This window comes from Myotis yumanensis, unplaced genomic scaffold (assembly GCF_028538775.1).
Source record: "Myotis yumanensis isolate MYYU_CA2020_CCGP unplaced genomic scaffold, mMyoYum1.0.hap1 SCAF_3, whole genome shotgun sequence".
NCBI lineage: Eukaryota > Metazoa > Chordata > Mammalia > Chiroptera > Vespertilionidae > Myotis > Myotis yumanensis.
This window is the reverse complement of record NW_027223754.1, coordinates 85,176,314-85,248,402: the sequence shown is the minus strand read 5'-3', so window position 1 is coordinate 85,248,402 and position 72,089 is coordinate 85,176,314. Positions and strand designations below refer to the sequence as shown.

Below are 72,089 nucleotides of genomic sequence, written 5' to 3'. Positions count from 1 at the left end.
GGTAGACCCAAAAGTTGGGTGGGGCAGGGTCTCAAGGAATCACCAAGGTGTGTGAACAGTGTTGTCCAGATATGAAGCATTCAGATTTGTACCCGCCTGCACCTGTTAGCTGGGTAGAAGGAGGGCTCAAGAAAGGAGCAATGACTATAAGCACTTCTGTCCCCAGAGTGAGCTGCCCTGATCCCTGCCCCTCTAGCCCTCACCTTAAAGCCAGAGAATCCATTTCCTCCCAGTATCTCTGGTGCTTTTTGAGTTGCTGCCCCAGTGCTGGAGCTATGAGCGAGTGAATCTTTGAGCAAGTGAATCTTTAAGCAAAATTACAATTAGTTATAATTTTGATGTGATTGTGGGAGGAGGTGAGCACAGTATTTTCCTACTTTACCATCTTGACTGGATTTATCTTGATGGATTTATCTTAATCACTTCATCAAGGGACCTGTTTAGTTTGCTTCTCATAGGGCAACCACAAATCTCCAAGGAAACAGAGTGACAGGAAATAATGACTTAAAAGAAATGGATACCAATAACTAGAGATGATCTATAAAGTCATGGATCATAGAATTGTAGAACACTGAAAGATATTATTTAATTCAACCTTTCACTTCATTGAGGAATGGGCTCAGATAACTTTAATGACATGTCCAAAGCTACACAGCTAGTTAGCAGCAGGACAGTGATTAGAATATGAACCTTCATGTTATCGTACACCTTCCACCATGTCACATGGAATGCTGCCCATTAAGAACATCAAACATATAATAAATCCAGAAGGATAAGGTTAAACAATGAGGAATTGTGAAAGGTAATATTTAGGCCTATCTATAGAGAGAGGTTATATAAGTACACACAGTCCTATGAATAAAATGCATGAGGCCTCTGTTCTCCCCACCTCAGCCTGCTGGAGTGTCATTGGTTGATTCTGAATGACTCAGGGACAGCTGCCCAGTGTTGGGACACAGGGGAGGAACACTTAATCCCCACTAAGAAGGGGGTGCAGTGTGTAGGGCCAGTACTACCACCACCCCAGGAAGGTTTTCAGTGTCATAGCCTCTTCCTTCACATGTTTGTAAAGAAAGAAGAATTAATCAGAGGACCAAGGAGAGAGAGAGAGATGTTGAGGAAAAGTAGGAGAGGGAGTGTTGACGTGTCGCCCTGAGGGCTTGGCTCAAATGTAAATGTTCAGAACAGTATGAAGACTCTTTAAATAGAGCTCTCATAGGTGAATGCAGTGACAGAGAAAAGCCACCATGTGCTCCAGGGAACTAAGTAAATAAGCACAGACGTCAAATGTTCATAGCCGGATGGAGGCTGGGCTGGACCTGGAGCGCAGCAGAAAGTACAAGAACATCTTTAGTTTTAATTGCCAAGTCCTGTTCTCTTAGGTGGCACCTGTGGAGTTGCTCCCATTTCAGGAAATATTTTCTGCTAAGGGACTTTTTAGAGGAAAATATGAAAATCCAGCCTCAGCTCTGAACCAATCTAGCATCTGAGCTGCAATCAGAGCCTATGAATAGCTTAAGCTTTCTTAGGGAGTGCTTCTGACATGCAATGAATTTGCTTAGGATTATGTGTTTTATACATTTTCCTTGAAAGTGGAAACCCAATGATTATCATTAATAATTGAAGTATTACTGCCATGAAAACCAACTCACGACCCTTGGCAAAAAGCCACACAGACGGGCACTTTCCCCAACTTCGTTGTGTTCTTTTATTCACGTATAACACAATGGGCAGAAAGCAGGAGCAGAAACCACAAGCAAAGGCCATGTTTGGCTTTGATTAGACATTAAACCTCAGACAGTCATTAAAATTTCTTGAACTCTGTGGCTTCAGTCCAGGTTGGAAAGCAGGTCAAGCAAGTAAAGCTAAGAGTAGAGTGTGTAATCTTCGGTTCTCAGTGCTCTTTGAAGATTGTTTCAGGGTTAATGTTTGACTTTGGGTCTCAACTATTTTATTCCTTGGTTTCCTCACATACACACAAAATATAATTCATCTTGCAATGAAAGAAGATCACGCTTTTTCATTAATGTGAATCTGGGCATACCTTGGAGATATTGCAGGTTTAGTAGTAGTTCCAGACCACTGAAATAAAGTGGGTATTACAATAAAGAGAGCCGTAATCTCTTTGCTGGCGGAGGGTCTTGCCTTCAGTTTGTAAAAAATGAAACATCTGTGAAGCTCAATAAAGCGAAGTGTAAAAAAATGAGAAGTGCCTGTGGTATAACTCTTTTCTTTGGAGGGTAAAACAAAATGGTGAAGAGTTCAGGCTTTAGAGCAGCGTGGTCTGATAGAGGTATAATGTGAGCCACAAGTGGGGGCCACACATAGAATGTTAAGTTTTCTACTAGCCACATTAAAAAATGCAAAAACAGGTCAAACTAATTTTAATAAAATTTTATCCAGAGTATCTAAAATATTATTTCAACATGTAGTCAATATTTTAACAACTATTGGGATATTTTACATTCTTTTCTTTATATTAGGTCATTAAAATATAGTATGTATTTTTACACTTACCACACATCTCAATTCAAACTAGCCATATTTCAAGTGCTCAGTAACCATAAGTGTACTGGGCAGGGTAAGTCCAGAGTCAAAATGAATTGATTTAGAAGCTGCCTGATCTTGAGCAAGTTACTATAGTATCCTATGCCTCAGTCTCCACATTTGTAAAATAATAATAATAATAATAATAATACCTATCTTATTAGGGTTGTCATGAAGATGACATGTGTCAATATATTTAAAGTCTTCAGTGCATTGCCTGGTGTATAGTTTCTCAAGCCATGTCAACTATCACTAGTTTTGGCAAAAGTACACAGGGTGAAAGTGTTAATATTTCTCCAAAATGTAGTGCTTCCAAACCAAGAAAATTGAGTTGAATTTAGAGCTTAGATTTTTTTGAGGGGTAGCAGTGGAGAAAAGGCAACCATTTATTTGCCCAAACCAGAAAACATACTCAAAATACTTCTTTCTTGGATTTCATCAAACCAGTAATTTTTAAATGTAATATGGCCTTTCTCCTATAGTTGAAAGAAGAGTTCAACTAGCTCAGGCTTTAGAGCAGTGTGGTTTCAATAGTTTCTCCACTTTGTCAGTAATATTTAAGGCAGCTGAATAGTTTCGTGTGATTACACTGTTTGAAAAGTGCATTTAGATTTTGAGGGGCAGAATTTAGATTTTGAAACTTTTAAAATAATAAAACATTCAGTGCTTTTTATTTTCTAAAGTGGTTTTGCCCTCGGGTTACAGCCACATCTTGGGTGACTTTTGCATTGTCCCTGTTGCTCCAGATGTACACCAAAGGAGTCAAGCATTTGCTTTGTGGCCGCAGGGACCAATTTGTTATATGATTTTTTTTCTTAATCTCTTCTGTGAATGAGCTAAAAGAAGGGTAAAATTTGATTGGGCTCCTCTTTTTTCAAGTTTTCAGGGCTGATTCTCATTCTAGTGCCCTGGTGCACAGATTCATACACATTGAAAGGAAATTAATTAGAAGGTGGCCAGCGGGGCAGGACTGGGCAAGATGGGCCAGACACACCCTGGAGCCAACCTCCTAGGGTCCCTCCCTGGCTGGCCACATCTGGGGAAGTGCTGTAGCTCAAAGGGCATATGAGGAGTGAGTGGGGTCCCTCTGGCAGGTGGAGTCCCTTAGCCTGGCCTGCAGGGATTGGGCTAAAATCAACTCTCTGACATCCCCCGAGGGGACCCGGATTGTGAAAGGGTGGTTCTCAGTCGACGCACCCTGGAATTGGGCTCCTTCTCTCTGGTTCCAGGGTGCATCACCTGAGAACTGTCGCTGGCAAGTCACCACAGCTTGGCAACTCCTGCATTGAGAATCTGCCCCCTGGTTGTCAGTGCATATCATACCTACTGGCCAGTCAGCCGGTCACTTAGCCTTTTATATATATAGATGGCAAAGACCCAGAAGTATTAATGCCACTTGCTGAATGGTATTAAGAAGACCCACAGGGTGTCAATAAATGGGCATTTGGGGTCCATTTTCCCCTCATCCTTTTTCTTAGTGGCAGCACCGAATATCTTCGTGACACTTGCATCTTTTGAAGGAGGTTTGAGGGATTTGGAGTTGATCAAGGAGAAAGATATGACCATGACAAGCAGTAACACACAACTAGCTTTACTGGGCCATGCTTGCACAAGGTTGCAGGAGAAGGGAAGTCACTCACATGAGACCATCCAGATGCTCTAGGAAGCCAACATCCAGAGGGGAGGAAGGTAAGGGGACTCCTGGGAGAAAGGGGGATTAGAGCAGGGCTCAGCACTGTGGCTTAGGACTCTCTGGGTCACAGAGCTGTGAAGGGCAGTGGTAGCTTGAGGTTTTGTAACTATAAGGCTATAGCTTATCAATGGTCAACAGTTGCTAGGTGAGGTTTCGAGGGGTACACAAAATAGATAGGCTCTAAATGGCTGAAAATCTGCTTCTTTGGCTATTTTTTAAAATTACTAGATGTTGAGAGGAAACCAAGATGGAGGCATAGGTAAACGCCTGAAATTGCTGCCTCGCACAACCACTTTAAAACTACAACTAAAAGACAAAACGGACATCATCCAGAACCACAGGAAGGCTGGCTGAGTGGAAATTCTACAACTAGAAGGAAAGAGAAAAGCACATTGAGACTGGGAGGAGGTGAGGTGTGGAAGTAAAGTGCAGAGGTATGAAGGCGCACGCAGAAAGGGCTGGCAACTGAGGACGCGGTTGTCATTTTCAATTGGGAGGGAGACACAAGCTCCTGAATGCTCTGAACTCCAGTTCCAGGTGAGTGTCTGGGGACCCAGACTCACACAGGGAAAAACTGGACTGTCTGGCATCGGGCAGAACTCAAGGGCGGCTTTCTCTCAGAGGTGCTTGCAGTGATTACTGCCAGACACTGAGACCTGGGGCCTCTTAGGGCAGGGCTGAGGATCAGCCATAGCTGTTTGCTCCACCCTGTTGATTCCCTGAGACCCTGCCCCACCCAAGCTGTACGCAGAGGCTTTTGCCTATGAATGGCCTGGCCCTTTATAATCTAAAATTACCTAACAAACTGCAGCTGGGTCAGAGAGACCCAGAACATCCAAAAGAAGGCCCAAGGCCCCACAGCAGCTTGCATTGCTTCACAGCTGGGCCTCATCTGGGCACCTCCAAACCCCAAACAAAGAAGAGGAATCTGCAGATCTCTCCATAGCTCCTGCTGGGTAGCCTCAGGCAAAGGCTAAATTAGCACCTCCTTGGAGACCCAAGAGCCAGTGTACCCAGTGGTCAGAGTGGGACCATCCAGATTACAACTCCTCAGATCCATAAGGGACACACTCAGGGGGGAGACTCAGAGAGCACCAAAGCCTCACTGAAGCAAGTCTTGCCCCATAAGGGTGTTCTCCCACCATAGACACAGCTGATTCTCACAGCCAATTGGCCTGGAGGTCAATTCCTCCCAGTGATACCAACAACAATCAAAGCTTAACTACAACAAGACTGTGCACACAGCCCACAAAGGGGTGCACCAAGAGTGTCCACCTCAGGTAATTGGGGAGGCTGAGCCACTGGGCCCTATAGGACACCTAGCACACAAAGCCACTCTACCAACACAGGGAAGCATAAAAAATGCGGAGACAAAGAAACAGGTCACAAATGACAGAAATGGAGGAAAGCAAACTACTGGATATAGAGTTCAAAACCATGCTTATAAGTTTTTTCAAGAATTTTCTAGAAACCGCTGATAAATTTAGTGAGATCCTCGATAAATCTAGTGAGACCTTTGAGGATATGAAAAAACAACAACTAGAAATTAAGCATACACTGGCTGAAATAAAGAATATTATACAGAGATCCAACAGTAGACTGGAGGATCCCAAGAATCAAGTCAAAGATTTGAAATATGAAGAAGCAAAAAACACTCAACTAGAAAAGCAAAATGAAAAAAGTATCCAAAAAGATGAAGATAGTGTATGGAGCCTCTGGGACAACTTCAAGTGTACCAACATCCGAATTATGGGGGTGCCAGAAGAAGAGAGAGAGCAAGATATTGAAAACCTATTTGAAGAAATAATGACAGAAAACTTCCCCTACCTGGTGAAAGAAATAGACTTACAAGTCCAGGAAGCGCAGAGAACCCCAAACAAAAGGAATCCAAAGAGGACCACACCAAGACACATCATAATTAAAATGCCAAGAGCAAAAGACAAAGAGAGAATCTTAAAAGTAGCAAGAGAAAAACAGTTACTTACCTACAAGGGAGTACCCATAAGATTGTCAGCTGATTTCTCAACAGAAACTATGCAGGCCAGAAGGGAGTGTCAAGAAATATTCAAAGTGATGAATAGCAAGCACCGACAACCCAGATTACTTTACCCAGTATTGCTATCATTCAGAATTGAAGGTCAGATAAAGAGCTTCACAGATAAGAAAAAGCTAAAGGATTTCACCACCAAACCAGTATTATATGAAATGCTGAAAGGTATCCTTTAAGAAGAGGAAGAAGAAGAAAAAGGTAAAGATAAAATTTATGAACAACAACTACATATCTATCAACAAGTGAATCTAAAAATCAAGTGAATAAAAAATCTGACTAACAGAATAATCTGGTGAATATAATAGAATCAGGGGCATAGAAAGGGAGTGGACTGACAATTCTCGGGGGGAGGGGGAGGGGTGTGGGGGATGCGGGAAGAGACTGGACAAAAATCGTACACCTATGGATGAGGACAGTGTGTGGGGGGTAAGGGCAGAGGGTGGGAGGGGAACCAGGTGGAGGGGAGCTATGGGGGAAAAAAAGAGGAAGAACCATAATAACCTAAACAATAAAGATTTAATTAAAAAAATAAAATTACTAGATGTTTAAAATTTGAGTTTGGTGCCAGTGGGCTTTTGAGCAAATGAAAATATAAACCACCTATGCCCTGGCCAGTGTGGCTCAGTTGGTTGGGTGTCATTCCATGCACTGAAAGTTGTGGGTTTTATTCCCAGTCAGGGCACATGCCTAGGCTGTAGGCTTGATTCTCAGTAGGGGTTGTGCAGGAGGTAGCCAAACGATGTTGAGCTCTCACATCAATGTTTCTCTCTCCCTCTCCCTTCCTTTCTCTCTAAAAATCATTAGTTAAAGCAAACAAACAAACAAAAAAATAAGCCACCTAGAGACCGATACACAGAAGCCATCTTTGACCCATTATATAGGGACTTTTCATTCTATGAGTGAAGAACGTGGCCTGGGGCAAAGAGCACAGGAGAAAGCCTGGGTTCTGGGTGCTGCGTGGCACTCTCTCTAGCTGCACCTTGGGTGGTCACTCAATCTGTGAGGCCTCATTGTCCTCTCCATAACATGAGGGTGGGACAGAAGACCTCTACGTTTCCGGCTCTAAATATTTATCAACCTCAGATTCTCTAAACATCCTCATAATGATGGACAGGCTATGCTTTATTATTTGCATGTGTTGGACGAAGAACCTGGAGCACAGAGTGGATAAGTGCTGAGCTATATATCACAGCTCGCCCAGTTCCTGGCAGAGAAGTGGATTAGAATAGATATTTTTTGATGTCTAGCTCCTAGGTCTTTTTATTATCCCGATGGCAAATAAAGGGAAATCTTTACAAAATGTTGTTCTGGAGATGAAATTAAAGGTCTACCACTGCATGTAGCTGTAGCCCAAGCAAGAGATAATCCAGATGGAAGATTTATAGGAATGCCATGATATGATCATTTTATTTTCTTTACATGTTTTCATTTATAGAAATGTAAAGTCAAAGAGCTACAGCATCACTTCATCTGCTTTCTATAAAGCTGTGTAGTGGCTGAGAAGACCCCACGGCTGGCGACGTGTCCAGGTGCCAGGATTTCGTCTGTACCCAGGGGGCCCGGTCTTATCCTCCTGCATTGATTTCTCAAGGGTCTCTCTGAGCTGTCACTTCTAACAAAGATCTTTTCTGCCGTGGTGATTACTATGAAGATTCGTTACTATTTTTAATATAGCATATCAACTGCATATCTGAATCAATCTTGGAGGCTGTACTTGAGAAATACACTCTCTTTCACGCACCATTATTGGAACTCTGTACAGAGTTTGACTTCCTGTTAGAGTCACCAGCTAGGGAAACCTTTCCTTCTGAAAGGAGGGAGGTTTACCTAAAAATAAGTTAGTTATAAAATCTTTATCCTAAAACTTGTCCAAATTGTAAAAAATTCACTTGGGAGTTTCGGTGAATTCCTTGGCCCTGAAAGCTTCTATATTTGACTGTCCTGGAACACTCTGTTCTCCGACTGCTAAGCCATGTCCATTTGCTTCTGGCTCCAGCCTTTCAGAGGACTTTGTAGCCCTGCTTCCCAGGCTGAGTTTAATTGGAGAGTTAATTATCTACGTAAGAACATGTAAGCCAAGTTGAGTTTGGGGGTGAGGCCTGCAATCTCTGTTCCACCTCAATAGACAAGACACTTTGTGAATCTTTGTTGGTTATATTTTTACATAAGCAGATGTTCCATATAGCAGAGGAAAGAATCCTGGGAGAGGAGCCTGTAACTAGATCGTGTTTAGCTAAGATGAGGACAAAAGCTCCTTTATCTCTTTGCAATAACTTAGCCTAGGAAGACCCGAGTCCTGAGCTGTGAGGTCCTCATTTCAGTTTCAAGTAGGCATTTGAGCTAAACAGGAAGGAATGAGGGTTCATTTGCTTGGCCTCAGCCTTCAGTCATGATTTCTGATTAGCATGTGCTTCTCAGATGGAATTCATAAGCACCTTGAATAATCTATCCTTCCAGAAATTCTTTAGTTAGGTATTTTCAAAAGTTTTTTTCTTTTAAATTCACTTTACCCAGGCTACCAGACAGCCTTCACTAGTTTATGGTTTCCATGGCAACCAGCTGAAGGACCCATTCAAGTCTATCAACAATAACTTTAATGAAAGTGATGTAACATCACTTAAAATAGCTTCCCTATTAGATTCCCCATGCCTCTGAAACTGCCTCTGAAAGAACATTTTTCTGCACATCACAAATGGGGGACATATTTCCCTGTCCCCCAGATTCATACATCTCAGTGAATTATCGTTTCACTACACTGTAGGTACTGACCTTGGCCTCCTCCTCAAGAAAGTGGGGTAGGATTGGTTTAAGAATGAATTGGTGGTGTGAAGGTGCTTGGAATGTTGTAAAGTGGCACATGGCATAGGGTATACAAATGCCGGCTGAGACCAGGCAGGTAGTGTGAATGAGAACATGCGACCAGGGGTAAGACAAGGAACAGTAACGTCACAATGAAAAAATGAGAACTGACACTAGGAGACACTATCCAGCGTGTGGACTATGCAAATGGGGGACCCAGACCCATATGAAGGCAGTAGCTGCTACCTAATTTTAGCCAGTTGTTGCTTTTTGGGAATATGGGGCCTGAGTTACCAATTCTTCTTATTTCATTTTTAAAGAAGAACCAGAAACCCAGATCTTAAAAAAATGTTTAAATTCAGGCAATGAATTCATATTAAACACACACAAGCATGGGTACACACACACTGAGCAGAATAAATGCATATCTGTTGTCTGGATGAAACCTGGATGAGGCCATTGGCTCTAGTCCTTTGCTATAAGACATTTTTAGTACCTGTAGACATAGGCAAGTCTACAATGAACTAGGTATTGACCTCTATTTTTAAAAAATCTTATCACAGAAAGCAGATTACACTCAGATTTGCAGATAAGTTGTTAGAAACTTACTAAGAACCACTGGAGAATGCCAAGAGGTGGAATGTACAAGGAGGTGATGTTGGCTGAATGCTGGGAGAAATTTACTGAGAATCAGAGGTGCTGGAAATAGGATAGAGGGGAGGAGATATACGAACAATGGGATACATGAACCTTGATAAAATCCTAGATTGGGGGGGGGGGGAGAGAAAAACAAGGAAAAGTATTTTTAGGGCAATTGCAGAATTTTAAATAGAGGCTATTAGATAATTTGATTAATAATTTCTTAGATGTGTGTGGTAATAGTGCTGGGTTATATAGACATTTTAATTTTTAGGAGACACATACTGAGGTATTTAGGATGAAGTGTCAGGGTCCACATGACTTAGTCTCAGTAATTTAGCAAAAAAAGAGTGTGTGAATGTATGTTAAGAAAGAGAGAAAAGCCAAATTTAGCTAATCAAGGTGAAGAGTACTTGACAAGTGGCTAATCGAGGTGAAGAGTACTCATTGTACTCTATTTTCAAATGTTCTGTAGTTCTGATTTTTTTTTTAAGTAAGGAAAAAATAAGATAGGCTTTCAGATGAGGTAAGTTGTGAGCTTCCTGCTATGGGAATCATTCAAGTTGACTCATTCAAATAGCTTCTATTTAGAATGTTGATGCAATGGCTGGCTACTGGACCTTGGTAATTACTTTCAAGTGTTTCAAGTGCAAGGATCTGCTAAGGGCAGGACCCAAAGATACAAATCTAGGATGCTTTCAATGTTCAATTCCTCAGCCATCCATTTTTGTCTCTTTCCTTCAATGAGATCATTTATATAAGCCAACTATCAGGGTTTTGGACTCATGATAGGCATACATCGATTGTTACTTTTCTTTTCATTTTTTAAAAACCTACCTACGGTCAAACTTTGGAACAAGTATTGCATCTCAAAGTATCAACACTTCATCAGCAAACAAACAAACAAACAAACAAACATACCAGGAGCATCCGCTGGGCACTGCACAGGCGCCCTAAGCTGCGAGGCCCAGGGCCCAGGGCTGAGAGCAGGCAGGCAGGCAGCGGGGAGCAGCGGGGTGACAGGGGGCACTGTGAGTGGTCTCCCCGTAGCCCTGGTGTGTGCTGGGCTGCAGTAAACCCAGGAGCGCTGCTGCGCCAGCAGAATGGGTGCCCGGCTTGCTCCCCTTGGAATCCCTGCCCAACCACCAAACCTCCTCCTTGGCTTGACCCTGTCTGTCAGGGCCTCACAGCACTCAGAGCAGAATCCCAAAGTGTGAACCTGGTGGGCAAGAAACTCCTGACAGTTTCAGAAGTTTTGCTCTCTGGGTTCCGTCCTCAGCCTAACTCTCCCCTGACAGAGGCTGTCTCCTTAGTCGCATGAAACACATGGGGGTGGGGTGAGGTGGAAGCAGCTCTCAGCTTCTGCAGGACACCCCTGGACTCTGCCTGTGGCCTTTTAGGGACCCTCATGGAGGTGCCCCTTGGCAGCCAGTATCCTCTGGCCCTTGTAGGTGCAAACAAGGCCCTCTTGTTTTGTGGCTGGTTTGGGGCTAAGCATGCACTGCCTGCCTGCTGGCCTGGGAGCCTGTGTGTGCACTGTGAGCCTTTTCAGAGCCTGGGCCCCAGCACTGCAGGCCGCCCAGATCAGGTTTTCACTGAAGAAGAGCCAAAAGCGGGAGTGGAGAAAGTGGAAAACAACTGTGGTCTCCCTGATGTTTCTCCCTGGGTCTTCCCTGAAGGAAGAGGCCGGTTCAGTGCTCCAGGCCCACCCAGAAACTTCCCAGCCTTAGTGATGGCATGTGAGCACCTAGATCAAACCTCACCTGAAGCTGTCCTGTTATGTGAGTCCATATTTGTTGTGATAATGAAGATAATGATAAAGACATTATGTAGCCCTTACCACTGGCCAGACCCTTATTCCAACCATGTGCATATATTAACCCATTTAAATCTTCCAACAACTCTCATTATTCTCATGGTGCAGATATGACACTGGAAGCATGAAAATGCAAAACAGTCTACCTCAGGCCACACAGCTGTGGTGGGCAGCCAGGATGCCTGGACCTCTCATCCTGTGTGAGAGCCACCTCCTGCTTCTGTCATTTACACCCAAAGAAGCCCTGACTGATTCCAGAAGCTGCACAACAGGAGAGAGGAAATTCGAGTCATTATTCCTTGCTGAGAACCTTTAGTGGCTCCCCAAGGCCCTGCACCGTGCAGCCCCTGCTGTCATCTCCCACCTCACACCCCACTGCTGCCCCATGTCACTCTGCTCCAGCCCCACGGGTCTCCTTTCCATTTCTCCAACTGGCCAAACTTATTCCTGCCTTTGCCCCTGCTGTTCCCTCTGCAAAAATTCCCTTCTTTTACTCCTCATGGCTAACCTCGTCCTGTCCTTCAGCACCCTCCTCCCGACTCTAGTACAGGCCAGTAGTGAAGAATTCATGCCCGAGAGGTTCAAATCCAGTTCCATCATATTTTGGGGTTATGAACTTATGCCATTACCTTGATCCCTTCATGACTCAGTTTCCTCATCTGTAAAATGGGGTAATAGTAGTACCTGCCTCACAGGTTTGGGTGAGTAATAAAGGAAGTTATTATGTGTAAAGTGATTAAAAAGTGCTGGAAGGCCCTAGCTGGTTTGGCTCAGTGGATAGAGAGTCGGCCTGTGGATTGAAGGGTCCTGCGTTTGATTCCAGTCAAGGGCACATGCCTGGGTTGTGGGCTCAATCCCCAGTATGGGGAGTGCAGGAGGCAGCTGATCAATGAGTCTTTCTCATCATTGATGTTTCTATCTCTCCCTCTCCCTTCCTCTCTGAAATCAATAAAAATATCTTTAAAAAAAAGTGCTGGACATTTAGTCACCCAGGCAGAAAATCATCCTTATTTTTCCGTGACCACTGGAGATTTTATTTGTGTTTATTAAAACAGTGAAACATTGCAAACCATGTGATGCAATATTTTTCACTGGCAAGTGTAAATAGTTCATACATGGACTATATTGCTGAATTTAAAAAATACCTTTAAAGTGGAAACTTATTTTTCAATTTAATTTATCTTATTTTTCAGCCTAGTGAGCTATAATTGACAAATAAAATTGTAAGATATTTTAAAAAAATACTAAAAATACATTTTAGAGTGGGTGAAATATTTTCAATTCCTATCCAATTAAAAGCTATCTAGGTGAGTTTTCCTATTTAAGCTCAGGAAATAATTTCATACTTACACTTGAAGAAATAACTTGAGGTTCTCATTTTAGGGCTACCCTTGCCCTTAGCTCCTGCTTAAGAAAAAAGAAAAAAAATATATCCTGCTTTTTAAGTTTCAGAACAATGGGAGAGCACACAAAGGGACACAGAACAAAAGTAAATACTTCTTATAGACACTTGGGCATCTTCGAGAAGTTACAGCTACGACCTAGCATTCATTCCAGGTGTGGACCTTCACCCAGCTTTCTCTGGTAGGCCCCTCAGGACACCTGGCCCCTTCGTCGGCAGCAGTAACCCCAGCACTCTGTGAGCTCACTCTCATGCAGAGTGTCTGCTGTCCCCACTGGCCATCTCCAAATGGGCACATATTAGGGTCAGTTGTTGTAACCTTATTGTACTTGACCTTCTGAAAATTTTCCCGGGACCCTGGAGCACTATTCCCAATGTATCTGCCTGTGTCCATTTTGTCCTGTTTTCACAGCCTCAGAAACTGTTTTCTCCAGGTGAGCTTTACTGAGTGCACCTCTGGGGACGTGGCTCTGCTCTCCAGGGGTACCCTCACAAGTCCTGCCTTAGAGCCAGGCCTGCTGGACATGTCTAAGGGGCTGGCTGAGAGACCAAATGGAGGCTGCCTACCGCATGTCTAATGTGTAAGCGTTATAAAGCAAGCTTATGAATTGTTAAGTAAACTATGTCCTGTCCTCCTGCCTTGACAAATATCTCCTCTCAATGCTGTTCCCACAAAGACCACTAGGAACACCTGAAGTGGAACAAAAGTTGGGTGGATTAACTCATTGCAATAGTGGAGAGGCCACACCCCATGGGGACTCGAGGGACATCTCAATCAGAGGGTGTTTGAAAGGACAGGTTAGAGGATTCAGGCTTATGACGGGTGATTCTGGAGATGATTCAAGAAGAAATGACTTTGCTTAGGATTAAATGGGTGCTTTCAGGAAGCGGGGGGTAGTCTTATCTTGAACTAGGGCTAACACTGTGATTGGTAAAGAAGTAGTTAGTAGTCACTGGTATTAGCCAGGACAGGAGCACATGGCTCATCCTGGTGATGTGGTAACATTCTGGTTTTGGTCTGTGCTCAGATATGAAAATGGAGAGGTCTTGTTTGCTCTTGCGCCATCACAGTCATAAATGGCCTTATCTGCTGCTGGTGTTTTGTGAGATTGTTTATGCTCAATTGGAGAACATTATGGATGGACCACCTGTGGGTGCCCAACAAGCTTCCTGTGACACCAAACCTGGTGGGTGGTGATCCCTTCACAGTGACACGGAGGGCCAGGTTTGAATCTGGAAGCGCTGGAACCCTTAGGGTTCTGTGCCAGAGGTGGCCGTGGGGCGGAGCCATCTCCACTCCTTCCACTCCAGGCTCCTTCCTACCCCAGGACCTGTCTCGCGCTGGGAGAGACTGACTCCTAAGTAGTATGAACATCCTGTCCCATATTTCCAGGCTGACGTGTGTGGCTCTAGAAGTCTGCACACTGGCAGTGGGGTGCACCTTCAGGAGGGTGAACTCAGGGGAGAGGCCCCCACAGGCCTGGGAAGCAGGCTCAGGGCTATTTGGGCAGAATTCCAAGGTCCTGGGTACTTGGAACCTAATTTAATAGTTGGTTCCAGGTGGGCTCATTCCTTTGGTCCTGCAGACTTCTCACCTCATGGGGAAGGGCATGACCAGCGGGTCGGAGAGGGTCCTCCTAAGGCGCAGGGCCCAGGAGCCCTCTTGCCCGGGTCTAAGAGGGTCTGCCTCTAATTGACTCCACGCCTTGGTCCATTCATTATACTAACTCCCTCACCCAGCAGGACTTCCACGCCCCGTCTCTTCTCACTTGCCCAGTTCTGTTTCACTTATGCTGTGGTATTGATAGTCACTCAGCACACACAGAGAAGTAAACTCAAATTGAGGGGAAATGTGAAAACTGTTCAATGTTCAATGCTATTTGTATTCCTTCTGGCTGTGGGAGAAGATCAAAGAAAGGCAGGAGGTGGGCGGGAGGGGCCAGAGCACAGGGTCTGGGGCGGGGGGGGGGGGGGGGGGGGGGCTCGGGGGGCGGAGGGGGGGGCATGGCAGGGTGAGGCTTTGGCATTTATATGGAGTAAGATGGGAAAGAAAACTTCCACTTCCACAAAAATCCCTCTGGCTGCTGTGTTGAGAAGGCTGTGGGAGAGTAAAGGCAAGGTTGGCCAGCTGGAACTCTAAAATAATCATTCAGGTGAGAGGAGGGTGGTGGCAGTGGGGTGGTGAGAAGTGGTTGGATCCTGGATACATTTTGGAAATAGAGCTGACGTGATTTGCTGATAGGTGGGATGTAAGGAGTGAGCTAGAGAAGAGTCAGGGATGACAGCTGAATGTATGGCTGGAGGAGCTGGAAGCTGGAGTTGCCATTCACTGAGTGTGGAAGCCCATGGAGTAATGGCTTTGAGGGTGACCAGGAGATAGGTTTGGACAGGTTACACTGGGGTGATCTATCAGACATCCAAGTGGAGATGTCAAATCAGATCTACGGTTTGACGTTCAGAGGAGAAAACTGCACTGAAGAAAAATTTGGGAATCTATTTTTCCATCATTGCTTTCTAGAATGTTTATAAAATTAAATGAGGGACCTCAGGTAAAAAAAAAAAAAGTCTCAGAAAAATCTTTCATAGCTTCTGTTAATTGCCAAAAATCCCATTGCTGTTTAGAATCTAAAAGGGGTGGTTTAGTGAAAGAAAAAAAGCTTTTGACATCAGACAGCCCTGTTGGAATCTTGCTCTACTATACAATGGCTGGGTGACCTTGAGCAAATTACTCAGCTTCTCTGAACCTCTCCTTTAGAAAAATGGTGAGTAGGCTGTGAGGTTAAAACCTAGTAATGGATAAGCAGTGCCCTTGTACAGAATTGGGAAATGCTGAAGGATGTTCGCTCCTTTCCCCCTAATAGAGGCTGTTTAAATGGTATTTGCAGCGAAGTGGCTCCTCAGCAATGAGGTTATCCCCGGGATGGGGAAATGCGCGCTGGCGAGGGGAGGGAGCGCGAGGGAAGCGTGGAGGCCAGAGAATGTCTCCCACTTCACACACTCTTCACAGTGCAGTGCTAGGCTTCACCACAGATGTGTTAAGTTGAATTCTTTCCCATTTCGTGTAACTTGGCTGTTTAAATCTGGAAACTGCTTTTGGCATTTAAATATTTAAAATTATGTGTTTTCTGGGGAAATCCCAAAAGCATTAAGCGTTTTGCCTACATTGACGAGTCCTGAATATTGATGAGCGTCTTTCTTCAGAAACAGCGGTACTGCCGAGCCCAGCCAGCTTTGTTAAAGGTTATAGTCAGGACCCTGGAACCAGAATATTCCATTTCAACTTAATAAGGAGCTCTCTCTACCAGCCACCAGCAAAATCTATGTTAATGTAAAAACACTGATTTTTTTAAAAACATAGGCTTAAATTTTTGCAGTCAGGAGTCTTTTTCTACCTGGCTCTATTCCTGACTAAGGGGTCCATAGTCAAAGCAGGTGGAGAGAGGATGGGGCCCACTCACCCCAACCCCCAGAGGAGCTCTCTCAGTGATGGCATCCCTCTCTTGGAAAAGCCACATGTGCACTGTCACTCTGCCTTGGACTTTCTCCAGATGTAGGGACACCTGCACTCCAGACCTGGAAGCGCCTCCCTCCCATCTGACCGCTCTGAATGGGTTCTCCCCGCAGGGAACTCTGACTCAGTTTCAAACATCCTGTGCCAGACAAGGCACCAGCCCCCGAGTGCCCCACTGAAGGACTGGTGACAATGGATCTTCTCCTCCCAAAGGCTTCTTGCTTGGCTCTGTGCTTAGAGCTCTGTCAGTGGGAGGATTTTCAGCTGAGGAGTGTCATCTGACTTCAGTTTTTACAGGATCATGTATTGGGAATAGACTGCGGGGAGCTCAGGCAGAAGCAGAGCGACCCAGGGAAGATTTTTGCAACAATCTGAGCTAGAGATGATAATGGCTCCAAGTCGGATAGTAGGGATAGGAGTGGCGAGGTGGGGGTTGGGGGGTTGGGGTGGTGGTGCTTGGGAGTGATCAGATTTGGATATATTTTAGGAAAGAAGAAAGAATTTGTTGATGGATTAGATATAGGGTTTGAGAGGAAAAATGTGAGACTTGTGAGAGCGAGGTGTGGGTTGAACAACCGGCCCCGGAGTGGCTGGTATTGGAGACCGAGAAGGCAGTGCAGTTTGGCCAGGAGGGAGGGCGTAGTTCAGGTTTGGATCTGACCTTTGCAATGTCTGTTAGGCACATACGTGAAGACATCCAGTGAGCAGATAAATCTGAACGCGGATGAAGTTCAGGGGAGAAATGTCTGGGCTGGGGGTGTAAATTTAGGACTCAGCAGCACTTGTATATATTTAAATCTACTAGACTGACTGAGCTCGCCAAGGGAGTGAGAGCTGGCTGAGAAGAAGACAAAGGGTAGCTCTGGGTACTCCAACATTGGGAGGTCGGGAAAGATGAAGGAACCAGAAGAGGAGGCTCACATAGAGCAGCCAGTGAGCTCCAGGGAAACTGGGGAGCAGGAAGGCCCAGAAGCCAAGAGAAAAAGTGTTTCCAAGCGGAGGGAAGGCTCAGCTGTGTCACAGGCACAGGGAAGAGCAGGTCCGAGTGCCAAACACTGGACTGGCAATGTGAGGTCACTGGTGACAAGATCGTTTTAGTGACAGGTGGGGGTAAATGTCTATAATGTGGGTCTATGAGGGTGTGAGGGGAGTGGGATTAGGGTGGAGAATACAGACATAAGGACCGTAATGATGTAAGGACAGAAATGGATGATCCCTGTATAGGAAATGGAGATGGGAGGGTTCTTAAGAGAGAGGAGGTAACTGTTGAATGCTGATGGGAATGACCCACTACAGGGAGGAACTGACAGTGCGGAGAGGGAGGATGGCTGGAGCCGGGTGTAGGTGGGAAGGGCATTACGGTGGTCTGACTGTGTCCCTCCCTCCACCCCCATTCATATGTTGAAATGTGATGGTGTTAGGAAGAGGGTCTTTGGGGAGGTGCTTAGGTCATGAGGGTGGAGCCCTCATGAAGGGGATTAGTGCTCTTTTCAAAGAGACTCCACAGAGCTTTCTGGCCCTTTTCACCTTATGAGGATACAATGAGAAGCTGGCAGCTCAGTGAGGGCTTTCACCAGGATCCAACCATGCTGCACCCTGATCTCAGACATCCAGCCTGCAGAACTGTGAGCAATGCATGCCTGCTGTTCACCAGCCACCCGTCGATGGCATTTGGTTTGAGCAGGACAACCCTTAGACAGGAGCAGGACAGTCCCTTTGCAATAACAGGAGAGGTGGGTGTGGAGGGGAGATCAGGGGGTGCTCCTTGGAAGGCTTCCGGTTTCTCAGTGAAACAGGCAGGGTATGAGGTGGGAGGGAGGACAGGAGAGTGTGGGAGGGGAGCCGGGTCATGCTGAGGCCCCTGGAACATTGTGTCATCCCAGTGTGTGCTTTTCACCAGCCTTGGTCAGCGCCTGGTTGCAGGTTGCAGGTAGGTAGAAAGGTGGGTTTCTCCATGGGAGACTTGCCAAGTGAGATGGACTAGTGAAGAGAGAAGAAGGGTGGTTTACAGGGTATGTGAGGGGGTGGTCACAGTGGATTTTAATGATTGGCCATGGGGTTGAATAAAGGTAAGGAGGGATAAGAGGACGTGGGAGACAATGACAAAGTGGTGAGATGAATGGATTTTAAACTTAAATGTAGATGCTAAAATACAGCAGCATTCTTCTGTTTGTTCTGGGCACTTAGGGCAATTGGCATAGTTGAAGAAGTATGGACTTTGTTCGGAGCCACACAGATATGGGTTAAGTTTTCCAGCTCCATAGCTTAAGAGGAGCTTAACTAAATCTCATTTTTTCACCTGTAAAACAAGGCCCTTTTTCTTCCCTTGCAGGATTATGGGAGGTGTCATGTAGAAGATGCACTGGGAGGGCTACAGTGGGCAGCACTTTCCCTGGGGAGCCTCATATCCTCTGGGGGGCTGGATGACCCCCACTCCTCCCAAAATAGGCTCTCATGCCCTCACTAAACAGCAGTGAAAATATTTAAATGATTATTTAAATCATTTAATATGTTCAATGATTATTCACACAAATAACTATTCATTATTAATTGGTTATTGAAATCACACCAGAAAAGAGTGATTGATGAGAAGCTAGTTTTAAAAAATAAAAACAAGTATAAGGAGAAGGAAAAGATAAAAGAAAGAGAACAGTTCTGAAAAATAGATCAAGAGGATGAGAGTTAATGAAGAGGAGAAGGGGAGAGGTGTTGAGAAATCAGATGTGACTTTGCACAACGAGCACCTGTAGGGTCCTCCTGCCTTTCATTTCCATGACTCAGCTTCCCTTCCCTTTTACCTTTGGGGCCTCCCTCCATTTAGTTTGAATGGATAAGAGGCAGGAACTAGGCAACAGGGCTGTTCATCAGGTGGTGGACTTCATTCCAATGTCCAAGGTGATGGATTTAACCTCAAGATAAGGTCTTTCTTAAATAAAAAGGAAAGAAATGCTCGCAGGGCAGGGAGCTGTTTGCTCTGGAGGCATTTGTGGGTTGAGTATTATTGGGAGCAGGTGGAGATTAGAGTAGCACCTGGAAGCTCCCCATCTGTAGTGGAGAGATGTAGATGGCCTGGTCAGGGTGCAGAGGGCTGCGCTGGGGAGCAGTCATGGGGCACTAATTGCTTGTCATCTGCTGTATTTGGGGGTGTTAGTCTGGTTCTGCCATTCTGTTCCTTCTTATTTCTTTCCCCTTTATAGTCTTCGGGGCCCGGGCAGAGTATCCTTCCTAACGCACGGCCTGCCTGGAAAGTGCCGGAGAGTAAATCTTCATGGAAGATGAAGCCCATGGAGGCATTTGGTAGGAATGCTGGTGATCCTACCAGGGAGGAAAGGTAGCAGTGTTATGAGCAGCAGGAAGATTTGCACATGTCCATCCTCAACCCCCCTCAATCCACTTCTCTCAAGTTTCCCCTTCACCTCCTCCCACCCCGCTGGAATTGCTGTTCCTGCCTCTAGCACAGGACAGGACTCAGTGTCCTTGCCTTACACCCCGCTCCCTGCCCCTGCAGGGACTGCTCTGGATTTAACTCTAAGTCTCTGGAACTTAGCACAGTGCCTGTCACTTGGGTCAAGCCAGGTTCAGATTTGTCTCGAGACTGGAGGGCTCTTTCAGTCTGCACCAGGTTCATGAAATGTCTCCACTTACTGACCTTTTAGGTCAGCAGAGTTTCAGGGCCGCTCTGTATGAAGACAACCAGAATGTTTGACATTGACCAGGGCTAATGTAACAGCATGAACTTATATGCCTGGGGCCCTGGTACATTCCTTCGTCTCGGCCCAGAGGTCACCTACAGGTTTGGTGGGCAATTTTCATACAGTCCTGAGACGGGTGCCCTCTAAAATGGCTCCTCAGGCATTCACACCGAGCGTTGGCCTCTCCCCTTGAGTGTGGGATGGACTTGGCAACGTGTTTCTAATTCCTAGAATCCAACAAACTCGAGGATGCCACTTTTGAGATTAGGTCAAAGGCAGTGACTGCTGTCATTCTGGCCCTCTCTGTGCTCTTTGAGGAAAGACTGCTGCCATGTTGTGGGCAACTGAGGGAGGCTGTGGACCCACAGCCAGCAGGGAACTGGGGCCCTCAGCCTTCAGCCTGAGAGGAACCAGGTCCTGCCAACAGCCACCTGAGCGAGCCTTGGAACCGAAGCCCCCAAGCCGACCTTGATGTGCTGCGGCCCAGCTGAAGCCTTGATGGCATCTCATGAGAGACCCTGGCAGCATCCCCCAGCTAAGCTGCCCCCGGACTCCCAGCTCACAGAAACTGAGGTATAACAAATATGTGTTATTTTAAGCCACTAAGTTTGGGAAAATGTATTATTGGCCATTAAGTGGCCGCCCAGAAGTGCCCTGGAGTTCATGTCCCCAGGAGATGTCAACCAAGGAGGTATGGGAGTCAGTAGATAGATGGTCCAGCTCCCTAATCCTCGGTGCACAATTCTAAGGTGTGTTCTACGCATTCTCAGAGGACCCAGGGGAACTCAGCCACAGGTGTCTACAGAGGTAACCCGTTCATGAAAGCACCTTTTGCTGGCTTTCTTCCCTTCCCTGTCTCATCTCCTCTACTGCTCCTGCAATCACTACCCAAACAATCTACTAGCGTCCAAGTCATTTTTCAGAGCAGCAGTAGGAAGGAACAGGGCCTGGGACCCGAGCGCCGAGGTGAACGCCACAGGAGAAAGGCAGTGTTTCGTTCTCAAAAATATTTAGTATCAGGATGGAATCCTCTCTGAAATCCTGTTTGTGAAATCATCACAGAATCTTCCCTGCCACCCAGAATTTAGCTGTCTAAATTCCTGCTGGTTTTGGTTTTCATTTTTCAATATTTGTTTCTTGAATGTAAATAAACAGTCCCTGGCTGGAGCGGTGGAAGCCTTCGCACAAATGAAGGCATTCTCCCCAGGAGCCAGCTCAGACGGACAGACGGGGGAGGCCCAGGGCTTGCCTCCCACCTGGCCTTCCCCGCTGTGCTCCTTAAGAGATGCTTTGCGTTACCTCGGAAAGCAGCCCGCACAAATAAAGCCACCCAAGACAAATAAACTCTGACCCTTCTTGGTCTACTACTCAAGGCATGCGGCCTCAGGAGAAGAAAGAGTCCTCACAGGCAGGGAGGTCTCCTGGATGCATCTGGTAACCGGCTTCTGAGAGAGACGTGGGGGAGGGAGAGGGGAGAATGTATAAGCAAGAGCGAAGTCACACACAGTCTTTTACAACCTGATCTCAGAAGTGACAGCCCATCACTTTTGTCATATTCTGTCCATTAGAAGTGAGTCACTAGGTCCAGCCAACACACTCCAGGGGTGAGGATCACACGGGGGCATGACTGCCAAGAGCCTTTTTGTTGTTAATCCTCACCTGAGGATATTTTTGAAGAGGAGGAGAAGGAGAAGGAGAAAGAGAAAGAGAAGATGATGATGATGAAGAAGAAGAAGAAGAAGAAGAAGAAGAAGAAGAAGAAGAAAAAGAAGAAGAAAGGTATAGAGAGATAGAGAGAGAAACATCAATATGAAAAAGACACATCGATTGGTTGCCTCCCACACACGCTCTGGCCAGGGCGGGGATGGAACCTGTAACCCGGGTATGGGCCCTTCACCAGGAATCAAACCTGTGAGCCTTTGGTGTGCAGGCTGATGCTCTAATCGCCCAGCAACACTGGCCAGGGCAGCAGGAGCCATTTTAAGAGGAGGTTACCCTAGTGCTGCACGTGTGACATACACTCTGCAGACCTTGCAGCCAGCGTGGAGTAAAACAGACACACTTGCCTGCAGGGACTTGCATCACTGTGTGTCTGGGAGCTGGTGGGTAGCCTACATTTTCAGAGCATTTACATTGGATCAAAAGAGTATTTCTGGTCTGTGGGGCCTGGAAACTATATCTAGGAACATGGAGCCTCTATAATCTATTCTTTTGGTCCCTTTTATCTTAAAGGTACTGTGGCTGCTGTGACAAATTACCACTAGCCTCGTGCCTTGAGGCCAGAAGTTCCAATGGACTAAAGTCAAGTTATTGGCAAGGCTGGCTCCTTCCCGAAGCCCTAAAGGAGAATCTGTTTTCTTGCCTTTTGCAGCTTCTAGAGCAGGGGTCCTCAAACTACGGCCCGCGGGCCACATGCAAATACAAATATTGTATTTGTTCCCGTTTTGTTTTTTTACTTCAAAATAAGATATGTGCAGTGTGCATAGGAATTTGTTCATAGTTTTTTTTTAAACTATAGTCCGGCCCTCCAACGGTCTGAGGGTCAGTGAACTGGCCCCCTGTTTAAAAAGTTTGAGGACCCCTGTTCTAGAGGCTGCCTGAACTTGTCGGCCTGCGGCCCCTTCCTCTGTCCTCAAAGTGCATGAACCCACCTCTGCTCTGTTATCAGATTGCTTCCCTCCTGGCTCTGTTTCCTCTTTCGTCCCTCTTATCAGGACCCTGTGATTATTGGGCCCACCTGGGTAAGCTCCCCATCTCAAGGTCCTCAGTGTAATCACATCTGCCAACTCCCTTGGCCACGTCAAGTAACATCCTCAGGTTCCGAGGATCAGGCCTTAGGTACATTTGGGGATCATTCTTCAGGATATCACACTTGCTATAACTGAAATAGCCAATAAGCAGGTCTTATCGTCACCCTCCAATGCTGTGATCGCTACATTCTCCTTCGAAAACACCAGGTGTGGCCCCTCATTGCTTATTGAACACAGCCCAACCCCATAACCCAGCTGTGTCATTACTTGCTCGATTGCTCCCCGATCCATTCCTGCCCTTCCCCTGCAAACTGTGTTTCCAAGGCTCCTCTCCTTTGTCAACTGGCTCCTGGCTGGGTTTGGCCAGCGCACTGATGAGAGACTGGAGGGCAGGAGGAAGCGGGCAGGGTTCCTCCTCTGGCCCAGCTCAGGCAGTCTCTCTCCATGACTGTGCCCGCCCTGTGGTCTGGCTCTCACCAGACAGACCCCCTCTACATGCATCCAGTTCTTCCTGGGTGACCTCTCCTGGGCATCAAGCACCCTTGAGGGCAGCCCCCGGTTCTCAGGCTCCTGCCCACTGGGTGGTAGCAGCTTCTTGGTTCTAATTCCAAGAGGGCGTCACCATCCTCTAGTTACCTTTATACTAGTTACTAAATCCCAACACCTTTGTAACTAACTCCTCTTATTACATTCTTTCTATTGGTACCAGCATAGTGCTCTAGCTTCTTATTGAACCCTGACTGATACCCTGGTTTGCAGATTGCCCCAAACTATTCAGCCAACTTTACCTCCCAGATTCATTTATTAAAACCAAACCACATGTTTTTTCTTCAAATATACTTTCCTGTTTTGGGAAGTGTATACTCAAGTCATTCCTTCTGTATGGGATGCCTCTCCCCCACTCTTGGCTCTGCTTATCAAAATATTTTGGGTACTTTGAGGATCATTTCAAATTTCCCTCTTTCCACTTGCCCCTGGTTACCAGGCCTGGAGTAATTTCCTCTCCTGCTGTGGTGCTGTAGCAATGAACTGTCACAATGCATGCAATGCTTGGTCACATGACTGACCTGCATTGAAGACATCTGTTTAGATCACAAGCCCCAACAATTTTAGAGTCTGCACAGTGTACTCCGTAGGTACCCATCAGATGTGTTATTTCATCAAATGGATGTTGGAATTCTAATCATGGCATAACTCTTACTCCAAATCTCTGTTAGATCCAAGGTGATCAGTTTTCATTGTACTCTTACTAGCTACTTTTACTCAAGGCTAGAAAAAGACATATGCTTTAAAATTACAAAACGTCTCTCCATTCCCTCATTCTAGTTAATGTAAATGATTTGAGTCTCAATTTCCCATTCAAAAAATTAATATCTTTCTCTCAGGAGCACATAGGTTAAAGAGCACAATGAAAATGTAAGCTACTTCTGTTATCACAAGTGAAGAGGTTGGCATAGAGATAGGCTGTTTCTCCTTGTCCTTCACTGGTTAATCCCACCAATCTGCAGCCCAACAGCATCGTGTGCCCATGACCTTGTGCAATGAACCGCAAAGATGACCAAGCAGACAGGTCCTCACCGATTTTTCCATTCTGTGAGTGGGTGAAATGGCTCTTCAAGGCAAAGAAACCTGAGCCTGTCACAGACGTAAGACAGTTGGATTGACCCGTCTACCTAAACCAGACCAGGACAGTGCCGACAGGAACATAATGACTCAGGTGGGTATCCTTACCTGTCAAGTGTCCAGGAGCAGGTCAAGTACCCTGACAAAGCGTGGGGTCCATTCTTCTCTTCATGCGTGGCTGCCTGGGCACGATTCCAGGCACCCTCAGTGACGACGACTCAGCACATTCATGAAGAACTAGGCTCAGGCCTATGCCCTCGCTCCCCTGCTAGCACCATTGGCCAGTGTTCTTCGCCATTCCCGAAGGTGTGGTCAGTGCTGTCAGCGCCTCACAGCAGGGCTATCAAGTGTCGGGGCTTCAGGGGGATGTTTGAAAATCTGTGGTGTTGTTCCTAGTAGTCTTATTCAAACAAAAGGCAGCGACTGCATCCTGGAAAAAAGGGCAGCCTCTGTAAACATGCTCCTACTACCTTCTTCAAGACCAGGGTTTTCTGAAAGGGTGGCCCCAAACCTACCCTCCTGAGACACATCACACCCCAAGAAGCAGAGCCTTTGCATTGCTAGGTAGGTCTTCCTCCTGACATTCTTGCTTGCAGACCTGCTTGCTTTTTTTTAAATTAAATTTTATTGGGGTGACATTAGTCATCATGAACATATAGGTTTCATGTGTGGATCACTAATTTACAAAATCTGTACATAGGGCCATATGCCCACCACCCAAAGTCAAATCTTCTCCTGTCATCTCATATTTGGACCCTTTTCTCCCCCCACCCCCCTGCCCCCTGACAACCACCACACAGCTGTTTGTGTTCATAAGTTTCAGTTTTTTATTCCACATATGAGTGAAATTGTATAGTTCTTAGCTTTTTCTGTCTGATATTTCACTTCACATAATGTTCTCAAGGTCCATCCATGTTGTTGTAAATGACGCTATTTCATCCTTTCTTATGGCCGTGTAGTACTCCATTGTGTATATGTACCACGTCTTCTTTATCCAGTCCTCTATCGCAGGGCACTTTGGCTTTTTGAGGAGCAACTATTCCAAGTCAGGAATTTGTCTTTACAGTTGCAAGCAGTCATCTGGGGGCGGGATGTGGAGTGGGAAGAGGATGGTGAGTGATTGCAAACGTACTTGACTTACCCCTTTACATGGTGGCAATGTGGCCATTTCCTGTTATATATTCATGTGGCCACAGGATGGCAATGTTTAGGAATGTTAGTGTTATTTCCTGGTGGCTGTTTATTATTAATTATTATTATTATTTTAAGTATATTTTTATTGATTTCAGAGAGGGAGAGAGAGATAGAAACATCAATGATGAGAAAGAGTCATTGATTGGCTGCCTCCTGCATGCCCCACACTGGGGATTGAGCCTGCAACCTGGGCATGTGCCCTGACCAGGAATCGAACTGTTACCTCCTGGTTCATAGGTAGATGCTTAGCCACTGAGTCATGCCAGCTGGGCCTGGTGGCTATTTAGATCCCCAGTTGGACCCAAGTGAGGCACACAACTGACAGGTGATATGTGCAAAACCAAGAGCTTTTAAATCAGAAGCAAGAGAAAAAAGGAAATGGCATTTATTGCAAGGTTTTTTAAAAAAATCCAAATAAAATATTATGAGTTGTATGCGGAAGTGTACTTATGTAAAAATGAAATATGGCTGAATCTGTCACGAAGTTGCAGTACAATGGGTACCCATTTCATCTGTGATGATGTGTTTCATGATGAATTCTGACCATCTCCCACCACTGGGAAGCATTTCCACATCCTTGTTCACACAACTAGTTTAGAACTCCGTGTGTAATATATTCAGGTCTGAATCAGTAGGTTTCCCACTAGATTGGAAGTCTCAGGAGGGCAGGAGCCATGTTTTCTTTATATTTCCTCAGCCCTGAGGATGAAATGTAAGCAACCTGGGCTCATTGAATGTCAAATAAATGACTCATTTGCTCAAATAGTATCAGTGTTTAAGAACAAACATTCCTATAGGTCAAGTTATCAGAGATTGAGCCCAAAAGTAGAGATTTGGCCTGAATTTTGAAGAAAATAAAAGGAAAGGGGGCCAGGCAAGGAGTGGTACATACAGCCTTCTCCCCACTTATCCCACCCAACCCTGAACATGAGGAAGAGGACATTTGGGGTCTGAGGAGAAGCAGAAGCAAAGATGCACGTGGAAATGTGAAAAATGTATGCATTCAGGGCTGGTTGCAATGTGGAAAGAGAAACAAGGGATTATGGTAAGTATAACTGGAAAAGTAGATCATAGTATTGAATTTTTGGATTAAAAAAAATGATGCTAAGGAACCTTTTTACTTGGTGATTGCCCAAATTTGGGGTTTGGGGGAGTAAAGCAGTTGTCTGCTTGAATAGCTCAGGAGGCTATAGGAGAGGAATAAGAAAAGATGCTGCCAAGCTCTGGAGGCAGCAATAGGCATCTGACCTGCTCTGGCTGCAGGAAGGACCCAGGTGGTGGCCCTGGGTGATGGCCCCAGGTGATGCTCTAGGTGGTCGCCCCAGGTGGTGACCTCAGGTGGTAGCCCTGGGTGGTAGATCCCACTCAGTGACCTCGGGTGGCTGTCCCTTCTTCTTTGTCCCTGTGGCTCAAACAGAGGCTGCTTTCAACTCCACCACCACTCCCTCCCATCATGGCCTCTAGGGGCCCAGAGGAGACTGTATAGTTTTGTGACTTCAGAAGTAGAAGGCAGAGGAATAGGAGCTCTCCTACCAGCAGGAGCTGGCTAGATCACAGAGGGTCCTGGTGAGGCTGCTGCTGTGTCTGGATGAACCCAGAAGCCATCCAGGCCCCTGGGAAAGGTGCTGGGCCAGACTTTCACACACAAATTCAACAAATGCTTTTACTTTGTTTGCAGCAGAGCCATCCCTTAGTGTAGTGCAAGTGCAGCAAATTTGTGTAACTTTTTTCTTCCCCATATCTGGGAAGTTTTCTGTCATTATTTCTTCAAATAGATTTTCTAATCCTTGCTGCTCTTCTTTTCCTTCTTGCAGCCCTATTATGCGTATGTTACTTCGTTTCATGTTGTCCCGAAGCTCCCTTAGGCTCTCCTCCTGTTTTTTAATTTTTTTCTCCAGTTGCTGTTCAGATTGAGCTTGTTTCTCTGCCTTATCTTCTAACTCACTAATTCGGTCTTCTGCTTCTTCTAGTCTGCTGTTGAAACTTTCCATGGTGTTTTTGATTGTAGCTATATCACTTTTCATTTCTTCCTGATTCTTGCATAGGTTGTTGATTTTCTCATCCATCCGGTGAATGAATTGTACAACCATTATTCTGAATTCTTTTTCTGTCATGTTGCATGCTTCAACTTCATTAATTTCCTTTCTTGGTGATTCCTCATTGTCTTTCCTCTGGGTGTTGTGTCGTCTCTTCATTCTGATTATCTCCTGATGGTTCAAAGGTCGAGTTGCGTGGGCCTGGGCCGTGTGCAGTGGGAGGCTCCCACCACCCTAGTGTCACTGAAGAGCTCTGACACTAAGATGTGTGGTTGTTGTTGGTTGGTGGGAACCAGGCTCGCTCTGTGTCAGTGTTGCCAACACTCAATGTGGCCTCGCACGTGCCCTTAGAATTAGGGACCCTGCCTGCACTGTGCTGAAATAGAGGCCCCCCTGGAGCGTGTTGAAAACCAGAGCAGAGCCCCCTAGCTTGCGCCAGGAGTCAGAGTTCCCCAAGAGTTCAGTATCAGAGCCTCTGTTGCTTCGCGCAACCTCACCTTGAGAATCAGGGTCCCTGTGTGCCCTTGCACCAGGAATTGGATTCACTGGCTCTTAGTATGAATGCACAGGAAATCAGGATCTCAGGCGCAGGTGATAAGAAACACAGTCAAGTCACTGGTGCTTGGTGCTGCCTCCTGCCCTGAGAAACAGGGTCCCTGGGCCTGTGCTAGGAGGACAAACTCCCGTTCGCGCGATTGCTCCCAGCCCAGGGCTCCGATGCCAGCAGTGCGCGCAGGATTAGTTCCTGGTGGTGTGCGCGCTTATGCCCCCAGCCCAGGGCTCCAAAGCCCACAGTGCGCGCAGGATTAGTTCCTGGTGCTGTGCGCGTTTTTGCTCCCAGCCCAGGGCTCTGATGCCAGCAGTGCGCGCAGGATTAGTTTCTGGTGCTGTGCGCGTTTTTGCTCCCAGCCCAGGCTCCGAAGCCCACAGTGCGCATAGGATCAGTTCCTGGTGGTGCGCGCACTTATGCTCCCAGCCCAGGGCTCCGAAGCCCGCAGTGTGCGTAGGGTCAGTTCCAAGGTGCTCGCGCACTTTCAGGCCAAAGTTTCTGCAGCGCTGAGGCCCCGGCAAGGGGTAGGTCTATCAGTTAGTTACTCTGGCGCTGCCCGCGATCCTGGGGGGAGGGGGGATGGGCTCTGTTACTCACGGATCTGCAGCAGGGATTTCTGAACTTTCCGTGTCTGCAGGTCTGTAGCTGTGGTCACAGGTCTCTGTCCCCAGTGGTTGCAGGGTCCTGGTATGCGTCTGAGATCAGACTGGGTGGTGCTGAGGCCAGGATCCTAGTCTCAAGCAGCTCTGTTTCCCAAGATGGCGTGGTCGCTGTGCCTTTGCTGGCCGCCCAGGAGTGTCTGCGCCAGGAGCGGGACTCCGCCGCCTAAGACTGCCGGGTTTAGCAGCCCCTTAGAAGACTTGCAGAGTCTAACTGTCCCTAGCTCATACACACTCACCACACACGTCCACACACTCCTCTATCACTTCCTTGCACTCTCACACTCTCTCCCTCCCTAGCTTCCTTCTGGTCGCCATTTTTTTTTCTCAAGTGCAGCAAATTACTGGGGATCTAGATGCCTCTTTTATGCCAGTTAATCAGAGTATGTTGACTGCTTAAACAGGATTTGTTAATAACATTCACTTACGAGCAGTAGAGAACTTTATTAATAAGTCATTATGCTACGGACTTTAAATACCTGGCGTTCAAAAGCAAGTCCAAATGCTCTTATATTGCAAACTTCTGTACTCTCTAAGAAAATAGCTTATAACTGGTGTGTTGCATTCCTGCAGTACTCAAAGTCATCATTGGAGAAAACCAGGGACATGTCCCAAGCCTTTACAAAGTAAGGTATTGCTTTGCTCTGAAATATATGTTCTTCAGTTTTGCTTAGTGTATTTCTCCTAATCTGTCTTTAGAAGAGTTGCAACCTGACTGGTTCTCGGTGAAGAGATGCATAATAAACAAGAGGCTCCTCTGGATGGAGACATGTGGTCTGTTCTTCCATTTTAGAGACAGAACACTTGAGGCACACCATACATTGTTTCTTATTTTTCCCCTCACACAGGCAGGAAATAAGCTAGGGAACGGAGTAAGTAGAGATTGGAACCCAGAGGCCTCAACTCTTCTCATGACTTTCCCAGTTTAATTCTGTGGATGTCCATGGCCCATGGCAGTGACTGGCTTGGTGTGTGATGACTGAGCACACAGACTCTGAAGTCAGAAAGGATGGAGTCCTAGGTTTTCCACATGATGAGTTTGGCCACAATGACGACTCTGTGCCCCAGTTTCCTCACCTATCCCCACCTCACTGTATTTTAGGGTTAAATAAGTTATCACATGTCAAGTGTTTAGGACAGGCCTGGCATATATTAGGAACTCAACAAAGGGCAGCTGATATAGCCATATGGCTCCTATACAGCTGTGGTGAAGCAGAGCTGCAGGGAGGCACGTTTACCCAGAGCTCCTGCCTTCAACATTTCATTGTGTGGTGGTGGAGGAAGAACACGAACCCATAAAACAACATATATGAGGACACATACAGGTTAGGAAGCACAGGGTATAATGCAGGTGTCACATACTCAAATGTATTCAAAAGCAAAGTAGGTGAGCCTTAGCTGGTTTGGCCCAGTGGATAGAGCATCAGTGGACTGAAGGGTCCCAGGTTCAGTTCCAGTCAAGGGCACATGCCTGGGTTGCGGTCTTGATCCCCACCCAGTAGGGGGCGTGCAGGAGGCAGCCAATCAATGATTCTCTCTCATCATTGATGTTTCTATCTCTCCCTCTCCCTTCCTCTCTGAAGTCAATAAAAAATATATTTTAAAAAAAAGCAAAGTAGGTGACTTAAGCAAGAGAAGTGGAGGATGCAACAGGATTTGGGGGGAGCCTGAGGCCTGAAATGAGGTCTGTCTAAAGACATTCAAGTTCAATTTTAAAAACACTCTCTGGGCTGTACCAATCACATTTAAGGGCTATTTTATGCCCAGAAGCTGGTATGATTACTGAGTTTGAAGTGCAAAGGCAAATAGGATGTATTAAAATCAATGAGAGAAGAACTTAGGAAGCCATATTAATTTATGGACAAAATGAAAGGTGAAGATCCCTGTCCTTTCGACCTGGGGTGGTCTGCCTAGTGGGAAACACAGATGTGAAGCCAGAGATGGCACTGCTAGCCTCTCCCTATCACCAGATTAGCCACTCTTACCTAGGGGCACCCCTTATATGATTTGTTTTGTGGAAGAAAAAGGGGAGCTGTAATAAATCTAACTGAAAATAGCTTCACAGGCTGGGTGATGTGATAATAAATTCCTAACTGGGCAGGTCATGGTGGGTAATCACATCGTAGGCTTATAACTTCCCTAGTGAAAGGTTATCTTTTCCTTAAGCAAGCCCTGTCCATTGTTTGGGGGCACTAAGGTTAACACATCTTTGAAATATCTCTTTTTCAGACCCCTGGGAAGTGTAACCACCCTCAAGAGATCACATAGCCTTGCTAACTGTCCTGTAATTCAATACCTGCCTTGTTTTCTTCTACGTTCATGTAATCCCTTCCCTTCCCTCAATTGCAAATGCATAAAAGAATCTGCAGACTGTCATTCTGGGAAGCATTTTTCTAAGTCTGTTGAGATCTTGCTTTCAAGCACATGCTCTGTTTGGCTCAAATAAACTCCAATAAACTTATAAAATTTTCTACAGGTTGGGACAGTCTTACATTGACAATTTCTTTTCCTTCCTTTATTTCTTTTTGCCCTCCCTCCTTTTATTTCCATTTTCTTCCCACATTTGTCTTCTCCCTTCTTCTTACCCTAGGACTGGCATGGTACTCAATGGAACCTAAAGACATTGTGAAAATTAAGTGGTGACATTCTGAATTGGAGGAGGGGAGTGGCATGGGCTCATTGATCTTAGGCTAGACCACACTCACTGCAGAGTAAAGTGTCAATTCTAGGAAGAGGTGTTAGTATAACAAGACTTGAGTAGCAAAATGCAAAACCGAGGAAGAATTAAAGAAAAAGTATAAAATCAGAGTATCAATGAACTTAATTTCTGGTTCATCTGAGCATGGACCAGAAGCTCAGAGACAAAACTCATTTTCTTAAAAAAAAAATTATTGTTTTTAGAGAGAGGAGAGGCGGCGGGGGGATCGGGGGGGGGGGGGGGGGGAGAGGTTTGTTGTTCCACTTATTTATGCTTTCATTGGTTAATTTTTGTATGTGCCCTTACAGGGGATCAAACCCGCAACCTTGGCATATCAGAACAATGCTCTAACCAACTGGGGTAAAAACTCATTTTCTATGTTATAAGTAAGGCACAATAGAAATAATTTCTTGTCCTTAATTATTAATCCATGATATTCCACAAAGGTAAAGTCAAGTTTCTTTCCTTCAGAGTAAACAATAAAATATTACTTGGATAGACTTGTTACATTACTAATAGGCTTGGATCTTGACTAATCAGAGAACAAGAAGTTAAAGGAAACAAGCCAGCATAACAACAACAACAAAAGCAAATAGTCTTACAGAAAAGAAGGAAGATGAAACACATGACTATAAGTGTTAGTGGGAGTGAAGTGGGCTGGAGTGGGATCAGGGGGATTACTGTAGGAAAAATATGGATAGCTAATCAATTTTAACTATAATATTAGAAATATAACTATGAGTATCACATTATGAATATGGCTCCAGAACATCGATATAGTGTCAGAATGACTACTCAAATCTTGACTCTATTACTTATTATTTCTATAATCCTAAGTATACTAATTTACCTTCTAAGAGCTTTAGTTTCCTCATTTGGAAAATGAAGAAGATAACATCATGAGGACCAAATGAGCTAATGTAGGTGAATTATCTACACCAATACCTAGACCAGTGATGGCGAACCTATGACATGCGTGTCAGAGGTGATACGCGAACTCATTTTTTTGGTTGATTTTTCTTTGTTAAATGGCATTTAAATATATAAAATAAATATCAAAAATATAAATCTTTGTTTTACTATGGTTGCAAATATCAAAAAATTTATTTATGTGACATGGCACCAGAGTTAAGTTAGGGTTTTTCAAAATGCTGACACGCCGAGCTCAAAAGGTTCACCATCACTGACCTAGACTGAAACAATCTGAAAATAGTAAAATAGTAGCTGTTTTTTTGTTTTTTTTGTTTTTTATATATTTTATTGATTTTTTACAGAGAAGAAGGGAGAGAGATAGAGAGTTAGAAACATCGATCAGGTGCCTCCTGAACATCTCCTACTGGGGATGTGCCCGCCCGAAAGAGCTAAGCTTGGGATATCTTTCCGTGTACGCTTATCCTTCCCTATGTGTATTGCCCTTTGAATTTTTGTGGTAATAATTGTTTCTATTGTGATTCCCATTCCTTAAAAGTACTCCCTGCTTCTAGGAATACATGCACCTATGTTTCTCTCTTTTAAATCCCAATAAAATGACAAAATTTTTCTTACCTGACATAACCCCAACAGGATGAAAATATAACAGTAACAAATTTTGGAAGCTGATAAGAAAATGAATGAATGTTGACCAACTTGGCTGACCTTAGGGGGCAAATCCTAGGCCAATAGTGGGGAGAACAGAAAAGCAAGATAGATATATATATATATATATATATATATATATATATATATATATATGACATCCAAAAGCTCAGGAATGCATGATGCAGGTTATCTATGAAACTGGGTTTGAAAGTGAGGCCAGAAACATGAATGTTGATTAAAATTCCATTTAAGAGATAATTCGATTTCTAAATATCTCCATCACTATGTAACCCAGGGATTGCTACTCACCTGTTCCAGTAGATTAGTGTTGTTTTCTAGAAAGGCTAAAAGAGGGTGTCTCTGGTCTAGGGAACACCAGACACAGTTGGCAGTAGGGATATTCTAGAAAAAGGGGACTAAACTTCTGGAATATTGATAGCCAGGCCTATCATTTCCAGGCAGGAAAGTAGATGATCCTTCTCTGGGGAATTTGACCAGCTCAAGTGGAAGGACCTAAACATATTAAAATTAGAGTTTTCCTAAGGGAATGGCCCAGCTAAGTCACCTTACCCTGAAGCCTACATCCAGTAGCTCCATCTATGTGCTCAGAGCTTCCATTAAGAGCTTTAATGCGTTTCTCTTACATGTGAGCAGAGCAGACAACCAAAGATCACTAGACAGTTGAGGTACACCTTTAAAAATAAAGATGAAGACCAAAACAAACAGCAAAAACAAACAAAAAAAATACCCAAACAACTCAGAGAAACAGAGACCATATGAAAAACAGTTAAAGTATAATTATTCTTCTCAGAGAAAGCATCCATGAAACAATAATAAGATGCTATAAAAAAATCCAGGAAATAAAAAAGAACTTTTGGAAATTAAAAACACTATAGCTGAGATGGAAAACTCCCTAAAGAGGCTGGAAGATAAAGTTGTGGAAATATCTCAGAAAACAGTATAAAAAGGAAGAACAGGGAAAAAATGAGGAAAGATAATTCTAAAAAAACAAAACAAAAACGGGATGAAATCATCACTAATTCAAGAAAATCTCACAGAATGAAGTGCCCAGCACAACGGGTAAAAATAATTCTGCATTAAGTTACATCATCGTGAGTTCTCAGACCACTTAAAACCGAGGGAAGATCCCAAGAGGCTTCCAGAGAGGGTTGAAAATCTGAATGGCTTTGGTTTTCTCAACAATTCTGAAATCAAATTTGAGGAAAAGTTATTTCCAGACGAGAACTCCCTGTTGTCAAATATCAACCAAATGGGCAGCATGAAAATATTTTATGGCTCACAAATTGTGTAATTCCTTAGCAGTCTTTGTTGAAAATCTCCTGGCAGGATTGATTAAGAGAAAGGAAGACACAAGTTTTAGGGAACAAGAGCTGTAACATGAAGGGATTAGGGCAGTCAGGATTTCCTGGAGAGATAACTTCAAGATGAACGTGACAGAAGAGTTACTAGTAATGTTTCTGAATGTTTCGATTCAGATAACTAAATGTCTTCAGACATATTCTCAACTAAATTGGTGGGGAGGTTGAGGTTGACTCAATAGTAAGTACATGCAAACCTGAGCGAACAAAGAAAATAATAATTAACTCCAGGGAAAACAAGTGTGCAGAAAAGTAATCAGAGAATATTACTGTACTAATGTAATTATTGACCTGACCAAAAACACACACACAGATAAATTGGTAAATAATACAGTATTGAGGGGCTGCATGAGGGTGCTGATGGTAGTGAAAGAGCTACAGTCTGATCTTCCATAGTAGAAAGTCAAAGTATAAAAAATTTATCTAAAAAAATGAAGAAGTAATCTCAATAATCTGATTTAATAAAATCCCAGAAAAAAATATTAGGTAATAAAGTATATAAAGAAGCTATTTGGAATGTGGAAATAAATGGCAAGAGAAGCAGCTTAAAAAGATAAGAAAGTGGTTGCCTCTTTCAAGAAGAAAATGAGAGAGGGTGGGTGCAACTATTGCTGTTTTTCATAATAACAATCCTTGCAAAATGACTTCACTCTTCAAATGTATGTGCAAATAACTTGGATAGCAACAAGTAAACAGACAAAAATCAAACAGATGTAACTCTCATATCACCAACAATTTTATCTTTGACTATTTGTTTAATCTAGACATATTGCAATTTTATATACTACCCACTGCAACGATGCATTGTTTTTGCATAGGGTACCCGTGTCTTTTCTGACTGCACTGCTTTCTTCGATGGCATTTGCTCTTGGATGTGTTGGAAATTCAGTCATATTAGCTTCTCTTGAATCTTTCCATTAACATCAGCAGATCACTCATTTTCTCTATTTGGCTTTTCAGGAAATAGCTCATCTATGGTTTGGCCATGCAGCTTTCATTAATGAACAACTTCAATCTTTGATATGTTTCTGGGTCTACAGGAGTCATAATCATTCCTTATGTTTTGCATCAATACTTATGGTATTGTTTGGTGGAAATTACTCCTAAATAAAAAGAATCAAAGGAAGAACTTGAAGATTGCCTAAGATTAAAAGTAGGTATATATGTTAATGACAGAGTAAACTTTCAGGAAGTTGTCCTAAGAACAATCAGAGAAGAAATTAAAGATTTTCATATAGAGATGTCTATCAAAGCCTGATTTATGACAGAAAACATTGTAATACCCTTAATGTCTAAATAGAGGGGATTACAGTACATTCAAATGATAGGACTGTATGTCCCATTAAGCAGCACATTAAGAAGAATATCTTTAGGTATGAAAATATATTTATAATATGTTGTTAAGTGAAATAAATAGATCAGTAGACCAAAAGACCTATATGTATCAGCATGTCATTTTTGTAAAGAAAATTATCTATGTAAATAATAAAAGAAAGGAAAGACATAATAAAATGCTTAAAGTGGTCATTGCTGGTGAGATTTTAAGTAGCCTTTACTTTGTTGTGTTGTTTTCCAAGCTTTTTACATGAAGTATGAATATATTTTGTAACTAAGGGGAAAGTACTATTTTAAAAACAAAAATCAATCAAAACATATAGTCTGACTTACTTTTCTTGCCACTGAGAAGAATTGGCTTTGCTGGAATTGAGATTATTGGAGGAAAGAGAGAAGAAATCCTTTTGATGGATGCTATCTTTTCCATGGTTCTGGGTTTGGAAAGCTCAACATATTTGAGGCCAATTTAGTTATTTTTTCTGGCCATATGAGTAGACTTGTTTCTTATCTTTCCCTGGATTCTTCAGATTACTACCATTTTGAAGAAGTTTATAGCAGCATGGCTACTCATTCTGGGGTATCAGATTTAATAGATTTGCTTTTTGACTTAAATCAAAGGCTCCCTAAATGGAGAGCTCGTTCACCTGCCAGTTCCTAGGCAATTAGAAGATTAGACTCCCTATATGTTTTTCCCCTACCTGCTTAGACAAGAGGCTTTTTGTTAGCATATAATCTTTAATGCTACACTTGAAACAGTAATTACCAGGATGCTGAAATTTAGTAAAATGCTCACACCAGGCCACAGAGGCAAGAGTGCAGAGATGGTATCTGTAGCAGCAGTTGAAATGGTGCCAGTGGAAGTGGGCTTGAAATGACAGCTAACACTTGTATAACTGCTTACAAGATGCCCATGACCTGGACTGGCTGGAGGATGGTCCAGGATGGTGGGCAGGCAGGAGACCAGGATGGTTCCTGCATTGTTTCCCCTGATCCCCAATTTTAGACAGATAACTCTGTGAGGGAAAGGATGGTAGTTGGGTGATAGGGGTAAGCTATCTGAGCCAGTAGAAAAAACTTCCCCTTGAAATACAAGGTGATGTTTGTCCATGCCATGCCAAGCACTCGTAGAGACACATATGGATTAACTTTAAATCAATTGAGAACTGGCTCCATCTTATGGGACAGTGGTTGAATCTGAAAGTTTAAAGCAATTGCTACTGTGATTTTTCACTCAAAATCTCAAAAGAGTTGTGTTTATGGGGCCCTGGGAGAGGCCCTCAGCAACCAACAGGCTGTCCAGAGCATACAACATGAGGAAGAATGCACAAAGGTTGTACCGGCAAGTGAATCAATCAAGCCATCAGACAAGCGTCAGTAAGTATTTACATTGTACAGCTACCAAGAAGATGAATGCTTTCAAAGGGTGGTGAGTGAAAGAGAAATCTTACTGCTGGTGAACCACTCACAGTTCAATGAAAATCAGTGACAAGTTCCTGGGAAATTTTGGAATATCCATGAAGGATTGGGTCCACCTGACTATTTAGCCCTCTCTCAGTGTCTCTTTAGCATTATACAGGACTCTTCCCCTTATTTATTCACACTGCAAAACAGGATCTACACTTTCTATGAACGTTTTCTTTTCTGATATCCAGAGCCTGAATCCCTGATCTTATGCCTAAAGTCAATGGATAGGCATCATAAGATTCAAGAATTCCTTGGAAATTCAACATCAAGTTATATATGTGATTCTCAAAGAGGTCCCTGACAAAAAGCAAGTTGAAGAGCCATTGGCCTATCTGGGTGTTATGTTTGGAGAGGGGAAGAATCTCATCTTTAATTTGCTTTGTATTAAGACTTGATATTCATTTGTTGAAAACTTACCCACACCATACTTGATTTTTTAATATACATTCTCTCATTTAATCCCCACCCAACCTAGGGAGAGTTTATAATATCATCTTCATTTAATTCTGGAGGTACCATATTCACAGTGGTGAAGTGACTCACCCAAGATCTCACCACTAATAAATATCAAAGTTGTGTTGTGGTTGGGCCTCCTTCTCCCCTGGAATATGAGGCCTGGTCTTCACCAGAATTCAGTTCAGAGGGCCAGGAATGACACAGAGGTCTCTATATGATCAGTGATCAAAATTCATTGATTACCTGGTTGGTAGCACATGACAGCGGATATCCAATGTGGCTGATGAAAGTATAGCCATAAAAAGATTCAGTCTCGACTGGTGCAGCCACTGTGGGAAACAGTATGGAGTGTCCTCAAAAAGTTAAAAATGGAACTCCCCATTTGACCCAGTGATCCCACTTCTAGGATTATATCCCAAGAAACCAGAAACACCAATCAGAAAGGATATGTACACCCCTATGTTCATAGCAGCACAATTTACAACAGCTAAGATTTGGAAACAGCCTAAGTGCCCATCAGCAGATGAGTGGATTAAAAACCAGTGGCACATCTACACAATGGAATACTATGCTGCTGTAAAAAAAAAAAAAAAAAAAAAGAACTCCTACCATTTGCAACAGCATGGATGGACCTGGAGAGCATTATGCTAAGCGAAATAAGCCAGGCACAAAATGACAAATACGGTACGAGTCCACTTATTTGAGGTAGTTAGAGTAGTCAAAGTCATAGAGACAGAAAATGGAATGGTGGTTGTCAGGGGCTGGGGGAAAGGAGAATGGGAAGTTGCTGTTTAATGGATATAGAATTTCAGTTGAGCAAGATGAAAAAAGTTCTGGAGATTGGTTGCACAACAATGGGAAATACCACTGAACTGTACACTTAAAAATGGTTAATATGGTAAATTATATATCTATTTTATCACAATTAAAAATAAAAATAGAAAAAATATATAAAGACTTCACTTGCAGTAAAGTTCTGTTGATTCACAGCTCCGTTCCTGTCCAGCACTCCCTCTTCTCAGGACCTGCCTGAGCCGAGTGGGTGTGATTCGGAGGCCCTCCCCAGATGGAGCCCAGGGGTAAGCTGTCAAGCTTGACACTCTGCCCCAGAAGTCAACTTCCAGCTGTCTTGGTCTTCAAGTTGCAGTTCATATGAGCAGCATCAATAACTGTGAATAATGAATTCTTCTATCAAATTCTGTAAAAGCCCCCCCTCCCCCGCCCCTTTTTCTCTCTCTCACAACGTACAAAGCAAAAGCAGTGGCTATGCCAACCATGTGTACAATGCCCAGGCTCCAAGAGCAGCCATCAAGAAGGAATCCTGCCAGGCCTCTTCACTTCCAACACCAATAATGGTTGCTCCTGGAACCCAGGAAGTCGCTCCAGAAGTCATTCAACCCACTGGCAGGCCAGGGCCCCTGGGAACCCTCAACCCAGAGAGGAGCAAAGTCATCAAAATTAATTGCTGATTGTCAGAATTTAAAGCCGGAGGTTACAAGAGCCCGGGTGCAGGTCCACTGTGAATGAATTCACAGTGTCGCTCGGGCAGCTTGGGAGCTTGGACGCGTCACAGCGGTGAACTGGTGGTTATCCAACCCAAACAGATTTGTAACAGTGGCACTGGCAGCCAGGGCTGCCAGAGCAGCATTTGTGTCTGACAAATGAGGCCTCTGTCAGACAAAGGGGGCTCTTAGGACTCATTCCACTTTGGCTGCTTTATGCCCAGTAAGAGCCAGGGGACCTCTTTTGTCAGAATGGGGAAAACAAAAGTGATTCATTTCATCATGCACCCTCCCCACGGTCTTTGTGGTCAACCAATGCAGGGAGGCTTTGCAGCCAACAGTCCTTGCAGACACCATGTACTGAGACCTACTATGGGCCAGGACTATTCTAGGTACTGGGCACATGTTGCCTAACTTAATCCTCCCAACAATGCTGTGATGTAGGGATTATCCCAACTGTGGTCATGTGGAAACTGAGATGGGAGAGGTGAAGGTCACATAGCTAGTGAACAGTGGCAGAACCAGAATTCATATTCAGGCTTGGCTCACTCCCAGCTGACTGCTGTCACCAACATGTACCTGCTACAAATGCCTGACAGGCCAAAGGTAGTTCTCTCCTCTGACTTGCCATCTCTAGGGATGTTGATCTGGAAAGGCCTAGAATATTCCTAATGTTCAACAAATACCTATGTCAAATGGAACAAAAAAATAAAATATAAGAGGGGACTAAGATTCACAGAGATTTGCTTTTAAAAGTCCACATGTCTCTGCTTTAATATAAGAATGTTTATATAGGTTATAAAAAAAGTTAAGTTAAAAAGAAATGGAGGTCTTCTCTGGTTGGTGTGGCTCAGTTGGTTGAGCATCATCCCATGCACTGAAAGGTCACAGGTTTGATTCCTTGTTGGGGCACATACTTGGGTTGCAGGCTTGATTCCTGATCAGGTGCATGTGGGAGGCATGTTTCTCACATCAATGTTTCTCTCTCTCTCATCCTGTCTCTCCTCTTCCTCACTCTCTAAAATCAATAAAAATATATTGATCCCTTAAGGGCCAAAAGCTCCAGCTGAACCATGTTCTTCCTAGTTTTTACTGCTGAGTAGTGCCAGTCCCTGATAACCAACTTCATACATACTAATGTTTGGTCACCTTTTCCTATCCAGTTACACTAATCCATCATTTGTGGCTCTACCAAAAGAAGGGCCCAGGGCAGCTGACCTCTCTCTCCTCTATCATTTCATTATGGGCCTGGAAAATGAGGTGACCGTTCAGCACAGCTTGTCAGCATATTAAAATGCCTAATGAGAGACTTTGGTACAGTGTGTGTAAATCCAGAATTCCCTTTACAAACCTCGTTTATTTTCTATTGTGGCCCATTCATGCCAGATGGGATGTACTGCTAATTTATCAGTTCGCCAACTTCTATACACAGACGTCTCCCATTTACCAATCACTCGTGTCGCATTTTCCACAGTTATTTTCAGCAGGATCCAAGCACTGACTCAGGGTATTTGTATATCCCGAGTTTGAAATTCTAGTTTTTTCAGGGTGGTGATAAGGTCCTGTGGCTCAGCTGCTGTCCTCTCAGTTCTCAATTCCTGGGGTCAGCAAGATCATAAACCAAAGGCTGAAGAATCAAAAATTTTAAAAAAAGAGAGAGCCAGAGAACCAGGTTAGTAGTGAAGGTAAATGCTGGTACTCATGGCCTCCCACAACCACAGCAAAATTACAACTAAAATAAAGAACGACCAATATTCAGAACCATCTGAAATCTGGCTGAATGAAAGTCCTATAACTAGAGAAGTAAAGAAGAAAGCACATTGAGACTGGTATGAGGGGTAGAGGCAAGGAAAAAGCTGGTCTGACACCCACTTGTGGCATTTTTTTAATCAGAAGGGATAGCTCTGCTATGGAGGTCTCCCATGAGAATTAAGGGAATTAAGAGAAGTAAGCCCCACACCAGATCCATAGCCCATGGTTCAAGAGCTTGGAAGAGAAGTTCCCATAACTTCAGGCTGTAAAAATCAGTGGGGATTGTGGCTGAGTGACATGGAGATCTAGGCAGTTCCTCTTAAGAGGCCAGTGCATGAACCTATATGGTCCCATGTCCTCTGAGCTCCAGCACTGGGTGGTGGCATTGGGGGAATGAGGAACATGCATAGAGGAACTGGATTGTCTGCCATGGGGGCAGGAACTTCGGGATGGTTTTCTCTCAGACAGAGGTGCTCACAAGGGTCATTGTTCCTGTGCTGGGACCTCCCATGTCGCAGAGCTAACTGGAAGCCATATCTGAGTTTCCATCAGCATGGCTCACACTGTCCGCTCCACTCTGGTGATTCCCTGAGACCTTGTGCCATCCAACTTGCAGCCCCACCCAAGCTGTTTGCAGCAGCTTTTCCATATAAATGACCTGTCCTGGCTCAGACTTCAGACTTTCCTAAAATCTCTCAAACAAGCAGCAGCTGGTGTCAGTGTGTCCCAAACCTATCAATAAGAGGTCCAAGACCCAGCACTAGCACTAGCCTGCCTTGCTTCACAGATGGGCCTCGCCTGGGCACTTCTAAGCCCAATACAAGTAGCAGCCATTTGCAGATCACTTGGTAGCACCTGCTGGGTGGCCCCAGGCAGTGGCTGACTTTGTATCTCCCAGGAGGCCCCAGAACCAGTGCACTTGGTGGACAGCTTCAGACCATAGCAGATTACAATTCTACATATCCACAAGTGACACACTTCAGGGCCGACTCAGTGAGCACCAAAGCCCCACTGACGCAAGTCCTGCTCCATAGGGGTGTCTCCTGCACAGCTGCTCTTCCATTATAGTCACAGCTAGTCCTCACAGCTAATTGGCCTGCAGGTCAACTTCTCCCAGGGATGCCAGCAGCAATCAAGGCTCAACTACCACAAGACTACACACAGCCCACACAGGGGTGCACCTAGAGTGCCCAGCTCAGGTGACTGGGGAGACTGAACCACTGGGCCCCTACAGGATAACTACTACACAAGGGCACTCTACCAATTCCAGTAGACACAGTAGCTCTACCTAATACACAGAAACAAACACAGGGAAGCAACTAAAATGCTGAGACAAAGGAACATGTCACAAATGAAAGAACAGAAGAAATCTCTAAAAAGAGAAATAAACGAAATAGAAGCAAGCAAATTACTGGATACAAAACAATGGTTATAAGGATGCTCAAGGAACATAAAGAGAGCTTCAAGGGACTTAGTGAGATTTTTAAGGATCTTAGTGAGAATGTCAAAGACATGAAAAAGGACCAGTCAGAAGTTAAGCATACTCTAACTGAAATAAAGAATAATTTACAGGGATTCAACAGTAGAGTAGAGGATTCTGAGAATCAAATCAATGATTTGGAATATGAGGAAGCAAAAAACACCCAAGCAGAGAGCAAAAAGAAAAAATAATCCAAAAATATGAAGATAGTGTAAGGAGCCTCTGGGACAACTTCAAGCATACCAACATTCACATTATGGGGGTGCTAGAAGTAGATGAGAGCACAAGATATTGAAAACCTATTTGAAGAAATAATGACAGGAAACTTCCCCTACCTGGTGAAAGAAGTAGACTTACAAGTCCAGGAAGCACAGAGTCCCAAACAAGAGGAACCCAAAGAGGACCACACCAAGAAACATCATAATTAAAATGTCATGGGTTAAAGACAAAGAGAATCTTAAAAACAGCAAGAGAAAAACAGTTGCTTACAAGGGAGTGCCCAAATGACTGTCAGCTGATTTCTCAGCAGAAACTATGCAGGCCAGAAGGGAGTGTCAAGAAATATTCAAAGTGATGAAAAGCAAGGACCTACAATCAAGATTACTCTACCCCAAAAAGCTATCATTTAGAATTGAAGGTCAGATAAAGAGCTTCAGGAGACAAGAAAAAGCTAATGGAGTTCATCACCACCAAACCAGTATTACATGAAATGTTGAAGGGTATTCTTTAAGAAGAGGAAGAAGAAGAAGAAGAAGAAGAAGAAGAAGAAGAAGAAGAAGAAGAAGAAGAAGGAGAAGGAGAAGGAGAAGGAGAAGGAGAAGGAGAAGGAGAAGGAGAAGGAGAAGGAGAAGGAGAAGGAGAAGGAGAAGGAGAAGGAGAAGGAGAAGGAGAGGAGGAGGAGGAGGAGGAGGAGGAGGAGGAGGAGGAGGAGGAGAAGGAGGAGGAGGAGGAGGAGAAGGAGGAGGAGAAGGAGGAGGAGGAGGAGGAAAGAAGAAGAAGAAGAGGAAGAGGAGGAGGAAGAGGAAGAGGAAGAAGAAGAAGAAATATGAAAAATAAAATATGAGCAATAAATACATACCTATCAACAATTGAATCTAAAAATCAAAATAAATGAACAAGGAATCTAATAAACAAAATACACTGATGAATAAAATAGAACCAGAGGCATTTAAACATGGAACAGACTGACGAATCTCAGAGGGAAAGGGGGACAGGGAGTGGGGAGAGATTAACCAAAGATCTTATATTAGCGGTTCTCAACCTGTGGGTCTCGACCCCTTTGGGGGTCGAACGACCCTTTCACAGGGGTCGCCTAAGACCATCGGAAAACACATATGTAATTACATATTGTTTTTGTGATTAATCACTATGCTTTAATTATGTTCAATTTGTAACAATGAAATTGGGGGTCACCACAACACGAGGAACTGTATTAAAGGGTTGAGGCATTAGGAAGGTTGAGAACCACTGTCTTATATGCATATATGCATTACCTATGGACAATAAGATGGTAAAGGTCTGGGGCGGGGTGGGAACCTGGTGGTGGGGGGGATGGGGGAGGGGGAAAAGAAGGGACATTTGTAATAACCTCAACAATAAAGGTTTTTTAAAAAATTTAAGAAAGAAATGGAGGGACAGGGGAGCAGGGAAGAGAATGAAAGGGGACTAGAATTACCTTAAAGTTGAAGCAAAGTCTGTTCCCCAACCTCCAATCCATTTGTTTTCCAGCCATTTGTTTTTTATTGAGTTTCTACTATTTGCTAAGGTATTAGATACTGGAGATACTGTAACATATCTGTCAGGGTCCTAGCAGCACACTTGAGAGTTAGTGAAGGGGAAAAATGAAAATTAAGTTGCAGCTTTTAGAAACATTCCAAAGGAAGAATCGAGGGAGCTTGCTAAGAAGCTGAATTAAGAGTGAATGAAGCTAGGATCCAGAAGGCTTCCAAGGTATTGAGCCAGAGAAAAATGATTCTTCTTGAAAGGAAATTATTTGTTCAAAAGCTATTCTACTCTAATAGACTAGCCATTTTTACTCTATTGACGTGCATTACAATATTCCAAGAATTGTAAAAGTTTGGAATACCTGAACAGTTTAAAATTGCAGGACAGCAAAGAAGTGAATGGCCACGTGGAGTGTGGATAAAGGGGAAGGACAAAATTCCACCGAGTTGTTAGTGAACGTGGCTGCCAAGGACTTTTGTCTGGTAGAGGTATTTGAGTCCTGGGGCTCTTTGCAGAAAGCTGGCCTTTCCCCCACATTTTATGACGGATCTTAAAGGTAAAGGAAGAAAGAAAGATTCATGGAGGGTTTTTTTCTTAACCCTAGAATATAAATTCTTAATCTGGTTTTCTTAAATTCCTTTGAGTTTCAGGGAGCTTGCAAAGTTTCTAAAGTTTTCCGTAAAAGTTTTGGTGTTTTGTGAAGACATTAATTTTCCTGGGGGAAGGACTACAGCTTGCATCAGATTTTCAAAGGGATCTGCTTTCCAAACAGGTGAAGAAACTTTCCCATGGAGAGAGATCACTGGGTGTAATTACTGGCTCCATCCACACTCAGCTTATTCATGTGCAAGTGTTGATCCAGGACCTGGGACAAGAGGTGATGGGAAACAGACTCCAGACAGAGCAGGGAGCCAGCTTCTGACAGTTTTCTCCTTTTTCTCTCCTGCTAAGTGAAAACAGTATGCAAGGAGCCCCTCCACTTGAGGGGTGGAGACCGAGGCCTACTTATTTTGCAAGGGTTGTTCTTCTGTACACACAATGCCAGTTGCATAATCAATGTGCACTAAGTACTTTCCAGGAGGCCAATTGACTAAGGGACTCTCTAAAGTTTCTGCTTGGGACTCAAACACTAAGGCCATCTGCAAGCTGCCCTTTCTCAGATGTTGCTTCCTACTTGCGCTGAGAATTGCCCGTGGCAAGTTGACTAATTGGCTTGTCTTGAGTTCACTTTATACTAGGTGCTGACCAATCACCTGCATGGCGGATTTGTTCTAACAGGACTGCAGTGTACAGTTGCTAATTTTTGGCTCTCCAGCATCTGAATCCATATCCTCCTTGTAGAGAATCCCCCATTGTGGTAATAAAAATGGAAGGCAGGTCTCCACCTTCCACTAAGGAAGCCGGAATGGAAAGATACATTTCCTCTCCCACCCCTTTGTCATCAGGATGAAGGCATATGACCTGCTTGGGCCAATCAGATACTCCCATCAGGGACTTCAACCTTGAATGAGTGACAAAGAGACAGACAAAAATGAGATTTGATTCATAGCCATGGCGGTGGTGGTTTAGCAATGGCAACGGTGAGGCTTCAGTGTCCAGGTGCCAGAAGCCGGTCCATCCTTGCTGCTTGACACAGTTGCTGCAGGAAAGAAACATCTGCACAGCATATGTTTCAAGGGACCTGGCATATATAGCATATTGTTCTTAATATGTTTGCTCTCCTTTGCGCCATGTGTTTTAACCAAGGTCACCTCTCCGAGAAAGGTTGTTTCCCCAGGTGGGGATTTTTCCCCGAGGTTAGGGAGGGGATACAACCCCTTAACAAAGTGCCAGGCAGGTAGTTAATCACTTTAACTACAAACAATCACGCTTAAGCTACATAATCTTTACTCCCTGGAATGGAGATAAGAAACGCCCTAACCTTTGCAATAGAAATTAACAGGATTAAAATCGACTGGTATAAATACAGATGTAACAAGACAATAAACATCAGATCCTGATCAGATCCTAACCAGAACTTGGCTGGAGATCCCGACCAGAACTTTGGCTGGAGATCCTGGCTAGAGGTCCTGACTAGGCTGCTGATCAACTGAAGGCCGTCTCCGTGTCATTCCTTCTTCGCCGACACCGTCCACACCTTTGGGGACCCCTGGGCCTGCTGGGGTTGGACCTCAGCATTATTCAAGAAAAGAAAACAAAAGAACAAGAAAACAAAAGGAATTCCTTATTGAGCTGCTATTCTGGGCACCGAATTTAAGAGAGCCCGCCGGTTGGGTTGCTTGTGGGCGGGAGGGGGCAGGGCCTCGTGGGTTTCCCCGCCCACCACAGCAAGGTCCAATCGGGTCTCGAAGGCCCGGAAGTGGTGTTGGGGCGGCTTGCGTGTATTTCTGGTCGTGCCAGAGGTGCCTTAGCCCGGGAAGGTGTGGACGCGGCTGCTTCTCTGACTCCTGGAGGAGGATGTACTACCACATCTCCTTGGAGCACGAGATCCTGCTGCACCCGCGCTACTTCGGCCCCAACCTGCTCAACACGGTGAAGCAGAAGCTCTTCACCGAGGTGGAGGGCACCTGCACCGGCAAGTATGGCTTTGTCATTGCTGTCACTACCATCGACAATATTGGGGCTGGTGTGATCCAGCCAGGCAGGGGCTTTGTCCTTTACCCAGTTAAGTACAAGGCCATTGTTTTCCGGCCCTTTAAAGGGGAAGTTGTGGATGCTGTCGTCACTCAGGTCAACAAGGTTGGACTCTTCACAGAAATCGGACCCATGTCCTGCTTCATCTCCCGACATTCCATCCCGACCGAGATGGAGTTTGATCCTAACTCCAACCCACCGTGTTACAAGACAGTGGATGAGGACATTGTGATTCAGCAGGACGATGAGATCCGCTTGAAGATTGTGGGGACCCGTGTGGATAAGAACGACATTTTTGCGATCGGCTCTTTGATGGATGATTACTTGGGGCTTTTGAGCTGAACACAGCGCCTCCTACCTTGCTTGACCCTTATTGCCGGAAGCCAGTCCATCCTTGCTGCTTGACACAGTTGCTGCAGGAAAGAAACATCTGCACAGCATATGTTTCAAGGGACCTGGCATATATAGCATATTGTTCTTAATATGTTTGCTCTCCTTAGTGCCATGTGTTTTAACCAAGGTCACCTCTCCGAGAAAGGTTGTTTCCCCAGGTGGGGATTTTTCCCCGAGGTTAGGTAGGGGATACAACCCCTTAACTAAGTGCCAGGCGGGTAGTTAATCACTTTAACTACAAACAATCACACTTAAGCTACATAATCTTTACTCCCTGGAATGGAGATAAGAAACGCCCTAACCTTTGCAATAGAAATTGACAGGATTAAAATCGACTGGTATAAATACAGATGTAACAAGACAATAAACAGATCCTAACCAGAATTTGGCTGGAGATCCTGGCTAGAGGTCCTGACTAGGCTGCTGATCAACTGAAGGCTGTCTCCGTGTCATTCCTTCTTCACCGACTCTGTCCACACCTTTGGGGATCCCTGGACCTGCTGGGGCTGGACCCCAACATCCAGGGGTGGGGATCATGGGCGATTTGTTGATGGTAGAGCCCTGGCAAGCTGGTTTCTCCTGCCCAGGCTTCCCAGATGCCTGCTATTTTTCTTTTTTCTTTCTTTTTTTTTTTTTTTAAGAAGGCAAGGTAAACAAAACCTGCTATTTTTCAATCATGTTTCATCAGCCCTCTTATTTATGTTGTCAGAGACCTGATATCCTCCCAACAGATCGTTTTTGTGTGAGTTAACCAGATTTGGTTTCTGTTGCTTGCAATTAAGAACCCTGAGCAATATAGGGGAAGAAGAAAGCATGGGTCAAAATGGCGGCCCTAGCCTTTAAATGACTCTTGTGATGGTTAATTTCGTGTGTTAACTTGACTAAATCATGGGGTGCTAGGATATTTAATCAAACAGTATTCTGGGTGTTTGTGAGGGTGATTTTTGTATGAGATTAACTTTTATTTTTTTGTTAATCCTCACCAGGGGATATTTTTCCCATTGCTTCTCAGAGAGTGGAAGGGAGGGAAAGGAAGAGAGAGAAAGAAAGAGAGAGAGAGAGAGAGAGAGAGAGAGAGAGAGAGAGGTTGATGTGAGAGAGACACATCAACTGGTTGCCTCCTATGCACACCCCTACTGGGGGCAGGGAGTGAACCACAACCCAGGTAAATGCCCTTGACCGGAAATCAAACCCATGACTCTTCAGTGGGTAGGTTGATGCTCCAGCCACTGAGAAACACTGGCCAAGGCGAGATTAACTTTTAAAATTGGTAGACTGAGTAAAGCAAATTGCCCTCCATTCTGTGAGTGGATCTCACCAATCAATTGAAAGCCTAAATAGAACAAAAAAGTTGACCTTCCCATGAGCAAAAGGAAATTATTCCTGCCCAACAGCCTTCAGACTGGGACATTGGCTTTTTTCCTGCCTTTGGACTCAAACTACACCATCAGCTGTCCTGGTTCTTAGGTCTTTGGACTCAGGCTGGAACTGCACTAATGGCTCTCCTGCGTGTCCAGCTTGCCACCTCACCCTGCAAATCCTGGGACTTGCCAGCCTCCATAATTACATGAACCAATTCTTCATAAGACTTATTAAGTCTCTTTCTCTATATTTATACATTGTATTGGTTCTCTTTCTCTGGAGAACACTGACTAATGCAACTCCTATTGGACTAGCATGGGGATCAAACAGTTCTATTTAGGGGGACCTTCTGGTGGATAGGGTATAAAATTCCAGATTGGGATCTTCCTTCCAGTAAGGAATGGGCCACTTGAAATAAAGGTAGGGTTGCTATCCTGACTTCTCTCTCTCTCTCTCTCTCTCTGATGATATATGGTAAAACATTTTTGTGCAGATGGCTTTCTGAGAGTTTGGGCTATTCCACAAGAAGTGTTTTCTCCTTTGGGCCTCAAGTATCATATGTATATTTATATCACTTCTTTTTAAAATGTCTTTTAATGTTTTGGAAAAAAAAGACAAATACTTATTGTAAAAAGAAAAGTTTAAAGACTATCACAAAAAATAAAAATTACCTGAATATTTTTATTATGTGTATCTTTCTAGAATAGATTCGTTCATTCATTCAACAGGGGGCTTACTATGAGCCAGGGGATTGATATCCAATAATATATACATGGTCCTTGCTCCTGCTCCATGGAGCTTATAATCTATTGGAGAAGATTGACATTGATCAATATGTGGCATGTAGCTATGTCTCCCTCGCCTGTGGACAAATACACAGGGCTAATTTCTTAGCAGCTTTTTAAATGGATTTCTCCTTTCTAAAAACTGCAAAATCTTCCTTCTCAAATAGTTGTTCAGTCCCACAACACTGGGAAGCAGATCAAGATTAGTATTTTCTCTTACCTTCTAGATATTTTTTTTAGTATTCTAAATCTGTGCAAGATGGTGAGAAAAGAATACCATCTCTGTTACTTTTATGACTCGAATTGTCAAATTCTCAGCCATGTGATCCCCACACCTATAATTCTGATCCACTCCATTCCCTCTGTAGCTTATATGCTTGTGTTCAGTTTTATTTTCCCTTGCTTGTTGCTTTGTTGAGATGGTGTAATCCAGCCATTTCAATGAGTAATGTGATCTGGACCGCTGGGGCACCGTTCCCAGTTACTGCTCTGAGAAGGTGAGCTACCTGTGAAGATGTTCTGGGCAGTTTCTGAACTTCCTCACTCTTACCTAGGGTTTACCAAGCACTGTTCTGTGTTTCATGCAGGTCCCCATCTTGAGCCCAAAGCCCCAGGGCCTGAAGTCTCTGTTAGAAAAATTATGTAAAGTAAATAAGGATATAATAATTAGAAGGGAGGTCACTGGGCCAAATAAAAACACATTTAAATAGGACAATGGAGTGCCAATGCAGACATAATCCCAATCTGAATTTTTGTTGTTATTGTTGTTAATCCTCATCTGAGGACTAATTCTGAAAATTTTGAATGTTAGCAAGACATTCTAGGGCAAATAGTAAATAATTATCTTTTTATCAAACAATTAAATCTTATGGCAAGTTACATTCTCAAAACAGGAAGTCCCTCTGTTACAATTTGTGCTTATAAAATGATCTAAAAAGAGACCACACTGTCCAAAAGAAAGGGTAAAGGACCAGGAATTGGGAAGTTTAGATTCCAGCACCAGTCTACTTTTTAATCATTTATTTTGTGCCTGTAGCCAACTCACATTTTTGGTAACTAATTTTTTGGCCCCATTTCCAGAATGAGAGTATCCATTCTGAATTTCATATGTTACTTTTATCAGAGCTGATGATAATATATAGAAATTTGGAAATTATATCACTTATTATAGTGCTTGAGAAGTCAAAATTCTTAAACCAAACAGTATTACTTGCCACTGAGATTTCTAGACAGTTATGAAAACCTAGCCCTCATCTGGCATGTGACAGAAAATTCAAAATTGTTTCCTGGCCCTGTTGGGTTTGGCTCAATGGATAGAGCGTCAGCCTGCGGGCTGAAGGGTCCCAGGTTCGATTCCAGTCAAGGGCACATGCCCCGATTGTGGGCTCGATCTCCAGTAGGGGGCATGCAGGAGACAGGCAATCAATGATTTTCATCATTGATGTTTCAATCTCTCTCTCCCTCTCCCTTACTCTCTCTGAAATCAAACTGGAGAGCATTATGCTAAGTGAAATAAGCCAGTCAATGAAAGAAGAATACCACATGATCTCACTCATTTATGGATAATAAAGACCATTATAAACTGATGAACAAAAATAGATACAGAGGCAGAGCAGCATCGAACAGACTGTCAAACTACAGCAGGAAGGCTGGGGAGGGTTGGGGGCAGGGTTAAGAGATCAACTGAAGGACTTGTATGCATGCATATAAGCATAACTAATGGACACAAGACACTGGGGGGTAGGGAAGGCCGGGGGAAGGTCGCGGGGGGGGGGGGGGGGGAAGGAGACATATGTACTATTCTTTGTAATACTTAAGCAATAAAACAATATATATATATATATATAATTTTTTTTAAAGAAAAAATTGTTTCCTGCAGGATTCCAGTCTGTTTTGGAATCCTTTATGAAAAAGAGCCAATTCCTCAGGGAGGCCATATGTTTACTTGATCTTCAGATATGACAGATTTATTGTGAAAAAAGCTGCATAGGGCATTTCTGGTGTTCCCTTCTCTGGGAGAATTTGAAAGTTAGGTATTTGGCCTACTATATACATTTCTTTTTAAAATCAGCATGGAGTCCCAGCCGGTGTGACTCGGTTGGAGCATCGTCCCATATACCAAAAGGTAATGGGTTTGATTCCCAGTCAGGGCACATACTTAGGTTGAGGGTTGGATCCCTTGTTGGGCGTGTACAAGAGGCAACCAATCAATGTTTCTCTCACTCTCTCTAAAATCAATAAACAAATCCTCAGGTGAGGATATAGAAAAAAAGAAAAGTACTTTTAAAAATCATCATGGACTTTGGAGTCAGAGAATTCTGAGGGTTAAAAATCCAGTTCCCTTTATCTTATTGGTTGTATTATCTTGGGAAAATTATTATTTAACTAGAGGCCTGGTGCATGAAATCGTGCATGGGTAGGGTCCATCGGGGTGGCCTGCGGAGATCAAGCACTAGCTCGTGCCCACAGCCTTGTGGCCCCAGCTCACACCCCCAGCCTTGCAGCCATACAGCCCTACAGCCCCACAGCTCCACAGCCCACCTGCTCGCCCTGCTCCCCGTGGGTCCCAGTTTTGTCATCCGCAGATGATTGGCAGGGTGATTGGGCCCCCACTCACACCCACTCCACCTGGCGCCACCCACTCACCTGCTCCACCATCCCACCGCGGTCCAGCTGCTGTCAGGGTCCATCGAGGCCAGCAGTGCCTCCACTGCCACTCGCTGCCAGCGCCGTGTCATGGATGCCCGCCATGGTCCGCGCTGCCCCCTGGTGATCAGCACACGTCATAACGGGTGGTCAAACTCCTGGTTGTTCGAACTCCTGGTCAATGACCGCCCGAGGGGATAATTTACATATTAGGCTTTTATTACATAGGATTTCTCTGTGTCCCATTCTCTTCATATATAATAGTAATAAAAAATATCTTCCTTGTGGGTGGTAGGGAGGATTTGCTGAAGTCACGTTTCTGAATGTCTGGTGGGCTGCCTGGCACATGCTGGTGCACAATGTCTGTTGGTTCCCTTTTCCTCTCCTGTATAAAGAGTTTAAAGCGACACCTAAGACCTAAGCAAGGATAATGGCACTTTGGTCTATGGGTAGAATTAGATGCAATGTCTGAATCTATACCTTGAAAAAAATGTGATCTCAAGTAAAGGTCTAATCATCACAGCATTAGTTAATATTAACCAAGAAAGAATAAAATTTAAATCAGAGTCCGTGTCTCCAGAAATTCCAGAAGTTTATAAAAATGAAGGGAAGCAAACTCACTTTTCATTACTATGGACTAGAAGTTGGGACCTACAAATTTTTTTCAGTTTCTCCACTCTAGGTCTCCGTAACTGGCCGAGGAACCAGACAAATGTCTTCACTTTTCTTTACTTGGCTTCCCAAATGGGGGAATGAGGGATTTATTTTATTTTGCTGGGCAGTCAATGCCATGTGCTTGGGAATTCTTGGATGGAAGACTGAGGAAGACTGAGTACATCTGAAATATTGTTACTGACAGAAGTAAATCAAACATCAAAACCTCTAATGTTCTGCTCAACACCTCGCCCCCCCCCCCCCCCCCCCCCAAAAAAAAAAGCTGCATAGGGCGTTTCTGGTGAAATATAACATGTAACCTAATGCAAATTTCTTGCAAACTATTTTCATAGGATGAAATATTTCATTGTGACTGTCACTCTTATTTTAACATTTTACTTGGAAGATAGACCTCAAACCTATCAACCAAAAAATAAATCAATTGCTCTCTTTGGGTAGCTGAAAAATAGAAGCAGACTTTAAGGCAAAAAATGACTCAGAAAGAAAAACCACCCACTTCCCTCTCAAATCTTACTGGACTCCCAAAGCTATGAATAGTGAAGGTTACGAGAAATCTTAGGTTTTGATGGCATTTGTGGGGTGTCAGATAAAACAACACTGTTCTCTTTTCTGGAGTGGGGTACTTCAGATACATAACTTCAGACTCTTCTCACCAAAGGCAGAGAAATGGAAAAAGAAGCTGCAGCTTCCCTCTCGGAAGCAGCCCCCCCTCTCCCCTCCTTCTCCCCCTCCCCCCGAGCAAAGTGGTGGCCTGGTAAGCCAGGAGGGCCGTTCGGAGTGTCCATACCCACAGGAACACAGTCTAGAGGCGGCCCCATAGCCAAGTCCCCAGGCAACTCCGGGCCCAGGTGCACGTGGCAGAGCCTCCCTCAGAGAAAGTCACCAGATCAGAATCCTGCTTCCCCAAGCATGGAGTCCACCACGGAGAAGATGGGAGACAAAGCCATGCTGGCGCTGATCAGGATGACCAGGCCAACAAGCAGCAGAGCAAGCAGGGGGGTGTGAAGAAGTGGATGCCTGGGCAGCCGAGAGAAGATGGTAGACCACCCCGACTGCATCACACTGATGTCATCAACACAGCTACTGGTCCTAAACATAGCGCACTGTTCCTCCGGGGGAATCGGGGGAGATAATACCAATGCAGACTGACACAGAAAGGCTAAGCTTCACATGCTTAACAGACCTGAAATTTCCCACTGCTGGTCAAAGCGAGTGGCCAGACTTTTCAGGAAGAAACTGGTTCTCGGCTCTTTTTGTAGATTCACTGCTATTTAGTTGTACCCAGACTGTAATGTTCAAAGTCAATGCCACTTGTTGATTGAGTGATAAAATAGCTAAAAAGTCATTGGAAAAAACAGTAAATGTGATCTGGGAGTCAGTGTAGGGAAGGAAAGAGTACCTGAAACTTCTGGTCCAGTATTGCTGGTGACAAAGTCACCAGTGTCATCTGACCTGCTTTTCCATGGTGGAGTTCACCCCTTGCATAGGGATGGAGGGAGAGGGAAGAGAAGGGGAGAGAGAGAGAGAGAGAGAGAGAGAGAGAGAGAGAGAGAAAAACATTGATGTGAAACACATTAATTGGTTGCCTCCCGCACCCACAAGCATGACCAGGGCTGGGGATTGAACCTGCAACCCCAGTGCGTGCTCTTGATGGAGAATCAAACCCGCTACCCTTCGGTGTGCTGGCTGCCACTCTCACCACTGCTCAGGTGACCATTTTTTATTTTTTTAATATTAACTTCCAGGTCTTGTGAGGTGTGCTTTATATGCATTATAGACTTTAATTGTCACAGTCACCCTGTGAGGTACTATTATAATTAATTTCATTTTAAAGACAAGGAAACTGAGGCTTAGAGGAAATAAAGCCCTCACCTAAAGTCGCCCAGGTAAAGGGACAGACCAGGGATTTCAACTCAAGTCGACTTTATTCCAAAGCCCATACTTTCAACCTGAACATTATATTGCCTCTCACTCACTGCTTCTTAATTGCAAATTGAAAAAGAAATCTGATCCAAAGTAAATGAAAATAGAACACAACAGCTTTGAATGTGAACATGAAGTACAGGTTTGTTGTGGGCTTAAGGGAGCGAGGGAAGAGGCAGGAGGTCTGTGAAGGATAATGCCATAGTGATTTTCCATGATGGTCCGAGAGGAATCACCCCTGCAGTCATTGTAACAGTCACCACCAGAGAGCTGAGAGCAACTACAGAGCGAACTATGAAAACCAGGGGTGCCAGGCACCCCAGAGAAGTGGTCCTTTATTTCTCACTGGGAGAACTTTGTCTTTTATCTGCTTTCGTTTCCACTTTGAACTCAGCAATTTTGGCTGGCACCCAGCTGCGATGGATATCATCCAAGCTCGCACTGGTTGTGTGCATGGTACAGAAGTGGCCCAGGACTTGCAGATGGAATTAAACAGCCGCTGCCTTTGAGTCCCAGCTCTGCCTCTTAACTAGTTGTGTGTCCTGAGGTTGGTATTGGGATTTCTCTGAATTAGTCTTATCATCTATAAATGGTATCAATAACACCTATCATGCTGGGTGTTCTAAGGATAAGTACTATAATGACTGTAAAGTGTGTAGCATAACGCCTGGCAGGCATATAATGAGTTCTGAAATAGTAGCCATATTATTATATAGATTTTTAAAAATGACTGTTTATAATATATATATTTTTCTCCCCTCCAGAGAATTTCCTACTCAAGAATGGATTATGTGCCTTTGGATGAGTTTGTGTTATATATGTGTTAGTTTTCTGGGACTGCCATAACAAAATATTATAGACTGGATGGCTTAAAACAGAAATTTATTTTCTCACAGTCTTGAAGGCTAGAAGCCCAGGAACAAGGTGTCAGCAGATTTGGTTTCTTCTGAAACCTCTTTTCTTGGCTTACAGATGGTCCTCTTCTCTTTGTGTCTTCTTATGGTCTTGCTTCTGTATTGAGTTTGAGTCCAAATTTTCTCTTCTTATAAAGACATCAGTCATATTGGATTAGGGCCCACCCAAGTGACCTTATTTTAACGCAATCCCCTCTTTGAAGACCCTGTCTCCAAGTACAGTCACATTCTGAGGAACTGGGGGTTAGGACTAGCAAATAAATTTGTCAGTTGATAACAAAATTAATTTGGGGAGACAATTTGGAGGGGCTCAATTTAGTCCATAGCAATCAATAAAGTATTTTTGGCCAAAAAGCAAACATCATCAAGTCAAGAAAATACAGGACACAGAGAAATGTGTTTAAAATAACATGGGGAAGTTATTAGCAAAATCTAAGAAATGAGAAATTCTACAGGACACACAAAAAAACCCCCTAGTTTCTTCAACAAACAATTGTAATAGCAAGGAGGAAAGAGGGGGAGGTGGAACATAAAGACTAAAAGAAACTTAAAAGACCTATTATTACCAAATGCAAGTTGTGGACTGTATTTGGGTTGTAATAGGAACAAACCAACTTTTGAAAAAGCTCAAAACATTATGAGACAATCGAAGAAATTTAAATGAGGTGGTCTAGATAGTTAATGATATTAAGGCATTATTGTCATTTTTTTAGGTGTGGTAATAATGTTGTGGTTTTGTTTTTTAAAAGATCCTAATCTTTTTAGGGAGAGTTGGTGAAACACTTATGAGTGCAGTGGCAACAGCTCTGGGACTTGCTTCAGTGTGTTGGAAGGAAGGAGGGAGGAGCAGAAAAATAGTGTGACTATAAAAAAATGTGATTGGAGTTAAAGTAAGATTGAAAATGAGTAGATACTTTTTGAAGTTGGTTGATGGGTTTGGTGTAATAGTTTCTCTATTTTGTACATACTTAAAACATTCTATCATAAAAAGATTGAATTTATATGGAAAATATTTATCCATGTCATTAAATATTCTTCTACAACATGAAGTTTTCAATGTGGCACTGCATTGTCTGGATGAATCATAATGTATTGACACCATTTTCCTTTATCAAACTGGTAGGTGGTTTCCATTTTTTTTTTTCTGTTAAAGATATGTAAATCACTATACACATCTCTGTTTCTTTACAATAGATTCCTAGAAATGAAACCGCTGGGCCCGAAGGTAGGCTTGTATTTAAGGCGTTGATTCCACATTGCCAAAATATCCTCCATCGGTAACAACCCATTTTCTCTCTCCTTGAGTAACACAGTCCTGGCGCCCAACCACCTCCCCCTTGCACTTTCCCAGGCAGTTGCCGAGGACATATGTGCCAGGCTCCAGAATTCAACCTGCTGAAGGGCAGTCCCAAAGTATCTCTCGTGAGGGTTCACTGAAAATGTTCCACATTCGCTTGATTTTTTCTTTTCCTAAAATATATTGTAAATTTTATTGATCATGCTTTGGCTTTGATCTAGAACAGGGGTGGGCAAACTTTTTGACTCGAGGGCCACAATGGGTTCTTAAACTGGACCGGAGGGCCGGAACAAAAGCATGGATGGAGGGTTTGTGTGAACTAATATAAATTCAAAGTAAACATCATTACATAAAAGGGTACGGTCTTTTTTTTTTATTTCAATAGTTTTATTCATTTCAAACATTTTAACAAGAAGAATGTAAACACTAATTATTATAATTTGAAACTTCAAAAAATGGAGGAATCATAGCACAATAACATACCTTATATTGAAGATGGCAAAGGCAAAATAAAATTGCCTAACAAAGGAAAGGTACAAAAGCCTTTCAAATTAAACTTAAATATAATAAAATAATTTAAAACTAAAACAAATAGAAAAGAACAAAATGTGTAAACAGTAAATTAAAGATTTTCTTTAGTGCAACTTCCAAATTATGCCCAGGACGTAGATGTAGATGGCAATGTAGACTGGGTTGAAAGGTTTTTGGTCTTTAAAACATCAACTTCAGTGCAGCATGGCTAGTGTGACATGTCCTCTGCGTGTCTCTTTCCCTGCTGCATGCATCCGCAGTGGGAAAAAAAACTGCAGTGGATACAAGCCCTAAAAGCTGAAAGTCTTTGTTGTTTTATTAACAAGTCATTGTGATGTACAGAATGTGGGAACAGGAAAAAATTATGTTTGAGTAGAGCTCTTAATCTTACCTCAGAAAGGCTCAGATACTGTGCTCTCCAGGGGTGTGTCTCCCTACATCACCACTATAACGTGTCTATGCATTCCCAGGGTGATGTCGGGAGACGCATCCGAGGGCATTACAAGGAGCCTCTGGAAGATTAAGAGGTTGTTCCTTCTACTGAATGTCACTCAGAAGAAGGAGCTGCGGCCGTGTTTCCCGACGTTGCCATGTTAACACTGCTGCTGGTGAAGGAGCGGAGGGGAGAGCAAGAGAACCCTCCGCTCTTTCGGCTCCACGGCTGATCTAGAACCTTCATCATAAGGATGTCAAACCAACAACCAACCAACTGACAAGACTCTCTTTTAAAAAATGCATTTATTTTTTATTAAAGTATAGTTGGCATACAATATTATATTAGTTTCAGGTGTAAAACAGTGACTTCACATTTATATATCTTACCATGTAATCATCACACTAGCCCAATAACCATTGGTCAAGACTCCCTGGTTTGATGTAATAGAGTATAGAAAAAAATAGCAAAACTAAAAGGACCATACTTATATTAAATATTAAGAGGTCAGGTGGTTAGACAAGAGACCATTAAACAAGAGGCGCGCACATAAAAACTGGTGTCAGCTTAAAGAACAATAGAGATTACAGACCCTAGATGAGGAGAAAAAAAAAGTGAGAAGCAAATATCGAAATAATCTATTCCCCAAGTCAGGTGGTGACTCAAACACGTGACCCTGCTGGTTCACTCCATGTCTGAGGTACTTAAAGAGACAGATCTGAACCTCATTTATACACTTGTTTTCCTTGGTGTTTTCTGATACTGCAAAGGACCAGAAGAAAACACAGTTCATAACAGCATGGTAAGCTGGACTACCCACGGACCTCGGTGTCTTGCAGACTTGAGAGCGAATCTCTTCTTCACCACTTGCTAGTGTGTGACCTTGGCCAAGCCACTTACCATTTCAGCCTATTTACTTATTTGTAAATACGGATAACGAAACCTATTTCATGGTAGTTGTAAAAGTTGAACAAATAAATATTTGCAGATTGCTTAGCACAGTGCTGGGCACATAACAGGAATTCTAGAAGTGCTGACTGAATATGGTGAACTATTTTAAAATAAGTTAGTCTTCTATGTCCCCACTTTTTCAAATGCTCATTAAAGCTTATCACACTGTTTTATAATTATCTGTTTCTTTGACATTATCGCATTCATCTAGCCTTCGGGGCACAGGCCTAGTAAAACATTATACTGACTGAATAAAACTCAAATTCCAACATCTACAACAATAAATATCTAGTTATTGCCAAGTGACCTAGATATTATGAGCTTAGAGAGTTTATTCATGTCCAGCTGCTCAGCATCTAATTAATCAAGAATTGTTTGTTGGTTTATTTCTTTGGGAAGCAGTATCCAAAAGTGATGAAAACTCTGGTCTTTGGGATCAGACAGACTATGGGTTTCAGTCTTGGCTTTGCCTTTTACCAGCTTGTGTTTTGGGGCAAGTTTCATGACCTTTCTAAGTTTCAGTTTCCTCATCTAACAAGTAGGTCTAATAATGGTACCTGCCTGATTTGTTTATTGTAAAGATAAAATGGGATAAATACAGAAAATTTAGTATATAGTGTACTGGCAACTTAGTGAATGTAATGTGGTGCTATTTTGACAATGTAATTACTGAAATATTACTATGGGAGGAACTGAGCTAGGTGTTCAGAGAAGTTTTTTTTTCATGTATGTAATATAATTCTTGTTCTCAAGAAGACTGTAGGTTTCTTTAGAAGATGAAATAAACATTAATAAATAGATAATAATACAGTCAGTGTATGTTTAATGACACAAGTGCTTAATGGACAACAGAATAGACAGAAATTCTCAAGTCCTGGGGCATTGGTCAGAGAAGCAAATTTTTACCATCTCCTGACCACTCTTTCCCTTGCTCCCTGTCTTTATGACAGCCATTGTAATTTGGCTAATCTTTCTTTCTCTTCTTTTCAACTTTTAGGATACAAAATCAAAAGTTTAGATGAGTAGCCACAAACTCAAATGCCTTCAAGGACCTGGCAGTTGATGCAAAGTTGTGAAGCAACAAGAAGCTACGATGGAGAGCTAGCTAAATAAAGAAGTGCCAGGCCAAATGTATGAATGAAATTCACACATTTAAAAATATTATGTTTAGATAAACACAATTTGACCTCCAGGTCGCTGTTTGCAATCCTTGGTACAGTGAGTTTTCAGTTTATTATAAATAGCTGCATAAAATACTACTGCTAATAAATGATTAACCTGTATTGAATGGTTAGTACTACCTATCAGATTTTGTGCTGATTACTTTTCATTCTCAAAGTAAGCAAGGGGACTCATTATTAATTATTATAGATAAGGAAACTGAAGTTCAGAGAGGTCCCATAACTTGTTCATAGCCATAAAACTAGAGATAGGACCTGACTTAATATTTTAATTTTATTTTTTTAATCCTCACCTGAGGATATGTTTTTATTGATTTTTATTTTTTAATTTTTTAATATATTTTATTGATTTTTTACAGAGAGGAAGGGAGAGAGATAGAGAGTTAGAAACATTGATGAGAGACAAACATCGATCAGCTGCCTCCTGCACACCTCCTACTGGGGATGTGCCCTCAACCAAGGTACATGCCCTTGACAGGAATCGAACCTGGGACCTTTCAGTCCACAGGCCGACACTCTATCCACTGAGCCAAACCGGTTAGGGCTGTTTTTATTGATTTTTAGAGAGAGGGGAAAGGAGAGAGAGTGAGAAACATTGATGTGAGAGAGAAACATTGATCAAATGCCTCCCATACCTGCCCTAACCAGGGATTGAATCCGAAACCTAGGTATGTGCCCTGACTGGGAATCAAACCCATAACCTTTTGCTGTACACAACCACGTTCCAACCAGCTGAGCCACTGGCCAGGGCCAGACAGGTATTTTTTTATGGCAAATTCCACATTCTTTTTTTTTTTTTTTTAATTAAATTTTTATTGTTCAGATTACATTTGTTCCTCTTCCCCCCCCATAACTCCCCTCCTTCCAGTTCCCGCCCCACCCTCCGCCCTCACTCCCCACCCACTGTCCTCATTCATAGGTGCACGATTTTTGTCCAGTCTCTTCCCGAATCTCCCATTCCCCTTACCCCCCCCAAAATAGTCAGTCCATTCCCTTTCTATGTCCCTGATTCATTATAATCACCAGTTCATTCTGTACATCAGATTATTTATTCACTTGATTCTTAGATTCACTTGTTGATAGATGCATGTTTGTTGTTCACAATTTGTATCTTTACCTTTTTCTTCTTCCTCTTCTTAAAGGATACCTTTCAGTATTTCGTATAATACTGGTTTAGTGGTGATGAACTCCTTTAGCTTTTCCTTGTCTGTGAAGCTCTTTATCTGACCTTCAGTTCTGAATGATAGCTTTGCTGGATAAAGTAATCTTGGTTGTAGGTTCTTGGTATTCAGCACTTTGAATATTTCTTGCCACTCCCTTCTGGCCTGCAAAGTTTCTGTTGAGAAATCAGCTGACAGTCGTATGGGTATTCCCTTGTAGGTAATTGAGTCTCTTTCTCTTGCTGCTTTTAAGATTCTCTCTTTGTCTTTTGCTCTTGGCATTTTAATTATGATGTGTCTTGGTGTGGTCCTCTTTGGATTCCTTTTGTTTGGGGTTCTCTGCACTTCTTGGACCTGTAAGTTCATTTCTTTCACCAGGTGGGGGAAGTTTTCTGCCATTATTTCTTGAAATAGGTTTTCAATATCTTGCTGTCTCTCATCTTCTGGCACCCCTATTATTCTGATGTTGGTACGCTTGAAACTGTCCCAGAGGCTCCTTACACTATCTTCACACTTTCGGATTCTTTTTTCATTTTGCTTTTCCAGTTGGGTGTTTTTTGTCAAATCTTTGGTTTGATTCTTGTGCTCCTCTGGTCTGCTATTGGGTATAATATTCTTTATTTCAGTCCGTGTATGCTTACTTTCTAATTTCTTTATCGTAGCATCGAGGGTCTCATTAGTTTTCGTGAGGCTCTGCACAAATTTATGGCAAGCCCTCAAAATTGCGATTCTTAGCTCCATATCCTCCATTTCTGTCATGTTTTTTTGTCTCCGCATCTTTTATGCTTTCTTGGTGCACCCCCTTGTGGTCTTTGTGCGCAGTCTTGTTCTAGCCAAGCCTTAATTGTTGTAGTTAACACTAGAGGGATTTGACCACCAGGCCGACTGGCTGCAGGAAACAGCTGTGTGGAAAACGTCTGCCTTCTGGGGAGGCGCTAATCCAGCCTTTGCCTGAGGCAATCGGCAAATGGCTGTGCGCAGGGTTTGGGCTGGGCGGGCTCAACAGGGCGGGCGGAGGGAGCAGTTATGGCCACGCTCAGTCCCGTTCCCAGAGGCTCTGCTTCTCAGAACCCCGGCAGCCGCTGCAAACCTCGGAGAGAAAGCTGCCCTCAGGTTCCAACTGATGCCGGATAATCCCGCTTCTCCTGTTTGAGTCTGAGTCCCTAGAGACTCGCCCGGATCTGGAGCCCAGAGTCTGAGACTCACTCCCGACAGAAAACGACAACCACGCCCTCAGCCACCAGCCCGCTTTGCGCGCGCACCTCGGTACCTTTGTATTTTCCACACTGCGCCGCCTCTGAGCCTCGGTTTGCTGTTCTCTTTCCTTCTAGTTGTAGAGTCTCTCTTCAGCCAGCTTTCCTGTGGTTCTGGGTGATGTCTGTTCCGTCTTTTAGTTGTATTTTTGAACTGGTTGTTTGCGGCAGCGGTCTCCGGTGTTTACCTACGCCGCCATCTTGGTCTCTCCAAATTCCACATTCTTGACTATTCCACAAAGACTTGGATTTTGATCAGAGATGCTTTCAAGAAGGTAGGAAGATTTGGGCTCCATGTTAAAACAAAGATAGGATTAGTAAAGAATGCCTTCAGTTGTCTATGTCACATTGTTCTTTATTTGTAGTTTTTTTTCCCTTGGTAAAAAATGGTCATTCTAACATCCTTTAAAATTATAATCAGTTGACTAATATTCTGGTTTCTCTTTTTGGTTGGCTTCACCTAACTGAGATTAAAATATGTAATCTATAATAATAAAAGTGTAATATTAGACTGGGTGTCCATCCGGATGACCTCCAGACGAAGCCAAGGCTGCAAGGGAAGCCTCGGTCCCAGGTGCCAGAGGGAAGCCAGTGCCGGCAGCCGGGGGAAGGAAGGCCTACTCTTGCACCAATTTTGTGCATCGGGCCTCTAGTACAGTAATAATGTCTGTTGAATAACCAAAGTAAAACAGATATGGTCTTGGTTGGATCTTGCTCTATGCATCCCACGAGAATCCCAGGAAAACTAACAAGCATCAGGCATTTTCTGATCTTGTGCTTCATTAATATGCACAACGCTTTTACCAGAAGTCATGTAGGAAATTGCTACTGTCTTGGTTGGAATTAGAACTAAGAGTGCAAATATCTAGCTACCTATCCTCCTTGCAGTTTCTATAAAACTTACCACTGCAACGTCATGGTGCTTTTATAATGTTTCCAAGAATATTTTACTAAGTTTTATTATACTGAGAGCATTCTAAGCAAATGTTTTGTTTGTTCCCAGTTTTCAGGAGCAGACTTTAATGGAAGAATTTAACTTGGCTCATTCAGCTGGCGCTGCTGCTCTCAGACAATATCATCACTGAGAGGCACCTCTGATAGGGTGAAGTAACTCTGGCACCAATCAGTCAACCGGCCTAACCAACCAGCCGGCATTTATTGGGCACACACTAAGCACGCATTAGACACATTGCCATGGTGAGATTTACAAAAACCTCTAAAACTGTGGTTCTTGCTCCCAAGGGGGTTTAGGCTATCTAACCATCTAAACATTCAGCTCTCTGTGTATGCATCTATGCATGTGTAATAAACAAGAGAAGAATAAGAGAGTATCTGAAAAAATTAATATGTGATTTAGATTCTAAATCTTAATAATCACTGAAACTAATAGTTTTTAATAAAATACATTTCGAAGATCATTTAAAAAAAAACTTTGAAAACACTTTCTTCAGGAATTTACACAAAAGATATATTGCCAGGAATATTTTTAAGCAAGAATACAAAGTCTTAAAAACGAAGTCAGCTTACTTTATCATGGAGCTATACGTGTGATAAACTTGCATGACGCTGTCTATAAACACACCCAAATGAGCATATGTAAACTGGGGAAATGTGAATAAGCATGGCGGATTGTACTGATGTCAATGTCCTCATTTTAGTATTGTATTAGCATTGAATAAGATGTGACCAGACTGGTAGGGGAGGCTGGGTGAAGGGTGCACTGGATCTCCCTAAACATTTTTTTTGTCGTAATTTCTTGTGAATCTGCAATTCTTCGGAAGAGTTTTAAAAATATATGCAAGAAAAATATGAAGTTAATTTTTACACACTGGTAATGAAAATTTTTCAAGACATTTGAGAAATAAAAGAGAAAAATGAAAAAGAACCAAATTATTAAATATATATACAGTATAATAACATTTATGTAAATGTGTAAAACTATATGTTCATATATATGCAAATGTATAGTTTACCAAAATATTAGAAAAAGGTCATTAATGAAAGACTGCTAATAATGGAAGGGGCCTAAAGTTGAAGGTAGGAGTTAGTTAAATCAGATAACTTCTAGTATATAGGCTGCTGAAGCGAGCACAGATAACTTCTGATTTCCCTGATTATTGGGATTTGTTTTTTAAAGAATATATTACTTGTATAATTAACAAGTAAAAAAGACTCCAAAAACCCTTGATAATATGAGATTGCAAAAGAAACAAACAAATTGGTTAAGAAAGAACGTTGATGCCTGGCCAGCGTGGCTCGGTGGTTGAGCATCGACCTATGAACCAGGAGGTCACAGTTTGATTCCTGGTCAGGGCACATGCCTGGGTTGTGGACTCGATCTCCAGTGGGGGTCTTGTAGGAAGCAGCTGGTCGATGATTCTCTGTCATCATTGATGTTTCTATCTCTCTCTCTCTCTCCCTTCCTCTCTGAAATAAAGAAAAATATTTTATTTTAAAAAGAAAGAACTTTGATGTTTGATTTCTCATGTTTATGGATAAATGAAACATCATGTTTCACACTGAATGGCAGGATCAAATTATGTAATTCAAGCAAAAAGTACCAAATATCAAGCTGACATTTGTGGTCAGTTTATGAGTTTCAGTTTAAAAAAGAAACCTTCAGATGTCATTTACTTCCCCCAAATATGCCTGCAACTCAGATAGCTGCCACCATTAGTCACTAATTGTCAATCTTGCATAAAAAAAGCAACTTAAAGCAAGACATAAAGAAAAACAAATACCTCATTGCAATGTGCCACCATTAGCATTAAACATTAATAGTTAATTATAGTAGTAGTCAATTTGGCTCAGTGGATAGAGCGTCGGCCTGGAGACTGAAGGGTCCTTTGATTCTGGTCAAGGGCACGTACCTTGGTTGCAGGTTTGATCCTCATGTAGGAGGCAACCAATTGATGTGTCTCTCTCACATTGATATTTCTCTCTATCTCTCCCTCTCCACTCCCTCTAAAAATCTATGGAAAAATAGTTAATTATCATTGCTTAATCTAACTTTGGCTTTCTATGAGACCTATCTGTTTAGCTTACCTAAATCTCGTATTTGAGTCAAAAGTCTTTGGACATAAACATTGATCATTATTTCTAGTACCTTGGAATTCCAGAGAAATGAAAGGTTTTGATTCCTCCATATCAGGCTAAAAACTTTGGCCCAGGATTTGTAACTTGTTGGAGAAAATAAGTTTATTGATCTTCTGAAAGTTCCTAATTACATTTGGGGTACTGATATTTACTCCTCCTTTAACTTAGAGGAAAATCCTGCCGACTGCTCCATGCCACTAGGCTTAGCTTGAAAGAGACCTTCGGTCCTCTGCTTCTCTATGCCAACTTCCTGACAGTGGTCACTTCTAAATGGGTGTCTCTGATGATAACTCTTACCAATTTTCTTCTCAGCTTCCTCTTCCAATGTATATTCATGTGATTAGGACACTAACTTAGGGTTACCAGTAAGCCATGCAAGCTTCCAGATATTTTAGGAGAGATCTCAAATGGGATAGCATCTGGCATTGTAAAGCACATTTAATTGAACAGTTTCTAAACAGAACTCTACATGTGGTTTTCTTGTTACCTTCCAAATGTATAGTGTGTGTACGTGTATTGTGTGTAAAACTAACCATAGATGTGTGTACTAGGTGTGTCATAGTCTCATACAGCCGGACAGAATATAAACAAAATGACGAGCCTGGGGAAGCTTTCTTGATTTGGAAACTCTTGGCCTTTTCAGACTCATTTCCCACGGGTTTTCCATCGGCAGTGGTTAGAAGTGAGATGGCATTCATAGTGCCTGCCCTGAATTTCTCACTTTTTTTTTTTCCTTTTCTGTGCTCTACCTTCACAGTATTTATCACACCACAGTCTGCTTTATATTGGGGAGGAAGTTCAATTTTTATATCCTGATGACAAAGCCACTTCACCGGCACTCTTGAGACCACTGACATAGGATGTGAACTTCACCTCATCACATCAAAATCTCTTCAAGTATATGAATGAAGGGCAAAACCCAAAGTAAAGTAAGAGTTTCTTAAATCTTTGTGCAGCTCCCAAATCAAGATGGAGTAATAGCTCCTTCTGTAATTTCTGCCCATCAATCCACCCTTACACCACAAGCCAAAGATTCCAGAAGAAGTTAAAGAGCAGCATCTGTGACTCAGACAGAATGACTTCCCCACGCGGCCCCCTGCGGTGGTTTTTCAGTTACCACTGGCGTTTCCCTTCGCACAAACAGTGACATTTACCTGGGGGGATTGGTGGGGAGTAGAGGAGATCACTTTCCAAAGCCTCTGGGTCAGAGGCCCAGGCTTAGACGTGGAGGAAGCAAACCATGCCCCAGGGGACTGGAACCATGAGCGCATGCTCCTCCCTGTCACGGCCTTTCACTGGCTCCCACCCCTGCGGACCAGGCCGCATGGTACAGTGTGACAGTGGAGGCTTTCCCGGACGACCCGCCCTGCTCTGCCTTTCTAGCTTCCCTATCACTGTTACCACAAGTCAAACAGAATGAATTCGTCTAGGTCCCCACAAATTCACATTCTTTTTTTTTTTTTTTTTTTTTTTTTTGCTTCCGTCTCTGGCTCCTGTTCTCAGCCCTGCTGGGATTGTCCTTCGCCTTTCCCTGCCCCATAAAGTGAAGTCATATTTATCTTCTAAGGTTTATGAACCTCTCTCAGATACCTTCCCGTTTTTTCTGAAAGGCATGCACCTCCCTTAAAGCATTGCCCCTCTGCCTTATAATCGGATTACTTGTTTGCATGTGTTATAAACTCCTTGATAGAGAGACCTGCTGCTCTTGGCGCACTGGACTGTGTAGTGTCGCTTCTGCAGGGACTCTGTGACTACTTACTGACTTGAATCTCAAACTCAACATGTCTGAGCTCAGCATCTCTTTCCTCTGCACCCACCCCAACCTCCTCCTCCTGAGTTCCCCCCTTGGTGATGGAAACCCCATCCACTTCACTGCCCCTACCAGAGAATTTAGCATCACTCTTTCTCCTCTGTTCCTCAATCCCGTAACCTCCATCTAATCAATAACCAAGACCTGTCCACTCTGCCTTCTTAATAACTGTTAAATTTACACCCTGTTCTTTCCTGCCACAGTGTTATGACTTTAGTTCTGGCCACCATCATCCCTCGCCTGGATTCTACAGCACCTCCTACCTAACTGATTAGTCTGTCTCCCTTCTTGTCCTCCCCGCCCCTCACCTCCACCCAAATCCATTTTCCACACTGTAGCCAGGGTGATCGCTCTAAAATGCAGACCTGATGATGTCACTCTCTTGCCTATGATTCTCAGAATCTAGTTCAAACTCTTTAATACCATTTATACCACCCTTTAGAATCTGACCCTTTCCTTTATTCGTTATATATCTCTCTCCCTCAGCTTTCCCCATCCAAAATCCAAACTCTACCTACACTAGACACAAAGATTTATTGGGAGGCTCTTTAGGATTTCTACAAATGCTTGATTCAAATTTGTGTTTTAAATATATTTTTTAAAACTATAATAAAAAACATTCATTTAAATGTATTGTATATAGCACAGTTCTATGTATTGATGTTCATCAATGCATTAATTTGGACTATCAAGTTAATTCTTCAATATGAAACTTCTAGTTTTTTGGTGCATATACCTGAAGCTCTTGTAAATGTGTCATTAATTTGAAAAGTTGTTAGTTTTGCACAGACTTAAGAAAAAACTAACACAACTAGGCCAGCCCTGGCCAGTGTGACCAGTGGTTAGAGCAATGGCCTTTGCACTGAAGAGTTGAGGTTTAATTCTGGGTCAAGGGCATGTACCTGGGTTGTAGGTTTGATCCCCAGCCTGGTCAGGGCACGTGTGGGGGCAATCAAATAGATGTGTCTTTTTCACATTGATGTTTCTCTCTCTCTCTCTGCTCCTCCACCTCCTCCTCCTCCCTCTCACCGTCCCTCCCTTCCACTCTCTCTAAAAATCAATGGGAAAAAGATCCTCAGGAGAGGATTAACAACAAGAAAAAATAATAATAAAATTAGTGTTAAAAAATATACTCTTCAGGGAGAGCTGTTAAAAAATCATACTTGCTATTTGCATCTACTTTTTTGTGTGAATTAGGATTGTCTAGTTACTTTGAAATATATTTTAAAAAATTTAAAGGCCCAAACATATCCGAAGACAATTGAAATAAATAATTTGGGTACAGAGATTGATGTGAAGCAAAATATAATACTTAATTTCAGATACTTGTGTTTATCAAAGTTATCTTGCTGTTCTGATTGGTTGACAAGTAAATATTAAAAATATAAATGTTCATAATAAATTTATATTAGTAAAATATTATATTGATCTGTTTTATAGAATTGAGCCCCAAGAAAAATTTTTATTTAAAAAGACAGGTTCCAGTGCTTAAAAAAAGAAACAAAAAAAAAAGAGAGTGAGAGAGAGAGAACCATTGAGATGTCAGCGTAGACTCTTCCTCTTCACCCTATTAAGGCAGCTACAATATGCTCTAATGCAGAAGAGGAAAGAATGCGACAGCCACATTTTCTGTTCCAGTCAGGAACAGCTCTGATCCACACGGAAACTGCCTCAGGGGGACATAGTCAGCTATGGCTGACTCCCTGTCTCCCCACCATTCTCCAGCCCCTGCTTCTCACCAGTTTACCTTTGAAAAGTGTGAGTGCTGACAGCATGGCCACACACATTCCTTCCTTTTGCTGCACTTTCTCTGCCCCACATCTCATAACACACACACATTATTTTTTTTTTGTCATTTTAATTTTTTTAAATACTTTTTAAAAAAAATATTATAATAAGTATTACAAAGGGTATTACATATGTGTCCTTCCCCCACCCCCCGCCCTTGACAATCCCTTGCCCTCCCTTACCCCCCAGTGTCTTATGTCCATTAGTTATGCTTATATGCATGCATACAAGTCCTTCGGTTGATCTCTTACTCCCCTCCCTTCTGCCCCCCAACCCTCTCTGGCCTTCCCACTGCAGTTTGACAATCAGTTTGAGGCAGCTCTGCCTCTGTATCTATTATTGTTCAAAAGTTTGTAATGGTCTTTATTATCCATGAATGAGTGAGATCATGTGGTATTTTTCCTTCATTGACTGGCTTATTTCACTTAGCATAATGCTCTCCAGTTCCATCCATGCTGTTGCAAATGGTAAGAGTTCCTTCTTTTTTACAGCAGCATAGTATTCCATCGTGTAGATGTACCACAGTTTTCTAATCCATTCATCTACTGATGGGCACTTAGGCTGTTTCCAGATCTTAGCTATGGTGAATTGTGCTGCTATGAACATCTGGGTGCACATATCCTTTCTGATTGGTGTTTCTGGTTTCTTGGGATATATTCCTAGAAGTGGGATCACAGGGTCAAATGGGAGTTCCATTTCCAGCTTTTTGAGGAAACTCCATACTGCCTTCCATAGTGGCTGCACCAGTCTGCATTCCCACCAGCAGTGCACAAGTGTTCCTTTTTCTCCACATTCTCTCCAGCACTTGTCGTTTGTTGATTTGTTGATGATAGCCATTCTGACAGGTGTGAGATGGTACCTCATTGTTGTTTTGATTTGCATCTCTCGGATGATTAGTGACTTTGAGCATGTTTTCATATGTCTCTTGGCTTTCTGAATGTCCTCTTTTGAAAGGTGTCTATTTAGATCCTTTGCCCATTTTTTGATTGGATTGTTTATCTTTTTTTGTTAAGTTGTATGAGTTCCCTATAAATTTTGGAGATTAGGCCCTTATCAGATATGACGTTGGCAAATATGTTTTCCCACGAGGTGGGTTTTCTTGTTGTTTTGTTGATGGTTTCTTTTGCTGTGCAGAAGCTTTTTATTTTGATGTAGTCCCATTTGTTCATTTTCTCTTTAGTTTAAACTGCCCTAGGAGCTGTATCAGTGAAGAAATTGCTTTGGCATATGTCTGAGATTTTGTTGCCTTTGTATTCTTCTTGAATTTTTATAGTTTCCTGTTGTACATTTAAGTCCTTTATCTATTTTGAGTTTATTCTTGTGTATGGTGTAAGTTGGTGGTCTAGTTTCATTTTCTTGCATATATCTGTCCAATTTTCCCAACACCATTTATTGAAGAGACTATCTTGGCTCCATTGTATGTTCTTGCCTCCTTTGTCAAATATTAATTGAGCATATTGGGTTGGGCTAATTTCTGGACTCTCTATTCTATTCCACTGATCTATATGTCTGTTCTTGTGCCAGTACCAGGCAGTTTTGAGAACAGTGGCTTTGTAATACAGCTTGATATCTGGCATTGAGATCCCACCTACTTTGTTCTTTCTCAGGATCACCGCAGCTATTCTGGGTCTTTTTTTATTCCAGATGAATTTTTGGAGAGTTCGTTCTAGATCTTTGAAGAAGGCCATTGGTATTTTAATGGGAAGTGCGTTGAATGTATAGATTGCTTTGGGTAGTATGGACATTTTAATGATGTTGATTCTACCAATCCAAGAACATGGTATGTTCTTCCATCTCTTTATGTCTTCCTCTATCTCTTTTTTCAACGTCCTGTAGTTTTCTGAGTAGAGATCTTTTACCTCTTTAGTTAAGTTTATTCCTAGGTATATTAATTTTTTTGGCGCGATGGTAAATGGGATTGTTTTTATAATCTCTCTTTCTGAAAGTTCACTATTGGTGTATAGAAATGCCTCAGATTTCTTGGGGTTAATTTTGTATCCTGCTACATTGCCAAATTCATGTATTAAGTCTAGTAGTTTTTTGATGGAGTCTCTAGGGTTTTGTATGTATAATATCATGTCGTCTGCAAATAAGGACAGTTTTACTTTCTCTTTTCCAATTTGGATGCCTTTTATTTCTTCTTCTTGTCTAATTGCAATGGCTAATACTTAAAGGACTATGTTGAACAGGAGTGGTGAGAGTGGGAATCCCTGTCTTGTTCCTGTTCTTAGGGGAAATGGTGTTAGTTTTTGTCCATTTAGTATGATGTTGGCTGTGGGCCTGTCATATATGGCTTTTATTATGTTGAGGTATGATCCTTCTATTCCCACCTTGCTGAGAGTTTTTATCAAAAATGGGTGTTGGATTTTGTCGAATGCTTTTTCTGCATCAATTGGTATGACCATGTGGTTTTTTTCTTTCAATTTGTTTATGTGATGTATTACATTTATTGATTTACGGATGTTGTACCATCCTTGCATCCCTGGGATAAATCCTACTTGGTCATGGTGTATGATCCTTCTGATGTACTGTTGGATCTGATTTGCTAAGATTTTGTTGAGGATTTTGGCATCTATGTTCATGAGGGATATTGGCCTGTAATTCTCTTTCATTGTGTTGTCTTTACCTGGTTTTGGTATTAGGGTGATGCTGGCTTCATAGAATGAGCTTGGAAGTGTTCCTTCCTCTTGAATTTTTTGTAGTAGTCTGAGGAGGATAGGTTTTAGTTCTTCCTTGAAAGTTTGGTAAAACTCCCCTGAGAAGCCATCTGGTCCTGGGCTTTTGTTTGCTGGGAGCTTTTTGATGACTGCTTCAATTTCTTCCATAGTTATTGGCCTATTGAGATTTTTAGATTCTTCCTGATTGAGTTTTGGAATGTTGTATTTTTCTAGGAATTTGTCCATTTCCTCCAGGTTGTCTAGTTTGTT

At 43.1% G+C, this 72,089-nt stretch overlaps 1 pseudogene; it reads left to right on the top strand.

Moving 5' to 3' along the window:
* Positions 1-46,755: 46,755 nt before the first annotated feature.
* Positions 46,756-47,332, top strand: LOC139005060 (DNA-directed RNA polymerase II subunit RPB7 pseudogene; annotated as a pseudogene).
* The last annotated feature ends 24,757 nt before the right edge of the window (positions 47,333-72,089 follow it).